We start from the raw sequence: 60,948 nt of genomic DNA, 5'->3' as shown, positions 1-60,948 counted from the left end.
AGCTTCAGCCCAAAGGCTGTGATGTGTGCAAATAGTCCGATAACTTGCTGCGTCTTTTCCCTGAAGGCTGGCATTCACTTCATTCAAATGTGTTACGTCAACCAAAAGTCCAGTTGGTCTTTCCATCGGTTGTCCCTTTCCAGGGACAATGTCCCCATTAAAACAACAGATCCACTGCAGTGCGGTTCTCCTGTAGAGCGATACATCACATCTCCACATTCGTCCTCTTTTTGTGTTCCTTCAGGGAGGAACTGCATCCTTCATTTGTGCTCCATATGGCCAACCAAACGGGCGTGCGGTGGCGTAGTGGGTAGCGCTCTCACCTCAAAGCAAGAAGGTTCCATGTTCGATTCCTTTCTGTGCAGAGTTTCTGACGGTCTGTCTGGGTTGTCTCCAGCGCCTTTGATTTCCTCCCACCTCCAAAGACATGAACAAGTCCCTGCAAGTTGTCCGTAGGTGTCGGTGATTGTTTGAGCTGGCGTCTCATCGGGAGCAAAGAAAACAGATGTTTTTATTACATTTAGATGTTGATCTTATTCTTATTTTCATTTGTTTATTGGTAAATACATTTTTATTTTACCATCAAAAGCCATTCCTCAATGTTGTTTCGGTAACATTCCCAACAATTCCTGAAAAAAACCCCGCCCCGGCAGAGGTAATAACAACAATTACAACTATAGTAATAACTCTTTGATGTCAGTGTGTTCACGCCTGAAATAAAGGAAGCAATCTTCAATCAGTTGCGGTGGGGAGTGAAACCAACCGCGACGACACCACTGGTTTTACCAGACACACTGGTGTCGATGGATTCATGACGGTCTTTGAGTGACTGGTCCAAATTTAGACCGTAAGAGGCCATTTTGTTTTTTACAGTGCGCTTTTTTACAGGGTTGTGTTTCAGCTTTCTTTACACACATACTTGACGTTCATGTTTAGCCAAGCAAGAATGTTAAATTCATAGTAGCTGAGAGAGAGCCTATCTGCTCCAAACTCTGTTCTTAATTTGCCTTTGCAACGCCACAATTCATGTAAATTTAATACAAATACACTGCATATATATACGGTACTAATATATAGTACCGTGAAACGAAAGTCAGTCTGGAAGACTTTAGTTTTGCATGTTCATGCATGTAGTCTAGTTTTGTCACACCAACGTCACGCTAGTCCTTCATGTGCTGCTTTCATTTTTCCGACAGCGCGGTCGTCATGGTGCTGCTGTGTCTTTATTAACCCCCGGTCTGCTGGTTTGTGAGCGCCCATTCTTTTATAATAATAATAATCATAATAAGAATGTTCCAAAAGTTCTACATACAGTTTATTTGTGATAAATATTACATCATAATTTATTTTTAAGAAAACAGACATTGAAAACAAGTCACATAACGTTATCCTGTACAGGTGAAATAAGCATTGGAAATATTCTGGGGAACATTCTGTGGATATGAGAAATAAAAACAACAACTCAATAACCAACCAAAAGACAGGCGGTAAATGCAGACGCAGGACGACGCCATAAAATCCCATCGTATGAGTCCTGTGGATGACAGCGTGGGAAGCAGCCACAGGAAATGAGAAATGACCGTGGAGCAACATTATGACAATATTATGGTCGTTACACGCTGGAGTTACACACTGGAGTTACACACTAGAGTTACACACTGGAGTTACACGCTGGAGTTACACGCTGGAGTTACACACTGGAGTTACACACTAGAGTTACACACTGGAGTTACACGCTGGAGTTACACGCTGGAGTTACACACTGGAGTTACACACTAGAGTTACACACTGGAGTTACACACTAGAGTTACACACTGGAGTTACACGCTGGAATTACACACTAGAGTTACACACTGGAGTTACACGCTGGAGTTACACGCTGGAGTTACACACTGGAGTTACACACTAGAGTTACACACTGGAGTTACACGCTGGAGTTACACGCTGGAGTTACACACTGGAGTTACACACTAGAGTTACACACTGGAGTTACACACTAGAGTTACACACTGGAGTTACACACAAGAGTTACACACTGGAGTTACACGCTGGAGTTACACGCTGGAGTTACACGCTGGATTTACACACTGGAGTTACACACTAGAGTTACACACTGGAGTTACACGCTGGAGTTACACGCTGGAGTTACACGCTGGAGTTACACGCTGGAGTTACACACTAGAGTTACACACTGGAATTACACACTAGAGTTACACACTGGAGTTACACACTGGAGTTACACACTAGAGTTACACACTGGAGTTACACACTAGAGTTACACACTGGAGTTACACACTGGAGTTACACACTGGAGTTACACGCTGGAGTTACATGGTAGAGTTACACACTAGAGTTACACGCTGGAGTTACACGCTGGAGTTACACACTGGAGTTACACACTAGAGTTACACACTGGAGTTACACGCTGGAGTTACACGCTGGAGTTACACACTGGAGTTACACACTAGAGTTACACACTGGAGTTACACACTAGAGTTACACACTGGAGTTACACACAAGAGTTACACACTGGAGTTACACGCTGGAGTTACACGCTGGAGTTACACGCTGGATTTACACACTGGAGTTACACACTAGAGTTACACACTGGAGTTACACGCTGGAGTTACACGCTGGAGTTACACGCTGGAGTTACACGCTGGAGTTACACACTAGAGTTACACACTGGAATTACACACTAGAGTTACACACTGGAGTTACACACTGGAGTTACACACTAGAGTTACACACTGGAGTTACACACTAGAGTTACACACTGGAGTTACACACTGGAGTTACACACTGGAGTTACACGCTGGAGTTACATGGTAGAGTTACACACTAGAGTTACACACTAGGGTTACACACTGGAGTTACACGCTGGAGTTACACACTGGAGTTACACACTGGAGTTACACAACTGGAGTTACACACTGGAGTTACACAACTGATATCTGACCACACTTATTACAAAATAAACACAGAGAGTTTGTTCTCGGCTCCATGAAAGGGACATTAAATCAAAGGAGACCTGCTTCCTGCTTCAGCCAGTATAAGGATGCCCAAAAGGAGCTTACAAATAAAACCTGTGGGATACGGGGGTGTTAAACACACACATGATTGACCCCCCCGCCCCCCAGTGTGAGTGGATGGGTGAGGCCTTTTAAAGCGCTTTGGGCACACAGGTGTAGAAAGCTCTATATAGTGCAGTCCTTTTAGCATGTAGCATGCTCCTAGCGTTGCAGGTGTGACCTGAGAAGCTACTGAGGGAGGAGTTCAGCACCAAAGAACACTTCATGCTCTCTCTGAATGATGAGATGGGGGGTCGACGCTTTCACGCGCAGTTTGCCGTCGGCCTCCAGGTTGAATAAGCCGGAGGCGTAGAGGGACTTACTCCAGACCTCCATGCTGCAACTCACCGTGTCAGCGGATGACAGGAGAGTCACGTCTTCAGGGTACGTATCCCGATAATAGACCACGCTGTTGATGAGGCTCAACGTCTCGCAGGAGACGTTGTCCTTTTTCTCGTAGGTGATCTGCAGGAAGACTCTGTAGATGCCGTCTCTGGGCACCACCAGGTTTCCCTGGGAGTAGCTGAAACCTCCGTTGCAGAAGGCATGTCCTTTCTCGCTCTCCCATTTGAGATACTTACCGGTACTCTCAGTGTTTTCACCACGAGCAGCTAAGCATGAAAGAAAAATAAAGGGGGGGTTAGGAATACTTCTACTTCTGCATCATTTGATTAAAAGCAAAGAGTCACGTATTCAATCATTAAACGTGGAAACGTGCACGTTAGACAGGATGTTTGACTGTACTTATACTGTAATACATGCTACTCTAACACTCTATCTAATAAATATATTCATCATCACCTGTGCCTGATTTTGTCTCTGTATTTCTGCTATAATAATAATAATTATAAGTAGAAATTAAAGCCGCAAGCGGCGTTGTAGGCCCTCGCCGGCCGACAGGCCGTTGAGCTGACCCGCCGACGCACGCCGCTTTTGTCCTGAGTGCTTCACAAGTGTTTAGATTTGAGCTGCATGAGTAGCTCACAGTTTAGTCAAATCGTTATTTGGATTATATGGCCATCTGCCATCAGGAGTTTTTAAGTTTCAATCCAATATGGCCGCCTTCCTGTGTGTCTGGGGGCGTGGCCATAATACTTTTTTTTTTTTTGCCCTGACATGACGCATGTCTGTACCGGATTTCGTGGCTGTCTGACAAAGTTGGCGTCGGACCCCTCCCCATAGGAGGGCTTGCCATTGCCATGGCAACAGCGTAAAAAGTGCAGCCTGGGTGTCATTGCCTTTTCAACCGGCAGGTGTGTGAGAATGTATGTGGCAAATTTGGGACGTTTCCATGCTAATATGTCATTTTCAGAACCTTGGTGATTGTTTTGTGTCGCACTCATTTGACTCATTTGTCCACTTGAAGCCCCGCCCACAGGGTTAAGCGTTGTGACTTATGAGGCAACAGTGACCTTGCATAAAAGCTTTTATTGATTTATTATTCAAATGGCTGTGTTTCTGTCGCGTCTGCGCTTCACTGTGAAGGACGTCTCATCAGCCGAGCCGCGTCCAAGGCGCCACCAAGGCGCCATCATTTTAGACACAGAACCGTGGATTTTTAGGCAAAGCAAACCCACTGGGAAACCGAAATGAGACTCCGATTCTGCTTTACGGCTGTGATCTACCTGTCAGCATGGCGCTTGGATTCTTGTGAGAGTCGCTGTTGACGACTGCAAGAGACAAGAGTGTTACTTCGGACGCCAACGTCCATGTTCTGTTTCCCGGGCAGAAATGATGATGCAATCAAACATGAGCAAAACATTCACCTGATGACCGAGTGGCGAGCGGCGGCGGCGGCGGCTGTGAGGAAGCAGAGAGAGCGTTATCAGCGTTACACACTGAAGCAGGAACGATAACAAAAAGCACTGCAGTAGAATGAAGCACGTTATCAAATAGAAACGATCCCATGTTAGAACTGAAGGAAAGAAAACAGATGTCCTACAAGCGTATCATAATTGTAGGACAACGACATTGTACACGCGTGCCTGAGCCGGGGATCGAACCCCCAACCTCTCGATCGCAGGACGACCCTCTCAGCCACCGCGCCGCCGTGGTCTTTACGTTTCTATTATTAACATTATATAATCACTGAAACATATTTGCGTCTGATGTTACATCAGCGAGCTCAAAGGGACGCTGAAGATGATTCCTCGTGATTTTCAGACACGTGCCTTTTTATAATGCTCGCTCTCGTTCGGTTCGCGCGCGAGGCGCGTCCCTGAACTGCGGCCAGCGCAGGAACGCCGGCGGTGAAACCGACACGAACAGATCCATTCAGTTTCTGTGACTGTCACGCAAAGCCAGCCGCATCAAAGGACCACACCTGCGCCTTTGGCGGCTTTTACGCATTTGCGTAAAATAACTGGTTTTATTGGACCCGCGCCGGCTTCAGGCTTACAGCGAACACGACTTCGACCCTTCCAGCTTCTTGGTGCCAGTTTAGACACTTTTCAAGGACGCAGGAAGCCGCGGCGTGACGCGCCGCAGGTGCGTAAAGTTACCTGGCTGTGCGGCGACCGCGGACCTCGTCCTCCGTTCACGACCGTGATCAGGACAGCCAGAACCAGTGAGATCAGAAGCAGGAGCGCCAGCCCGAAGACCTGCGCCGTGCGCTGGAGTCGTGATTGGTTCTGTTTCAGAAAGCGGATCACAGCGTCTCCGCGGCGGGATCCGACCCCCCCTCCGCCGCCGCCGCAGCGGCGGCAGCAGCAGCAGCAGCCTTCCTCCTCCATGGCGCAGGCGTCCCTCCCATTCACGGATCAGGCGCCGCTCCATGCAGCATCACCATTTATTAGCACGCTGTCGCCCACGTTACGCACAAGTAGGTAGTCTCTCTGGTGTCGGGAATCAACCAGCAACTTCCTCTTCCTCTGAGCCGTTGGGCAAACGTTTTCTTCTTTAGTTTGAGACAAATCAGAAATGATTGGAAGAAATGATTAACACTTTTCTTAGCTCTCAGGGGGGGGGGGGGGGGGGGGGGGGGCATACTCTTGGCTGCAGCACTCAGGCCTTGATCACGCTCCGTCAGCACAAACAGGATTGAATTAAATTGTGGGGAAATTATTATTATTAATCTTTTTACGAGACTCATTATATCTCATAAACTGATAAATACTCGCAGTAAAGAAGTGAGAAGCATGACACCATCTTTATTTGAGTTGAGCTCTGCCTTGGGGCTATTATTATTTCCCTCATTGTGTTCTTTGTTTTAAATGCTGGGGGGGGCATTTTAATCCTGCAGCTGTGGAAATGGCCAATTCAACTGAGAATAATAAAAAAGGAAAAGCTGTGGGCTCATTGCAACATCACATCATTGAGATTGAGCGGTTTGGCAGCGTGTTGAGTGACAGTGTGCACACAGTGCTCTAGAAAAACAGTGTCACAGTCGTCTGAACAGTCTGAACAGTCGTCTGAACAGCCGTCTGAACAGTCTGAACAGTCTGAACAGTCTGAACAGTCGTCTGAACAGTCTGAACAGTCGTCTGAACAGTCTGAACAGCCGTCTGAACAGTCATCTGAACAGCCGTACTCCGATAGGCTCACCATCCGAGGGAACCTTAGGGCACGGGGGCATTGTGGGTGCATTGTGGGTGCATCGTGGATCGGGTGGCAGCAGATGGCAGGGGGCTTGACGACCCAATCCCCGCACACAGAGACTAGCTCTCGGGACACGGAATGTCACCTCGCTGGGGAGGGACGGAATAGCTGGCCGTTGGATCCACAGCCAGGGTAGGAAGCCGGACATACTCGGCGGGCCCAAACGTGTTTTAAGGGTCTGCCGGGAACGACCTTCTCCCAGATCCCGGAGGAAGCTGGGGGCGTGGCCACCGTGGTCAGGGCGGGTCCCGCGTTGCCGCTGAACGTGGCAGGTGGGGTTTCCTCCGCTGTGGGGGTCAGGGTGGTGCCGGTGGGGGGGAGCTGAGGGGAGGGGGGTGCTCACTGAAGGGATCTCTTCTGCTGGTGTCGGAGCAAGCCGGACAGCTGCAGGGGAGAAAGCGTTGGAAACATGAGAAATGGGTTTACGTCCCGACGTTAGAGATTATAATCCCGATATGCTCCGTCAACGAGGGCCGGCTTAGAGCATCTAACTTTCGTGTTCGTCCATCCTCACAAACGTTAAAGAATACTCCCGACAAGGACTTACCCGGCATGCATCTCCCTCCCGAGGAGGAATTATTCAACCCCCTCCTGAGTATTACAAACGTGGAAGCCGTGATTTACGATCAGAAATGGACTCAAATCCAGCAAACCCCACAGAGCTAACGCTGCACGGATTCAGTGCAGCGCGAGCGTCGCTGTCCTGTAGCCAGGATATCGTCCAGTTACCCGGCTCGATTTAAGCCGAACAACGGAATCACCCTAAACAGTCACACAGCGCCCGCTCGTCGACTCGGTAAGTCAAACCTGCATGTCTCAAAGTCAGCGTGAGACATGGACGGTCAAGTCCAGCAGCAGCTACAGAGCGGGATATAATCTCACATCAATACGAAGAACATTTAGATTTGATCCAAGCAAACGGTAATGCAGCAAAATGGAGCCCGGAGTGTCGGCAGAGAACCGCTGACGGGAGATGCAGAAATGATGCAGAAATCGATAGACAGAATGTCCATCATCAGGTCATGGGTCTGCTGGAGCCTATCCCAGGCGAGAGGCAGGGTACACCCTAGATGAGGCGCCAGCTCATCGCAAGGCAAACAACACGCTCCCAGGCACACTAATTCACCAAAGTTTCATGTTTTTGGAGGAAGCCGGAGTACCTGGAGAGAACCTACGGACAATACAAAGACAATATACCAACGGCACACAGGCAGGAATCAAACCCAGAACCTTTTTGCTGCAAGGCAACAGCACCGCCCGCTGCACCACCGCAAATCAATGAAACTTTATTTTGTTAAATTCACATATTGCCTCTGAGGGATTTAGAATCTGTACGGATTAACAGCCTCTACCCTTGATGATGATGATGAATATATTTATTAGATAGAATGTTAGAGTACAAGTACAGTCACACAGTAGAATGTATTACAGTACAAGTACAGTCAAACATCCTGTCTAAGAGGAGCATTTCAAAAAAGCCCTTGCGGTCTTGTTTCCGATGAAAGTCCTTCGTACATAAATCATCGACATTTAACAATACCAATAAAATAAAAATAAATTAATCCACAGATGCAAAATAAAAATATATTAAAAAGACACATACTATGTACAACGTAGTAGGTGGACAAGGACCTTAGAGTCTTAGACCGTCAAACCAGGTGAAGAAAAACTCCATACGACCCCTATACAGGGAAAAAGGAGGGCTAAATGTGCAATTTATGTTTTAGTACATTTGTGGAGCCCTAAAACTGTGCTTATTTACTCAACCAAAGGTTATTCTGGCTGCTGCCATCGGCACACTCAGAGACAGCTTCATCCCTTAAGCCATGCGACTGCTGAGCAGCACATTGCAGAATGCTGTTACCTGCTAAACGCTGCATCGTTCTATTATCCTCTCATCATCTCATCATTGTCCCTTGACGCCACTGTTGCATTTCAAAATCTCTTTTGCTTCTTGATTATGTAATTTTTTGAACGAGCTGCTCGGCGGAGGTCTGCGCTCCATGTCAGTGATCTAGAAGGACAATAAACTTGTTTAAAAGTGAGACCAGGTTTGATCTGAACCAGAGGAAAACATTACGAGACATTCATCGCTGCTTTACAGCACGTGCCCAGAGATGGTACGACGACAGGCACATTGCATTCGAGAGAGAAAGAACACGAAGACTCGGAATGTGCTGAAAGTTTTTGTGTTTGTTTGTACATTTATTTCAGTATAGTTTATTTCCTTTCATGATGTCATGATAGTGTAGAGACAGATATAATAATATAATCCCAGCTTGATTCAGTCTGCAGCGTTCAGATTCCAGATTGAGATGTTTTGTGACCAACTGTTACATCCGATACGATTCAGACTGGATTTTGAGAATTGACAGCAAAGACGTTTTGATATTTTGACATTTCTGACAGCGACTCCGTGTCTTCCACTAGTGTGTCGTCTATAACAGATGTAGCTATTGACATCTTGTGGCCAAAAGATATGATTGCCTTTCAGCGTTGGCACGTCGGCGGCATGCTTCTCCTACAGCACATCATGTGTGTCGGTGCGGTCACAGTAAAAGAGATGTCCAGCTGTCCAGCTGTCCAGCTGTCCTCTCTGAGAGACGCGGTCGGGGATTACAGGCCGAAGGAAACCGACATTTCAGCATTCATAAGATACGATGTTCTGTTGTTGGATTTTTCAGACAAATTGTTGTTAATGATGAATAGTGTATCATTAAAAGATGATATTCTGCTTCTTTATGATAAATAGTGTATCGTTAAAACACTGTGCGAGTTTTTATTTAAAAATTATTCGAATATTTTATTCTATTTGTTTATAATATAGAGAGTATCAAAAGTACTTAATACTATTTGTTTACTTCAACCATAGAGAGAGAGAGAGAGAGAGAGAGCAGTGAGGAAGATGGAGGGAGGGAGAGAGAGAGAGAGCGAGAGAGAGAGAGGCCCACTTCTCAGTGATTGTTTTCAGTCGTTTCTCCTGAATCTTGATCCGAGGGTCAAAGTCTCCTAAATAATAAATGTCTCATAATAAATGATGTAAATTCATGAAATGTCTGTTTCCTGAAATCCTTTCTTTCCGTTTTGACTTGTTCTGAATTTGATCTTTACGGTATATTTTACAGCCTTACGTCCGTGTAGCAACGAGCAGCTAAGAGTAGCTTCTGGCACTAATAAAGCTAAAGCTCCACCAAGACAGCTCAGCCTCTCAGTGACGTCCAACAGGCTCATGATCGGGTTCTCTTGTAGTTCTCTTGTAATTTTAGAAACCCTTTGAAGACGATGGCTGAAATAAAAAAAGACGAGGAGAATCGTACTTTTCACTTTGTAGTCACAAAGAGATCAGCAAAACCACGCAGCAGCAGAAGTTACCTTAATGGTAAATATCCATCATTGGTTAGAAACAGAATAACAATGTTATTAAAAATAATTCAGAGACTTATTGTACTTTAAAAGTGTTATTACATAAAATGCACACATGTACTTGTATTTAGTTTTAAATGTATTTTATGGCTCTCACGGAATTACATTTAAAAATATGTGGTGTTCATGGCTCTCTCAGCCAAAAAGGTTCCCGACCCCTGACCTCAACTCTCCAGCAGCCTCTCAGAACTGAAGACGCCTCTCGGATGAGAGAGGAAATGTCTTTGATCTCACACACAAAGGTGTCTGTGATCGTCCCAGAGTTGACCTTGTCTTTCCACGGAGACGCGACCTCTGACTCTGCCGCTCTTCTGCTGCTTCCTTTCTTCAGCACTTTCTCAGGCGTCCATTTTCCACGTTGCTCATTTAGTGGAAGAGGAAGTGAGAGGAGGTTCAGAGCGTCGCAACGGCAAGTGTGAGTGTCGCCGCCTGGTAACAACGGAGCTGAAGCCTGAAAGCAGGGAGCGCCTCATCGTCGGGTAAGAGACGGACCTCGGTTTGTTTCCTCGGAGCGTCGGACCCTCGCTGGCGTGTCATTCAGATAAATCCCAACATCACAGCATGAAACATTTTCGCTGACTATTAACCATTCCTGCAGCAAAGATCGGGTGTGACTGGATCAGCAATCTGTAATAGCAGACACATAACAGGTTATAACAGGTTATAACAGAGTCTGGGTGTAACGTGTTCCTTTTCTATTTGAACTATTTCTACAGACTTTGATGTCTTCATGTTAAAAAAAACATCAAACCTTTCTGACAAACATTCTGCTCATAAAGTGAGAGGAAACAGGAAGTTGTTTTACACACACACACACACACTCTCTCACACACACACACACACACACACACACACACTCATCATCATCACCATCAAAACGGAGATGATGACAAATCCACAGTAGAATGATGAGAACGTCTGAACGTGGAAGAAATGGTTCTGTTCTGATACGTGTTCTGTTCTGTGTTCTGCTCGGTTCTGTGTTCTGTTCTATATTCTGTGTTCTGTTACGTGTTCTGCTATGTTCTGTTCTGTTCTGTTCTGTTCTGTGTTCTGCTCTGTTCTGTGTTCTGTTCTATATTCTGTGTTCTGCTATGTTCTGTGTTCTGCTATGTTCTGTTCTGTTCTGTTCTGTGTTCTGTTCTGTTCTGTGTTCTGCTCTGTTCTGTGTTCTGCTCTGTTCTGTGTTCTGTTCTGTTCTGTGTTCTGCTCTGTTCTGTGTTCTGTTCTGTTCTGTGTTCTGCTCTGTTCTGTGTTCTGTTCTATATTCTGTGTTCTGCTATGTTCTGTTCTGTTCTGTTACGTGTTCTGCTCTGTTCTGTTCTGTTCTATATTCTGTGTTCTGCTATGTTCTGTTCTCTTCTGTTCTGTTCTGCTCTGTTCTGTGTTCTGCTCTGTTCTGTGTTCTGTTCTATATTCTGTTAGATAACATTTTTGTTCGTTGCCCCCCCCCCCCCCCCTAGACTTCAGACGTGCTCGTGACCATTGGAGTCTCTAATAATTGGGCTTCAGTACTTTTTATTTCAGTTTGTCTTTATCAATAAACGTTTATCTTATTGTGAATCATCAGGAATCATCTGCTGCTTCCTGTGTGGGTTCAGAGCCCGGTCCTTCAGGAGAAATGCCAGCCTAGCGTTAGCGACCTGAAACGCGTCCTGTTGTGCTCACGCTGGTGCTGAGGGCAAACCGGGCCGGGCCGGAACAGAACTTTCACTTTGGACATACTGAGATTAGGTCCCTGACGAGCAACCGGCCGTCATTGCTCCTCTGGCCTGTTTCTACGCGTGACATTAATGCCAGTTCGTTTGTTTGTCTCTGCTTTCAGGTCTGACCAGACGTTTCCAGGATGGCTCAAGGATGCCTCAAGTGTTTGAAGTTAACCATGTGTGCCGCTAACTTCCTGTGTTTTGTATGTATGTCTTATCCGTTCAGCGATTATAGCAAAGCTGCTAACGTACAAACGAGCATTTAACAAACGCTTTTGTAACTCTGGAACCTGCTTTTGGCGAGTGTCTGAAAACTATTCATCCAGCAGCTCACCAAATCTAATCCAGCCAGATTAAACCCGTCAGGATGTAAAACAGTCAGGAAGTAGATCAGGAAGTAGATCAGGAAGCCAGCGTGTCGACTCGGATGAAGGAATGCTGCATTTTGAAAGGCTCCGAGTCACACTAAGCTATAAACTGACCCTGTTTCCCCCCCCCCCCCGCTAGCTGAGCGGCGTGGCCGTGCTCTCTCTGGGGGTGTACATGATGGTGAACTTCCGGATGGCCGCCCTCACCCTAACCTTGGGCAGCTTCAACTTTGCCAACACGCTGCTGATCAGCGGGATCGTCATCACCTGTGTGTCCTTCCTGGGCTTCCTGGGGGCTCTGAAGGAGAACCGCTGCCTCCTCCTGACGGTAGGACTCCCCGCAGCAACCCCCCCCCCCCCCCCCCCCGGCTCCTCTGGGGTTCATCCGCTCTGGAGCTTCTGATTGGGCCCTGCTATCTGGAATTCTTCTTAACAGTATCCAGAACAAGTTCAAAGTTCAAAACTATTAAATGAAGAAAGGCTTATAATTCCCAAAATACTGAAAATGTTGCACCTCTAAAATGAAAAACGGGAAAATGACATCATGAAGAATGAACGCCAGTAGAAACCCCTCCCTACAAGCCCCGCCCACTTTGTTCATGATAAATTTGGACTTCTAAAAAGGTGCCCGACTGTGAGAACACATCCATCCATCCTGCATGTGTTTGGGTGGAAGCTGAGGAACCCGTAAGGAACCCACGTAGACACTAGAACCCACAGAAAGGCCCGTCGGGATTTGAACCCAGTCTCACGCTGTTGCCGAGCGACGACGACGCCGCTCCAACACCAACGCATCATTTGGTGACTTCACACAAGCGTGTTGTTCCAGCGTTCCGTAACATCTCTGCTTGGATTGTGAAAGGTTCTGTTCCAGAAGGAACCCGTGCGGGGGGGGGGGGGCGTTTAAGACCTGAAATTAATTACATCGTGCTTTACTTTGTATAAAATAATGTCACAGTGTGTTTGCAAAAGTAGAAATAAAGTCTGACCTTCCCCGCTCGCTGCCAGTACTTCCTGCTGCTGTTCATCCTGCTGCTGGTGGAGCTGACCGTGGCGTGCTTGCTGCTGGTGTACGAGGGCGAGGTAGGGCCCGACCGTCCGGTCCAAACCCCCCCCCCCCCCCTCGCCTTAAGGGGAACGCACACAGCACTCATTTCGCCTCACGTTTCAGATTGCTCAGCTGTTGGAAGACAATCTCATGAAGGGTTTGAAGGACGCCAAAGGAAAGAGTGGAAACTCAACGGAGCTGTCAAGTGACTGGGATGTGATCCAGAAGCAGGTGAGTGGCAGCGGTGCTGAGGTGAGGAGCCCGACACACTCCCAGTCTGTCGCCAACATGTCTTTCGCCCGAACAACTTGTTCCAGCTCGGCTGCTGTGGCGTCAACAACGCCACGGACTGGGGCGAGACCGTGCCGGGGTCCTGCTGCTCGGACCGGTGCAGCACCACCAACCCCCAGTACAACCAGAAGGTACCTTTGGGTTCTGTGTCCAGGTCTGGGAGGGGCCCCCCAGTGCTCACCGCGTCTTTCCTATCTGTCTGCAGGGCTGCTTGTCGACGCTGAAGACCTTCTTTGAGGAGAACTTCCTGACCACTGGGATTTCTGTCATCGCCCTCTGCGTTGTTGAGGTAAAGTTAGCTGGTAAACCGAAATCTGGCATATTAAACCAAAAACTAGAAAAGCACAGACCTCCTCCGAGCAGCTCGCCCCCCTCCTTACTGGATCTACACCGTCGACATGATCTGGATCAGCACCAAAAGGTTCTAGATTGTTCTTGGTATCTTTATACACCAACATGAAAAGTCAAAGTGAATCAGAGTTTAGTTTTAACTGATTTTTGAATCTATAAATGGAGTTTTAATGTTAAAGTTTAATATTTTTCCTGACCTCATTCTGGATCAGATCCAGAAGACGCTTTGCATGATCGCTGGATATATCTGGATATTTGTTTTGTATCCAGATGGGTATCTGGATCCCCCTCAAAATTTCGTGGAATCTACAGCAAATTAGATCAAAACCCATCTTTTCATTTTTTTAAAATCAAGATCCATCCAGCAGTTTTTCCCGTAATCCTACAAGCAAAAAAATAAATAAATCAAACACCGCCCAAAGCAGAACCTCCTTGTGGAGGTAACCAGAGGAGGACCTGCTGGATCCTTTCAGGATGTCGTGGGTAATCCTCATAAAGCCCAGCCTCCATCGGCTGGCAAATAGCAAGACGGTGCATTTTCCACCAGGGGGGTAACCCCCCCCCCCCCCCGCCGAGCTCCCAACAGATCCACTAAAGTAGTTCAGTTCATTTTATTGCTCAAGTGTGAAATGAAAACACTAAAACCATAAAATAATTCTCAAGAAACATCCTGGGGCTTCAAATCAGACCTCATGAGGAGAATCGGGAAGCAGAAAAGGAAAATGTTTCAGAATAACATTCATCGCTTTGCGGGGTTGACGTCCCTGCGAGGACGTGTCCATGCCGTGTCCCGTGGCGATCGGGGAAGACGTTTATTTGCGAGGTTTGCCCGCTGACTTTCTTCGTGTTGCTTGTTCGCAGGTCTTGGGAATGTGTTTCGCCATGACACTCTTCTGCCAAATCAGCAGATCCGGACTGGGTTACAAGCTATAGACGCCTGGTTTCCTACTCTGTACTTATTTTGGTTACGTAATATTGTGCAGAGACAGAAAAGGAACAGGAAGTCTCCGACAAAGGTCGTGCAGTCCGTGTGTGGAGTCCAGCTCCTTAACATGTCCAATAAAGAGAAAACCCTGATGTGGATTTTTGTGTAAACTGGTCATTTCCATTTATTTTTAGCCGTACATGAACAGTCAGTCCCTATTTCGGCTGTCTTCGCTGTGAGACGATCATTTCCTGCAGCACGCTTGCTGCTCGCTGCACTTCCTTCCTCTTTTTATCTCTCATTACTCAGACGCACGCCACTAGAAATGTTGAAGCCTTCCAATTAAAGATCAGCTCGAATGAGACAGAAATGAGGCGTACAAGATGTCGGAACTCAGACAAGTCGATTTATTTAAAGAATAAATCCGGCAACAATATTTCAAGACAAATACTACAAAACTACGATTTCCTTTACACTTTAAAATAGTTTTGTTCTTTTCGAAACCATCACGCAAAAAATAGAAACAAGTAAGATTTCTGTAATTAAAAAAGATGCAACTGTACACTGCAGAATATAGCATTTAGTACAAACCGCACACCCACGACAGCCCAGAGACCAGGAACAGCGGTCCCCCGCGAGACCCGAACAGACACAGGTCCCCCCCCAATGCTCTTCTGTGATCCTGACAGCTGTGATTAAGTCTGGTTTCCCCCAGCACAGATTTGGTAGCCGCTCGGATCAATTCTAAAAAGGGTTTCCTTTTGACTCTCACGACAAACACAGGCCTCACTGGGAGATGAATCCCATCTTCTCCATCCTCTCCAACGAGCCCCTCAACGCTTTCCGTAGAGGCGGAGCCACGCTGCGTCCAGACCAACAGCAGACGGGTTCAGGTAGAGCAGCACGGAGCTGCACCAGAGCAACGCTGCAGCAGGCTGACATTAACAATCTATATACTGTGTAGTAACCACAAAAGGTCCGACACCCACCCACCCACCCACCCACCAGACAGGAAGAAAGCGGAGAAGCTGCAAACCGATCCAACGTATTAGGGGTACTGTAGAATTGTTTTGATACATTTGGTCCTGAAGTAGTTAAAGAGTGTCCCATGTCAGGATTCCTCGAGCTCGTCCCGACCTGGATCTTCCTCTCCCTTACAGCTACCCCCCATATAAGGTATATCTACGTCATCTATCTTTATATGTACACGTGTGTGCAATTATAACATTACAATTCAGTGTCCGTGTGTATATCATGTAACTGTCACTGTTCACTGATTGTAAATGTTAAAGACGCTTCGTCGCTACTGACGGTTTATAAAGACGCTCACCGAGTCCAGATGTCTGCGTGTCATTCAGCACGCTAATGTCTGACACGCTAATGTCTGACACGCCAATGTCTGACACGCTAATGTCTGACACGCTAATGTCTGACACGCCAATGTCTGACACGCTAATGTCTGACACGCCAATGTCTGACACGCTAATGTCTGACACGCTAATGTCTGACACGCTAATGTCTGACACGCCAATGTCTGACACGCTAATGTCTGACACGCCAATGTCTGACACGCCAATGTCTGACACGCCGATGTCTGACACGCTAATGTCTGACACGCCAATGTCTGACACGCCAATGTCCGACACGCCAATGTCCGACACGCCAATGTCCGACACGCCAATGTCCGACACGCCAATGTCCGACACGCCAATGTCCGACACGCCAATGTCCGACACGCCAATGTCCGACACGCCAATGTCCGACACGCCAATGTCCGACACGCCAATGTCCGACACGCCAATGTCCGACACGCCAATGTCCGACACGCCAATGTCCGACACGCTAATGTCCGACACGCTAATGTCTGACACGCTAATGTCTAGCACGCTACATGCCATCTTATCATTACAGTATTTCAGTATTGACAGTAATATATTTTTTTTAAAAAGGAAACAACCTACTGACTAAATATTGCTAAAACGCTTTTAGCTAGTTTGTGCTCAAGGTGTTTCCAAAGGAAACGCCCCTGCAGGCAGGATAAGAGTCAGACGGAGCACACAGTACCGCGCCTCAAGAACATCCTGGATGACGCCCAAAGAGACAGTTCTCTCTGTAAACATTGAATCCGCCTCCAGAGCTGTGATCAAACGACAAAAATAAATAAGACCCCAACACCAGTCAAACCCAGCCGACCCATCAATGACACAACCGGATCAGTCGGGGTACCCAGCCCCGATATTCACAACACTATAACATCTGATCTGCCGTCAGCCAGTAATGACACCGGCCACATCACACACACAACGAATGGAAGCCGCACTAGTGGAAACAGACTTGCTGATCGCCATCTGGCCTTCTCCTCTGCACCGCGACGGAACAGTTAGAAGTAAGACGAAAGCCTGCATCGAAGCCAACGTCTTTGTTCGGGGTCACCAGGAGGCTTAAAAGCAGCTTTATGGGCCCTGCTGGAAAAGACGTGCGTGGAGATGAGGAAACACGCTCTGCACAAAACAAAACAAAGAAAAGAAACGTGACACTAAGAAGATTTAGTTTAAACGATAAGGCCTAAGATCCCGACCACACACACACACACACACACACACACACTCATCTCTACAGGTGTTCTAAAAACACCCTGAAAATGCAGGACAGCAGGAAAGTCCATGCTGCAAACACAACAAAGAGAACTACTACCACGTATAGATCCGACAGATCCTCATCTGATGAGTAAGAACCAACCCGCCAGGTGTGAATGGGGCTTTGCCCCCACCCCCCCTGAAAGCATCAGCCTACTGAAGGTACAAACACACCGCTGAGCTCCAGGCTACTCGGTTCTACTATTATTGCTTACAAGGTTCTACAAAACAGGACATCTGTAAAGGAAACAAAGACACAGCAGGCGTCTGCTCGGACGGACTCATGCCGCATGACGGTTGACCCGCACACACACTGTCGGCATGAAAGATGACTCCCGATACCAGCAGGGGGCAGTAGAGGGAACCAGAAGACCTAGAACTGGAGCTGCAGCATACGATCTGCCCAAATGGAGCAGCAGCACGAGCTCTGCTGAGTGTGTGCCCTCGAAACGATTCTCTCGCTTTTAGCTTCCCGTCTCACCTCATGATTAGCTTCAGCTGCCGTTTCTCATTGCGAGACTCAACAGGGGCCCCGGAGGCCGGCGCTGGGTAATTATTACGCAACGGGAAGTGCTGCGCGTCCGCGTGGCGAGCTATCCAAGCAGACACTTTTGAATTCCTTATTAATCTGGAAAGCAACTTGAGAGGGATCATTTTCTACGCTTTTAAATGACTTTACAACTTGAACCAAAAAATGTTTAAGACTCAGCAGTGATCGAGTGCAAATGCTCCCGGCCTGCCCAGACACAGGTACAGGTACTTTAACACGTGCTTCCATTCCGACAGCCAATCACGGCAGGCGTCGCTCCTCGTCGACCGGGCTAACGCTGATGATTTGAAACACAGCTGAGGACATCTCTTCAGATCAGAAGCGTAATCCCAAGGAGCTAACCCCGTCGAATAGTTCAGTGTGTTCAGCCATTGTACCTTCTAACCTTTTTATCATCGTGCTGGCTCATAGCTGGAATCAAATATGTTTCATTTGCATTAATTCTCATCTATAAAATTATATTTTCATTGAGAAAAATCTCCCATCTTTTAAAAAAAAAAAGAAAAAAAAAAAAAACACACTTTGCTTTCAAATCATTAGCTTCACATCTGAGATTTGAAGATTGGCAACTGGGCAAGCATGAAAGCTGGCGTGTGACCTGAACTAGCGGCTGCAGCATTGTTGCTAAGGAACCAAATAAAATCCCCGCGCTCCTCAGAAGGTGCAGGACTGTTTCCTACTGAAACACAGCAACATAATTGTGTACGTAAAAACACTCGTTTACTCAAACTCTCAAAATGTCTGACGCTAGGCGACTAGCTTTTCTCAGGGACTGACCAGAGGCATTGTCTAAAATGGTCTAATGGTTTAAATTCGTGTGCAGGTCTTTGGTGATATTTTAATAGTAGGGAACATTTTCTCTTCTACAAAAGTTATTTCTATCTGTTTTTTCTGCAGATACAGATTTGTGTGCCAAGTGTTGCAGCTCCAGGGCTCTAGAGGGACGAGGATTGACTTGGGGGGTGGGGTGAACGCTCCACCGAGATAAGTCAGCCGGTGACCTCTCTGAGGCACAACAATGCTGTGCTTTTGGACAGTGTGACGACCTTTCTGCCCAGGGCCATGGGGAATCAGAGGGGCATCAGCCGGGTGGTGTGGAACAGAAGGGGGTTCAGGTCTTCTGCGTGGACAGCCCGATGGAGAGACGGCTCGGAGCGACTCCGCTCAATCTTTGGCAGCAGGTCTTGAACGTGCTCAATGGCTAGCAGGATCTGAAGAGGAGAACCAAAGGTAAAGACAGCTGGGAATAGAACCTTGGGAGCTCTTTGGGGCGATGCACCGCTCACCTGTGGAAACAGGAGCCTCTCGTCGCGCTTGAACTTCAGGCAGTCGACAATGAGCCTTTTCATCGACTTGGGCGAGGTACTAGACAGCTTGGCGAGGTCCGGAGACAGGTAACCACGCCCAACCATGAAAATGATCTGAGCGAGTAAGCAGACAGGACCGTCAGCAGAAACTACGGATCTCTCTGGCTGCTGCAGAGGATGCTGAAGGCCGGACAGCAACGACGAGGAAACCACACCTGGAATGATCAGCAGCTCAGTGAGTCTGATCCGGTTTAGATCTATGGATTACCTTCAGTTTGTTACAGTCACACCTGGTCTAGTGACCCGCAGCTACCAGGGACCGTCTACTCTCCAGACGCCCCCCCCCCCCACCATGACCACGGCTAGCACATTGAGAGCCCTGCAGGCAGCCGGTCCCCGCTGAGGGTGGACCTGCTGCAGTTCTCAACCCTAAAGCCAAGCCGAGTTCACACCGGAACCTTTTTTTTTTTGCAGCTGACGCTTGTTGATTTTTCACTCTAGCGCCCTCTCACTGCCGTTTGCTGTCCCCCACCCCCTCCCAACCAATCAGCGTTGAGAAACATGCGACTGGAGCCGGGAGAATTCTCCCCGTGAGCCAAGGTTAAAGTGAAGACACTTTACATGTGGCCACGTTTTCAAGCAGACAAAAGGGAGCGGCGTAACGTCACCTGGTCTCTGTTGTTAATGTTGGAGTAAGGCAGTGTCCCCGACATCAGCTCAAACAGCACGACTCCATAGCCATACACATCGGACTGGAAGGTATACGGGTTGCTGTCCTGCATTCTAATCACCTCGGGAGCCTTGGGGGGGGGGGGGGGGAAAGAACAAAGAAGGAAAGGAAAGAAGGGTTAGGGTTAGTTTCCACTGGAAAAAATATCTACTTTGGCCATTTCCAAAACGGCTTTGAAAAGGATTTAATGCAGATCAAATCTGCTTTGCCCAATCCAAGGGCAAAGTATAAAGTCACATGAGAAAATGCCAGCTGCAACAGTCCTGACATTTACCGTAGAGGCAGCAGAGACTCTCTCTCTCTCTCTCTCACTCACACACACACACACACACACACACACACACACACACACACACACACACACCGATGAACAGGATATCACACACAATCAGAGGAGTCATCCTTACCATCCAGAGGATGGATCCACTCGGCTGTTCGACCTGCTGAGAGCCGCTCCACCGAGACTTCACTGTGGCTAAGCCAAAGTCACCGATCTTAACAGTCCAGCCCTCGTGGAGAAAGATATCTAGCAGAAGAGCTGAGGAAAGGGGACGAAAGACTGGCCTCCGCTCAATGAGCCAAACGTTTAAACCCAAAAAAACACCTTAAAACGAGGTCAATTAAACTAAAGACTCATGAACTACGGTAAATGTAGGAGCTGCCATGTCGCTGAGGTGTTGAGTTTCTTTGATGTCTTTCTTTACATGTAATAGATGCTTAAATTGTTTTTTAAATTGCTTTCAAACAGGTCCAGTTTGGTGTTCACCTTTAACAAAGCATGAAGCAGACACGTATTTAGTCGCTGCCAACACTCGTAGCCACCTGAGTTTGTATGGCTGGTAAAAATGACAGGTAGGCAACTTAGACAACGGTTAATGACCCAGAAGTCAGAAAAGTCTGATCCATTGAGAAGCACAGGTTTGTATTTTGTTGTGCGCTATATAAAGTAAAACAAATAGACGATGCAAGGATACTGTTTGATTTAAGATCTCGGTGAATTATGTTCTTTGCATGAAGATAGCTGAAAGAGAAGCAGAACATGATTTTAGCTCAGTAAACATTAAAATCCAAACACAGACCGGCCTCCCTGCGCTCCGGTCAAAGGGAAATCGCCACAGCCTCTCGCGATCAACTGTCCGAAGCGCTCTGAGGCTTCTGGTCAGATCTGGGACCCACATCCCGTCTGAATGATCCGATCACGTCGCACCCAAGGCAGAGGAAGGATCTGGCGACTCACTGAAATAACGGAAAACTGGTTCGTGTCCCATAAATCTGGGAATCATTTCCCCAACCGTTCTTAAGAATACAAGCCAGACAAAAGCCTCTTTAAGCAGCCTGGACACGCCACAACGTGTAATGTATAAACGGTACGAGGCATTATGGGGCATCATTGCCGTTCCACCTGCGGGCTGCCAGCAGAGGGAGACAGAGGCGCACTCCTGCTACACATCTGCATGAAGACAGCAGTGATGTTATCTTATTAACTTTAATAATAATAATCCATTGATTTTCTGGGTACTCAAAGACGCTTTACATGGTATGTGCATTATTCATTCACTCCATGCTTGGTAAGGTGACTGGGGCGAGTCAGTCCTCCTGACCCCACCGACATTCACTCGCTCACCACATTCACAATTTGTAACGCAAAGCCAGGAGATTTGAAAAGCACCAGAACCAAACCGGGCCGGTGAAAGACCCGCTTCCCCGTTTAGAAAGCGCTGGTGAGCAAGCAGCAGTTCTGACATTCAACACTCCACGCTGGTGGAATGTGGGCGTGTCATCTTAAAGTTAGTCACCAGGGAGACTTTGACCTTCACCAATCGAGCCTTCGTGTGAATCCAGTTGACGTTTCCGTTTAGCCAAAACTGCGTCTGTTTGCAGGCGGATGAGTGAAGTGGTCACTGGAAACCCTGAGACGGAGTCTGGAGCAACACCGCCAGGGGGCAATTTCCTGATCAAATCACCCAGGGCAGATGATAATCCCATCTGAACTGGCTAGCAAAGAACTCCTAGTCATCTCCAGAGCAGATGGCTCACACACTCACACACACACACACACACACACACACACACACACACACACACACACGCACGCGCGATAACGGGATCTTACTCCATGCCCTGCGCCGTCTGCCTGGCCACATCGATGCGACGCATCGTATCGAACTTGGTCTCTGTGACGTGCAGGTGGCGGTACAGGCTGCTGCCTTCGCACCACTGCGTGATGATGGCGAAGTTGGGCTTCGTCATGTAGCCCATGAACAGCAGGATGTTGACATGGCGGGTCTTCCTGCAGATTACACAAATCGGTCACAGTCTCACGCATGATCAGATCACGATGGAGAAATAATTGATCAAAGTTGAAACGGTGCAAAACAAGATACGATTTTACATAATTTTTTTTCTTTTTCTTTTTTTAAATCAGTGCAAGACTATTTCTGAACTGCAGCTGCGGTTGCCCTTTAATCAACGGTTACGTGAAACGCATTCAGAACTTCTCACCGCAAGACCTGCATTTCATTCTTGAAGGCCTGGAGCTGCTCGGGCGTCGGCTCTGTGACTTTGAGGATCTTGATCGCCACGTCTCCGTGCCATTTGCCCTTGAACACGGTCCCAAAGGAGCCCGCACCTATTCTCTTCTGAACAGTCACTTCTCGAGAGTGGACCTCCCAGTAGTAGCTCGAATCTCTGTAACCCCCTCGGTACTGAAACACACGTATTTCACTCAACCAGTTTCTGAATAACCTTCGACACGATTTGCTGTCACTACGAAAGACTCTAAACACTAAAGAGACAACTGACGACTTGTGAAAGAGGCAAAAGGCCACACACCACTTTCTTTTTGTCATCAGATGAAGAAGGTTTGCGATCCTTGTGCTCTGAGGGAGACTTGGGTGGTCTCCTCCCAGGAGACCCGAGAGAAGAGGGCGGGCTGGCGGAGGGCTTCGGTGAAGGCTCAGGACCTGCGGGCGAGCGGCTCACAGTCAGGCTGAGCATCATTTACAAGAGAGGTAGGAAAGGAGAAACACCGGAACACCCACCAATTGTGTTGTTGAACTTTAATGCTTCCTAAAATGGAGAAAGACAAGAGAGGACAACGATAACAATTCACATCTGACGACTCCATTCAGAAAGCTTGTTAAAAAGTTGAATGAGATTCTTCTATGCCCATTTGGATTCAGAGCAGCGGGCTTGTCCTACTCAGAAGTGACTCGGTCATGTGTAAAACCCACTGGCATTTGGTTTACTGTTAAAACATGTAATTAAACAGCCGGCACCAACCTCTATGATGCTGGTACCGACGGGGCCCACTGTGCTGACCATATGGACATTGGGAGTGGAGGTGGAGCGATGCCTCTGCAGGGATTGGCCGTCTCCACTTGGATTAGGGAAATGAAAGGCTGAGGTCGGGGCCAGGAGGTCCATCCTGGCAGAGCAAGGAAGATTGGTACCTTTGCCATTTGAATATTGTCAGTGAAGTTCTCCGCTCTGAGTCATGGGAGGTTCCTCTATCATGAATAAAGTCAAGTGGACTCCTGCAAGTCCACTTGACTTCCTTCAGAAGTACAGCACAACGCTCTTTAAATATGCTTTTTGTGTAGGGACTTACCCAGAAGGCTCTGGGGTTAACGCTAGGTTGCTCTGTGAAGGAGAATGTTCTGGCAATAGTATCCGTGGGTACTCGTCTGTACAGGCATTGGGAAAACACCTGTACAAAATAAAGGGCAGAACAGAAGAAGGCGTCAGGCAAATAAACATTTCTTGAAGTTGCCGAGACTCGGATTCTATAATAGGTGGTCAGAGAAACACACAAAGACTGTATGAGAGCTATATGTTTCTGGGGCAGTTCGGCAAAGGGAAGGGAATAAAGCTCAGTTCGAAAATACAAAACTACCAACACAACTTGTTTATGACTGGACCGTCCATTTATTATATCTATTAATGTGTTTGTTCAACGGAAAACATGGTTCTGATAAAATAACACTGATCGACAACCGGAACAGCAAAACACTAACCAAATGTCCTCATGATAAAACAGGTGTACAATAATAGTAGTGTGTATAATACAATAGTACAATATCTAGGCTGTGGATACACCATTAACGCTACAGGGGGTCGTGGATTTACGAGGACAATTGGTTCCATGAGGTCATAAGTCACCCCATGTTAAATTACCACAAGTATAATATGCTGCGTCATGATACGGACAATATCGGCCTAGAAAGAGACATCGGTGGACCTCGTGGGTGAGACGGCAGAAACTGTCGTACACTCGATACGCTCGCAGGCGTTTTTTTGCAGGATCCCCATCAGCCAAAGTCTGCAAGCTTCTCAACAATTTATGTCGAGAATCCGTCATCCAAGACAAATTCCACTCAAAGAATGAATCAGACTTGAAGAACAAGGAGATCTCCCACAGACAAGTACAGTCGTCCCTCATTTTACGCGGGAGTTACGTTCCAAAAACAACCCGCAATAAGTGAAATCCGCAATGTAGCCATCTCTTATTTTTTTTACAATTATTATACATGTACATAAATGTTTTAAGGCTGTAAAACCCCTCACCACACACTTTATACACGTTTAACAGGCATTAATCTAAATAGATTGTTTCAGTATTATAGAATGAAACCAAAGATCAAAATCTGTTTACTAAACATTTGTTTGAAAAATACAAATATATAGTACGTACAGTAAACGTTTTCCTGTTAATAGTGTTAAGGCGTGCAGGTCGAGGAAAGAGCAGCTTGGAGTGCAGAAGAACAAATATTCTACTCGTGCTCTCTTTAGCCTCTCATGCTGCTTTACTGGATAGCTTAGCACAGCTAGCCGGCTACATATATAAACAGGAAGTAGCGAAGCCCAAAAGGGACATGACGTTTATGCTCCTACAAAATAAAAGCCTCTTTTTACACAGAGAATAAGAGCGCTATAAAACAAACGCTTAAATAAACATGATAGCTTTTAGAAATAACAAATTTAATTTTAATGATCAACCTACGAGGTTGAACACAGAAGTTATTAATAGCAACTCGCACCTATTTCACAGTTCCTCCGACCGCGCCTTCGTCCTTGCGCCGTTTCAAGGCGCGTTCAAGTGCAAAAACGAAAATCTGAAAAATTGCATTAAAACTCCGCGACGCAGCGAAGTCGCGGAAGATGAACCGCATTATATCGAGGGACTACTGTACCATCAGCAGGGAGCACAGACGCTGAGAAGCCAGCTCAGAGAGTGCATCAGCACATACGCTGCTCCACTAAAGGCCCGATTCCCCGGGATAGCCACAGACTCATCAGGATCATGCCCAAATCTGGTACACAAGCAGACGGAGGTCACACACACTAGTTGAACGGACTCACCGTTTGCTCACTGTGACCATGTCCACGCAGACAGTAGGGACCTTGCTGCTGCAGTGTTGGTGGAATTTGTAGCCACACGTTTGACATCTGAAGCCGTTAAAAAGAAACTTGTGGCAAAAATCACAGTAAGCCAGCTTGAAAAAGGTTTTCCGTACCTGCAGGAAGTCAGAAGTCAGAATATGTTCACTTCAACAGCGGCAATGTTGAAGAAACCTTTTGGCAAGCAGCCAAACGTGGTGATCAATCAAGGCAGAATGATTTGAAAAGGGTGCTTGACAGCAACTTACAAAGTTGTGCATGGTGAGGGGAATATCATCCAGAACCTCGACTAAGAGCTCCTCTCCAACCAAGGGAGTGATGTCTGTGTCCCAGTCAGTCAGTCGCTTCCGACTGGGATGGAAAAACAGGAAAACCAGCATGCTCTTAACAGATAATCGTTCACAAATTATAAATAAAATAAAAACTATGTGCAATGTATTGTTCTGAGAAAACGGAAGATACTATGCTAGCTTTCGTGTTTCTACGTTTGCAAATCATTGTCTCTATGTGGTGTGAGAGAACATTTAGCTGGCAACATTTATCCAATCTTACCCTTCCAGAAGGCGAAATACAGCACAGCACTCTTGACTTAGGCCTCTCACTTTGAGTGCCTTATCTAAACTCTCGTGCACAGTCTGTCCTTGGCGAACATTCACCTGAGGAAAGGAAACCGTTTGAGAAAGTATTCCTTTCTGAAGTGCAGATCACCTTTTTTCCAAATAATAATTCTGTCGTTCTGTTCTGATCACAGCAACAATGATCGAGTGGGGATGGACATGCGTAGGATTCTTCAGTTGTATGGGATTATTCATTCATAAAGTTACAAGCTCAATGTGGAGATTTCTTTTGGCGAAGCTATGATCAAATGTTCAGAGAAGATGCAATGCTGTCGCTGTCACACCGGAACCGTTTGGTCTGCTTTAAACGGACCAGAGCTCATTTTCTCAGATAGTCCACTTCATTTGGGCAGGTGTGAAAGCGCATCCAAACTCTGGTGCGGATCAAACGAGCAAACTCTGGTCCGCCTGAAAACGTGAGTCTCGGTTCGCTTGCAAGGGAACCCTGGTTCGGTTCGTATGCGGTGTGAAAGCTCACCGCACCAAATGTACGTAGTAACGCTATTTGCAGTGCATCTAGGGTAGAGGAAGTACAGCGCGCACGCCAAACCAAAGCAAACGTGGGAGAGGGAGGGATTTCCCCCCATCCGTGTCATTTATGAAGTTAATAGCTATTCAGAAAAACAGTATTTTGTTAAGAAGTGGTGTATTTCAGGGCGTAGCACAGCAATTTCTGAAGATTCATCAAACACCAACTATTTCAGCTAATTTGTAGTAACCTAGAACCGCCGTTAAATATTTAACGGAGGTTCTAGGTTACTACATTCTCATATGTATTGAATGTAAAAGTGTGTTTCTGCTACAACGCGCCACTGACAAAGAACATTATGCAGACAATCATCTTACCACTGTCCTCTGTTTGTTGGGGAGGTAGACTCGAATGGTCCCCCCACCACGGGGTACATCCTCCGGACTCGTCTCTCCCGAGGAGGAGTAGGAAGAGGAGGTGGAGGACATGTTGACAAACTAGAGAGTCCAGGGGGGGGGGGGGCGGGGGGGAGCAGGAATTGGACACACACCTCAGGAGAGCCTCTTGCACCGAGATATCTTGAAGAGTTGACCCTTCACCTCGATCCTGGAAAACAAAAAGTTGCCATATTTCTATTCGGACCTCTCATGTAAATAAAGGGTCCTGAACATCTTGATCCTATCTGGCGTGGAGGAAGTGGATGCATTGCCAGTCCTGGAGAAATTTAGAGTAACAATCCAAAATATAGCAAACACTTGACATTGTACATGATAGGAACAATATCCATGTAGGAAAAGAATGTCAACCTTATAAAGCTAATAAATGATTCCTATTTCCAGAGAGTAAACCCTAAAACAAGGAAAATGCCATAACTAAATAGGACGAACACCATTTGTTGTTGGTGAATGTGATGCTGTTTGGCAGGCCCAACTAAATCAGAATCAGAATACTTTTAAATAATTCACCTAAACTGCATGTTTTTGGAGGTGGGAGGAAACTGGAGAACCCAGACAGACACAGATGGGATGCAAACCCTTCTACGCCAACATGCTGCCCCAAAATGGCATACCACTTTCAAATAACAATGGCTTTTCTTTCACCCGGATCAGATCCAGAATGGAGTCAGGAAAAATATTAAATTTTTACTTTGAAAACTCCATTTACAGATTCAAAAATCAGTTCAAAATCAGTTTCCTGCCATTGTCAATAAGGTTTCACAGACTATGAATTTTTTTCCAGTGCAATTGTGAAACATGCAACATAAAAAATGCAAACTACAGCGCTATGCTATAAAATAGTTGAAAAAAACAACAACCGCAGATTCACGGTTGATGTATAAAGATAACAAGAACAATTTAGAACCCTTTGGTGCTGATCCAGATCAACATATAGATGGTGTGAATCTCATTATGAGGGGAATGAGCTGCTCGGCTTTTCTAGTTTCATTCCTTTCTGCAAGGAATGCTTTTCAAATCACGATTCCACTTTAACAAGCTTTTATGAGGCAAAACTTGAATTTTAATTTCTTTATTTGTCCGTGTACATATGAGGACTATAATACAAGAAGCTTTATGTCATTATACAAATTGCACAACGAAATGTCAAGGTTAGAGCACAGAGTTTGTCCTGAGCCGCTGCCACAACGGGCCAAACAGACTCAGCGACAACACACAAACCCCACACAGAAAGGCCACGTTGGGAATGCTGGGATTTGAACCCAAGACCTTCTTGTCGTGACGCAACATTTCTAACCACTATGCCACCACATTACTCCTACTACTACTACTACTAAACTATCACAAACTGAAATGTAACCATATTTTCTGAGACATTTATTGTACAATGAGAATCTAATAATTACGCAAAAGTGAAACATGAAACATCCTGTTCTTTCACACAAGAGATTTATTCCTGCCAAATTTTGTTCACAAACGTGTTTAAACTGTTAGTGATCGTTTGTCCTGAACTGAATAATCTCTAAGGGCACTGAACACGAGAAGTGTGGCTGGGAATGGTCCCAATACAAAAGTACAATACAAACGGTAGGGACGTTGTAAATAAGAATTGGTTCTCAATTGGCTTTACCTGCATAAATAAAGGTCACGTCAAATTAAAAATCACTGTTCCGGTTTAAGAAAATCCAATAAATGAACTTTCTAAAGAATAAATATCAGCTGTGGAGATATTACAGAAGAGTAACCCATAAACTAAGTCTCTACTCCATCGCTCTCTGGACTCCGATGCGCGTACGGGACATCCCCAAAGCGGCACCGGCTCGTTCTCTGTGCAGCGATCGGTCTCAGGGTGCTGATGAAGACCCCCCCCCCCCCCCCCCCAACCTCAAATAGATCGCTGCAGAGGTCATGCGTAGGGGTTAACCCTCAATCAAGCGTCTCCGCACGGTAACCGAACGATGTAGCCTAAGCTATTCATCTATACGCGTGTCGATAGGCGGCTGGGCCGGCCGGGTAGCAATGCTCCCCCCGCTACGTGTAGAGGCACAGACCGTATCCGGAGTAATGTAGCTGACGCTAAAAGCTAACCGACTTTAGCCAGTTAGCTCAGCCGGAGCTTTGCCTGAAGTTACTTTGTAACGCCATATAGGTGCTCGGGAGGGAGGGAGGGAGGGAGGCCATGTTTCTCCCGGGGCGCTGCGCTGCGACGACCCAGTGTTTTTAAAGATAACGCAGCAATGATTTCAGGAATGAGGCGAGTTGAAACGCGGGTATTAAGCTGACGTTTTGAAGTTTCGGTGTTGTTGTTTTATAATCCTTTCAGATCAACTGTGATATTTAAATGCTTAAGAGCTGTCTGGAGGACGAGAGGAGATTAAAGGGCTAATTCTGTTCTACTACGTAGAACTTTAATGATGCGTCCCCCCCTAGCTAGCTAGCGTTAGCCACCTGGGGGGGGGGGGGGTACCACCGAGTCAGCTTGTTACTTAGGACACATTCCCAAAATACACGCGTATTTTAAAGTGACTTACTTGATACAGACACAACGCGGAGATTCGGGTATCTCAAGATAACGGCGTTAAATCCTTTCATCTATCTGATATCGGGCAGACTAGATACAAGTTGGAACTACTACCTGTGACGGCCATCTTGAATTCTCTCAATCTTAAATCGGATCTGTCAAGAACTTCGGGGAAAGCGGAAAACCTTCGGAAATGCACGGTTTTCATTGGTCGGTTCCTGCGACTGCGCGCTGTGATTGGATAACAGTCCGGACATATAGGTGGGAGTGTTCGGCGTCATGTACAGTACATGACTTGCGAAAATATAGCTTACAGGAATGCACCTCACAACAGTTCCACTGATGCAAATACGTAAAATAAATGCATTATAAAAATAGAAATGCTACTGAGGTGTATACAATTATTTGAAAAACATCATATTATGAACACAAGTATGAGAATCAAGCACTTTTTCCTCTGTGACAAAAAAAAAATCAGATATTTGAGTGACCACAGGCATTTCGAAAGAGATTTTATTACAAAATAGTACAACATGTTTATTAGGATCAAATGGAGAAATCTTTGAATGAATTAGTCTCATCATACTTTGCAGGAACAAGAGTCAACATTGTTTTCATGAAGTTCAAAAAAAGCACGTCTTTGACGACACGTTGTGCTTTTATTCCGTTACGGGAGCCTAATCCATGCTGAGAAATCTCCTCTTCTTCGCCGTGTGTGTGTACGCATGGTGCCGCCACTCCACATCTGCAGTGGCCTCATTCTCCAGGGTGCCCAGTTTGATCATGTACACTAAACAAAAGAACAGACGTAAACATTCTAATAATCATACTGCCACTGCTCGATTCAAAAGAGTTGAAATACAGAAGTCCCCCCCCTGGTAAAGGATTACTACCGCTAATACAATGATGGACCTAGAAGCTGAAGAACTGCTTTCTTTCCCAATACTTACATTTCATTTCAAATCTGGGGCCCACTTCTATCAGCTCAATGTTCTTGTGGTCTGTTTTTTTGTAGGTGTGATGTCTACAATAATGATAATAACAGTTAATAATAAGAATAACAATTTACATTGCATTAAAATTAGGAAACTTTTCAAATATCGACCTGAAAGTGATGAAGTCATCTTGGTTGGCAAACGTGATTACACGCCGACTGTCCTCCTTTGGTACTGGAAAAAGATACTTGAGGATATTTGATACCTGTGTGAGTACAAGTATTTAATTGTATGCACAAAGACGTGGTGAGAGAGAGCATCAACGCTGCGTACGGGGCTTGGCACAGTACTCTCTTACCCTTTTGCCGAGTCGCGAGGTGAAGTTGTGAAAAATGAGATGGGGGTAGGCCTCAGACATGGTGCCGATGTCCGGAACATCGTGCCTCATCACCACATTGTAAAGTGTGAAATAAGCAGTCGGTCCAAAGGGCAAGTGGCAGACAACCAGGGCATCTGCCAACGGACAAGGGCAGGACAGTAATAATTAGGTTTTCGGTGCAGCCCAAGAGGCCCCGACGGGAACCACGCAGTGAGCAATGCAGCTTTGGTTTCATCACGTTTACAATGAGGGCGACTGCTTTGTGTTCTGGTTCAATCAATTCTTCAATACATAAAACAAATCCCCCAATTGTAAAAAATAAACAAGTAAATACGGTGGAACCTCAGTTCTCGAACAAAGAGGAAAACAGAGTTTAAAATGCCTCGGAAGTCAAACAGATTTCCACACGAGTGGAGCCGAGGCGGACCGAAGACGGGGAACGAAGGCGGAGTCTAACCGAGTAGATCTGCACCTTTCTCGCTTCATGTGCCTGTTTTTTGATTTATTCTTTTGAGCTCTTAGTCATGGATCTAAAGAAAGGCAGCAGTAAGATGCCTGGCAAAGAAAAGAGGAAAATAGCGAGAACAAGTGTTGAATTAAAGAAGGAAATAATCAACAAATATGAAAATGGCGTCCGTGTCTGGGATCTCGCTGCAGGACGGGGTGGAGGAATCAATGATTTAGACTTTACTGTAGAAAACTGAGCTAAAGAGAAGGACTAAAACCCAGGAGGACAGTTACCCAGTCACTTAATGGAGGAGGACTCCCTCTCAGAGGAATAACCCCTCCCCGTTTGCGTTTGTCCCTCCCCCTCCCTCCCGACACCGAAGCCAAAACGGGATGTAAATGATACAGAACTGTGTTAAATGAACTTTTATTTTTAGTATTATTTACACTTTTATGTGTTATCTGTTGTTTAGATACACGTAGTTAATATAACTAGGCATGTAAATGGGCATTTATCCGCTGCGTAGGAACGGATTCATCCAGTTTCCATTATTTATTATGGGAAATGTAGTTTCACTATTACTGAAGGAATTATGTTTGAGAACCGAGTTTCCACTGTACATGGAATTAGTATGTCGAGTAAATTACGGGACAACATAAGCCTTTATAGAAGTTGATGTAATTCCTCTAATACATACCATCACAGATATTATAAAGGCATACCTGGCTGTCCTCTGGTTTCGTGCACGATGACCAGATCTGTGACGTTGTTGGCTTTGCAGGCCTGCACAAGTGCAACAATCTCATGGTTTCCTCTGTTCATGCGCTGAGCTCCTGGGAACATTAGCTTCACCTCCTATCACAGTTACACATCACGTTCACAATGAGAAAACGATAATACACACAGCAGTTCCACAAAGACGACGACGAGTAGAAGAAAAGCTAGCGACTGTAGGTTTTCTTGTTTCGCAGTTATGTTCATTTATATCCATTTTCACAAACACTCCACCCAAAATGGAAGAACTCCATTAGTGTTAAAAATGCGTAGCAGAGAATGCCTTCTGTTCCTCTTTAATTATGATCTCAGTAGTTGCTAATTATGTAGTAATATACAATTATAATTATAAAGTTCTCATTGTCAAACGTCAAAATTCTCAAGAAACGAGTTTGTCTTTTCTTTTTCCATTCGTGACAAAGTATTGTCTCACGATTCTGTCGCTCTGTCTACAGCCGTCTGAGGTTCTGGGGGTCGTTAGAAGACTCCACATGTCTCAGGCGTACTTGTCTTTTAAAATGAGGAACCAACAGAAGGAAGACCTAAAGACAACGCCACTGTCTGTCCTTTAGGTACATCCGGACAGCGAGAGAGATAGAGAGAGAGAAAAGAAGTCGACTGAATGAATAATCCCAAAGAAAAATCGGAATCCTAATTAATCAGGGAAATAATATGAATAAAATGTTATAATATTGCTCAGGCTTGATCCTGGAAAGAAACACTGCTCGATACTCGCTGCAGAGAAACTGTGTTGACCTTGGCAAACATTTTGAGTCTGGAGCTGGGGTCCCTGGACGTGGTGACCATGAGTTTAGGGTCCTCAACTCCAGCCCACTTATACTCATCATCCATGTGCGAGCTCACACCTGCATGGAAAATACCGAAATTAAAACCAATCAAACCGACCAAACACAAGAGGATGTTGGCGATGAAGGAAGAAAACAAACACGACTCGCCTTCTGCCCCTCCATCGTCATACTCCAGCAGTTTCTGGAGCTGCACGGCTTCTCTGCGTACCTCCGTCGGAAGAAGGCGATTTTCTGGAGAGGAAAAAAAAAAAAGGATTTGTGGTAAGATCATTTAAACTGATGAACAAGTCATGCAAAAATAAACTGATTGTGCAATCCCACCATCAAGTGCGCCCTTCAGCTTCTGTTTCTTCTCCTCTATTGTCCGTTGCCTATCCTCCTGTGCCTTCCTGTACAGGTACTCTCGTCTCAGCCTCACCTCTCGACGAAGCTACCACATCACAACACTGATAAATTACCTCAGGGAAGAGTGCAGGCTCTTAAAAGAACACGCTAGTCTAGATTATATGTCTGGAATATCAAACAATAGGTTATTTAACCTTTAACTTAACTATATTTGATTTTCAGGTCAGAATGAATAAAATAAATCACACACAGAACCTCAAACTTAACTACTTTAGACGACACTGACCTCGTCTGCATTTCTCATGCAATATTTCTTTTTTTTTTTACACTCGATGTACATCTGTCATTGCAAATGTAAGTCTATATCATTTTTTTTAGATCCTTACCAAAATGCAGCATTGGATAATAAAAGTAATAGCTTCATGATTTTGCCATTTATGCAGGTTTTTAAGAATGAGCGTTAGCCAGGCTACCCACAAAGCCAGACCGAGCACATCTTGAAGGTGATGATTCCTCAGCACTGTCACATTGGGCAGGTTTATGTTATGATCTTAGTATATTTACATAACCACGACTAAAAGGTTATATTTTACTACATTAGAATCAATTAGATTTATTTGAATACACATTTTTAGCTTTAAATGAAGCATGCTTGGGATTGTCTGATGAACCGAGAAGGCTAAATGATCGCCGTTGTTTATGATCCGACTGTACCGGAAGCTGAGACGGGACTCGTGCTGAGACTCGAACGCGTGTTTTTGTGCTGCTTCCACGAGGAAACGACGTTAGCGATATAAAAGTATGGCTGCGTCATATAATCTCACAATAAATGTCGCGTCTTAACTTTAAACTTTAAAGTGGATCGAGTTGTTTACATTGGATGAGGACACGAGGATCACACGACTGCTAACAATATCGGTTGTTAGGTGATACTGAAAATCAATCAGCTCGTAGATCAGTTTCACACCGAACCGCTGAAAGGTTCGATACTCCGTGTATTTATTTATAGTTGTTGTTTTTGTTGTTTTATACGTACCATTATGCTTCTGTATGTAGCAGCTTGCTAGCAGCGGAAAAGCACTCACACGGAGACAGAACGACGACGCGCTTACAAGGGCCTTTCTCATTGGTTAACCTCAGCCAATGAAACCGTTCGATGCTCACCGGCAAGCCTTTCAAAATAAAAGTCGAACTTTGTCTCTGCTGACAGTTTCGATGTGGTTCAGAGATTACTTTGAGATGTGAGCCAAAATCTGATGACGCAAACGCGCTTGTGCAATACATTTGATTTCCGATTAATTTTTAAATATGAGCAAAATGCTAACTCGCAAACTCTTGAGTGATAAAGTGAATAGAACCTCGAATGAGATAGAGAGAGAGAAAAGAAGTCGACTGAATGAATAATCCCAAAGAAAAATCTGAATCCTAATTAATCTGAGAAATAATATGAATAAAATGTTATAATATTTTTTTAATAGCAAAAAAATAATTCCACCATTAGATGTACAGTCTTTAGGAGTTGTCTACGATTCAATGAGAACAAAATATATAACGGTGCCTCAGTCTGTCGGGACTTGGGTTGGGAACCGGAGGGTCACCGGTTCAAGTCCCAGCCCAGACAGAAGTAATACAGAGTGTGGACCGGTGGCCTGAGAGGGGCCGGTTCCCCTCCGAGGCGCTGCCGAGGCTTCACACCTTCACCCTGCCCTCTCTGCATGCTAAGGGGCCCCCGCACACGTGTGGTTCATTTACAGGGGCCCACTACAGGGTGTGAGAGTAATCTCATTGTGTGTGCCGACCTCTGGTTTTTTTTATACCGTTTAGATGGGCCAAACTTTCTCAACTAATACCCCACCCCCAAACACTCAGACAGCGCCTGTGGTTAGACATTTCCTGAAGCCTCGCCATAGATACGTTCTTCGCTCAGATCATGCCTTCTCTCATTTTAATGCTGTCGTTGACTTTAGGTAAGTGTCGACCATCATCAGAGAACTTGAATTTAAATTTATCTGACCAGAGTTTGAATTCTCAATGACTATAGACTGCCAAACGATTTTATTTAGCCAGCTACAGAATGGTAAAATTGGTTCTGATTCGGATTCAGAGGAAGTGCTATTTCCTGAAATCCAGAGAAAGAATATAGATATATTACAATAAAGTTAGTTTATATGATATGATATATTATACTGTTCTTTTGTATCCACTAGTTTATCCATTAACCTTACATTTTAAAAATGTAAAGTTTTAGACCCAATGTTTTTACGATTGGGTCTAGAGCCTGTAATAAAGTTGATATATTTTCTTATATTTAATTTATTAATATCTGTTTTAAATTGAACTAAACATAAAGTAGCACCACGCAGGTTGCTAGATTCCTCGTGGGCTTAGCCTTTTCAACATGTGAACCCCCGTGAGCTGTGACCGCTGCCGAGGCGCCACCCTTCACGTCCTGAACGTCGGCTCCACCTTTCACCAGGTGCCAGTGAGGCGCTGTACTGGCAAACGCTGACATGTCCCTACGAGCTACAGCAACAGGGCCTGCAAAGGGTTTGGTGCAGACAGAGCTCCGCTAACTGCTGCACCGGCCTGATCTTCAGCCAGAGTGAGCGCGTGCTGGATGGAGGCAACCTGATGGTCACTGACGTTTCAGAATCCTTCACTGTAACCGTGCTGGAACCGGGCCTCGGGGCGGGAGTGTACTGGTGCGGGGTGCTGACCCGAAACGGCACCATCGTCAAACTGGCTGAGAGCTTTTTTTACGGCTGTAAGGGAGAACACTTCTACTATTTCCATTATCCTGCTCTGTACCCTGCTCAGTTAGATTATATTCATATATAAATAAACTCATAAAGTACTTGACATGATGATACACAATCATGTACACTGACATTTATCTGGGATCAGGTGGGCAAAGCGATAAAAATACTCATTCTGATAGGTCGCTGGTAATTGGTGGGAAAAAAGTAATGAGGATAATATTTATGAGGAAATATTAATGACCTGAACTGTAGCAGGACAGCACGTTCACACCGTGGGTAGAACTGTTGCCCCACTACATAAAGGTTGTGGGTTCAAATGCCCATATATCAGCCTTCGGACCATATTCTCAAACGTCACATTTTATAGATACAGTATACATTTCATACATATATTATATATATTTGTCATGTAATGAAATTCTTGTGATAATAATCAGTATCTCACGCAAAAGACACAAATCCCATTTCTTCTTTCCTCATCCGTTGCCATGGCTCCTGCAGCCGCCGGTAGCTACATCTGGAGCATCGCCCGGTGGGTTCTGCTGCCGCTGCTTCCCATGGTGACCGTATTCACCAACGTTCATGCCAGAAGTAAGTCAAGACATCGGTTGTTCATTTTAACCTCCTGAGTCCCAGACGTTTACTTCGCATGACATCATTGCCAAAGCCATGTTGGACCAGAGCATCCTGATTTGTCGAGGAGGCAATTAGCTACACGTAGCATCTCTGTGTCGATGCACAGAGAAACTGGATCAAAGTGTTTTCAAATGATGACTCAGCAGATTCAGACAATGTCAACACAGACTCTAAGGAGAGTCATATTTCTTCCACAGCAAATCCCTTTCTTATGCGAGTCGGCTGAAATGATTTGGTGTTATTTCCCTAGGAGGCAGAGGAGGCCCTGAACGCATCACTCTGACTCCGGATCTGCAATGCTATGATCACTATAGCTACTAAAGCATCTCTCCAGTCAAGGTGTTCTTGTTTGTGCAGGTTCACTCTGACTATCGGACCCTTTACCCACAGAGGATGGAAGGCTCGTTTGCGCATGCTGAAAACCTGATTTCATTCTCTTCGTCCCTTGAAGAATCATATTCTACCGCCCAGTCATCAAATCAAAAATAATCAATGAGTATCGGATGATTCTGTCCTTTTCATGCTCGCCTTGCTGCCTGTCTCGGCTCAGAGTCTGGATATTGTGGAAGCTTGGACTCCGAGTCCTACCCAGCGTCGTGTGCCTTTTTGCTTACCTTTTACATTAAAGACTGAAGACTGTGTTTGTCTCCGCCTCAGTTGGTCCAGAACTCAAACCCTCCCGTAACATTCCGAGTTGGAAAAAAACAAGAAATTGTACGCACAAAAATTACGGTTACAGAGACTCTGATGGGGCAGAAAATAATTACAATTTTCAGCCGAATCAGATGAATTTCGCTTGATCCAATTTGGCGGTTGGTCCTCAGTAATCCAAGTCTGTGCCAAATCCAGCGTTCTGTCGATACAGCGCCGCCTGCTGGTGCAAGATGAGATCCAGTTTCTGCCGTTCTTCCACGGATTGGGCCGTGAGCCGAGGTGAATGAGCTCACGGTACCGTCCCTCGATCCGTGCCAACACCCGGCCCCGCCCAAAGCCCCGAAAAGCACTATTGGATCCATGGTCAGGTTATCAAGTACTGTGGAAGCCGCCGTCGTGGAGACGCTCCAGTTCACCAGGGCAGCGCCCAGCCCAGTCAGCCGATGCCACCCCACCGATAAGCCGAATATCTATGTCTTCCACAGATAGGACCGTGAGACAGACAACCCTCCACTTGTCCCAGGTCCTTGTGTAGCCCGCCGCGAAGGTCCCATCTGGGCAGGTCGGCGACCCCGGGTTGCTGTGCTTCGATGAAAATATTTGATCAATCGCACCAAGAGATTCCATGGTTTTAGTCTTCGGGAGAGCAGCAGGAAGCGGAACCAAGAAGAAAAGTCAGCAGACAGACGAGACGAGAGAGAAACACGTCCATCCTCTCCAAAGACCAGTAGAAGAAAGTGTGGCTAAAGGTTGGATTAAATCTGTGACCCATTCCTGATCGAGTCCATTTAAGGATCAGGGTAAGGTCCAGGTTGTCGAACTGGCCGGCGCTCAAACCGGACCCCATTCCTTATTACGATTAACGAACACAAAGCAGTTGGGCATGCTGTAAACGAACTGCCAGTGAATTTAGATCATGGGCAGTCGAGAATTTAAACGGGCCTCATTATCCTCGCTGAAGAGGAGGCGAGGGTATTGCAATTTGGTTTGTTTGTCTGTCTGTTTGTCTGTCTGTTTGTTTGTTTGTCTGTCCGAGCACATAACTCAAAAACTAGTAACCCAATCGACGTGAAATTTTTACACAAGCAAGGTTCTGTCCGTGGCTCGGTCCTCCCCGAGAATGGCGTTGATCCGGATCTGGATCCAGATCCTAGAATTATTTTTACATCTGGAATTGTGCCTGTGCTGTAAACTGCCACTTTAAGAGGGAGGGACACGAATGGCATGATGGGAAAAAGAGTCCAGAAGGAGTCTTGTAGTACGTTCCGGAGCAGCAAGCTAGAGCAGGTTTGGCCCCTCTGATCCGGAAGCCCTGTTTACTGTCTCACAAGATCCAATAGTCTATTGGAGGCGGGGCCTGCAATCTCTGATTGTCTTTCTAGTTGAGTTTTAAAATTGTTTAAAAAAAAAAAAAAGAACTTCTTGAAGAAATAAGTTTGTGTTTATTGAGCAAACCAAAGTCAAGCAAACTCACACTTAGTGTAAAGATGGAGCATCATGTGGTGAAAACGTCATACAGTACATCCACTAGGATAAAGAGTAGGAAACACGATGCATGGTTATCCGTTCTTAAACCGTACATCAACGACGTCGTTGCGCCGGATGTTTGCAGCGACGGTTTCCACATCAGTTTAAATTCTCTTTAGAGTTAATCACACTTTATACATCCTTGTGTATCGTTGGACATTCAAGTCTCTTGCTTGGCTTGAAACTGCGCTTTCAGCATTTATCCACATCACAAAGACAAAATAGAGTGCACAGTATTCAGGATCAATGCTGCATAGTTTCAGTTCTGGAATGTCACACATCATTTCCTCATAAACCAACAGTGTAACCATGTGTGCATGGGAAATGGGCCCTGCATGAAATATGTTAAAACATCTCTTAAAATACACATCAGTTCTCTTAAATGAACCGTTCTTCTGTTGTCAGACATTTAACAAACAGCTTGAGGAACCTTTAGGAGGTCGCATCGCCACGGACACGTCCTTAAAACTAGTGAAGGACGCGTTCAAGGACTGGTCAAAGCCTGCAACGGATAAAAGGCTCCCGCACAAAACACAGATCTCGCAACCAAACGATGAAAGAAACAAGACAAGGATGGAACATCTTGGACTTCAGAAGAAAACCAATGGAAGATTCACCGCAATCCGAGAACCGGCTTTTTATTTACCAAGAATAAGGCCGAGACAAAAAAAAAAAACCTGCTGAACCCAACGAAACTGCCAAGCAATTTACAGTAAGGACATTCCCAATGGTTCATGATGGCAGCGGCGCATCAGTCCCTTGTTGTAAGCTCCATTAAGGCAACAGCAAAAAGGTGAGCGGAAGAAGAAGAAGAAGAAGAAGAGAAGAGTTGATTGTTACACCAGGTGGGAAAATACCGGAACCTGACCTGCGGATGAACGAATACAATCAGCAGAGAGACGCTGGCTGTGTCCACACTAAGACAGCTAAACATCAAAGCATGAAAACAGTACGCCTGGCTACAGGAAACGCCCCCCCCCCCCCCCTCACCGCTTCAGCGATCTGAGGACGCATCAACCTTTTACGTTGCTCGTTAGAAACCTGGCTAAACTTCATCCGGAACAGAAACGGGCAGCAGCTAGCCGCTAAGTGTGCACACTGGGGCAGGTACCTCGGACACGCCCATCTCTGTGGGGACCTGTCGGGGACATGGAAGACTTCGGCCCACCCCGGACCACGAGACACCAGTCTTTGTGGGTCAGCATCACGGGTCGCCTCTCGGGACGCCCGCCGTGGCTTTGGGCAGCAGCTTGCATCCACGCTGCGACTGATGGAGAGCGTTGTCTCACGGGACGACGGCGCCACCTGGAGCGCAAAATCAGCATCGACGGATACGGTTCAAACCGCTGCTTAAAGCCGCCTGACCTTGAATGACCTTTTAATTTTGTGACAGTGTTCAGAGGTGGAATCAGCTCTGCTGACTTCGGCTGGTAAGAGATCGTCACAGTGAATGGAAAGACAGTGTGTCGTCCACTGCGCGTCCTCCGCAGGGACACGGTCCTTCACGAGGACACGTTAGCATTCCCACTACTGGGAGCCAACTCCGGATGCGGTGGAATCTCAAACCCAGCCTCAATGTGTTTTGGGCGCGTTCACAGTTTCCCATTTGTGATCGGATTCCTCCCAAAGGATGTTAAGACGGCCAGGAGAGGCCGCCAGAGTTACGGGAGGAAAACCTTGGCGAACGTTTCTCCGAATTACACCAAATTAACATCCGTAACAAAAAAGGCTAAATATTCCGAGTCAACAAACAGCCGGGATTTCATTTCTCTCCTTCCTTGAGGTGACGGAACGGTCGGCTCGGTGGCGATGGCGGCCCAAACAGAGGGAGCATGCTTTTTAAGAGGCGGCTGTGTTAGTGTGGACAGCATCAAAGACAAGCCACCAGTGCCAGTGAACACTGGAGGGGGACAGACAGACGAGACGGGACAGAGGAGTCCCAGGAGTCGCTCGCCGCTCCGTTATCACACGGACCGCGTTCGTCTATTTACAGCAGCGGATCCCGATGGCTCAAAGACAACGTCTTCAATCGTGCCAAAGTACAAAGAGGCTATTTTAATGCCATTTGAGCTCGGTTAGCGGCTTGTTTTTTATTTATGGGCTGAATGGAGATGACAGCGTCCCTCAGCGTCCCCTACCTGTCTCTGCGCCGGTGTTTTGCGTATGGCTTGGAGATGCTGCACGTAAAAGTCAAGGAAACAGGATGCTCTTCCACGTCTGCTGCTCCGCCGCGCCGGTTCCTCGTGAACCGGCAGCTTTTATAGTTCCTCGTAGTCGCCATCGTCTCTTCTAGCCGGCGCTCGTCCACCCAGAAAGTCCTCCAACTCGTCCACGTCTGTTTTCTTGGTCCGGGATTTCTTTTTCTTCTTCTCATCTGATGCTGCGGCTTCCTCGCGCTCCTTTTTCTTGTGTTTGTGTTTCTTCTTGCTCTTTTCGTCGTCCTGAAAGGGAAGGACGCAATCATTCAATCATTGCGTTGGTTATAACTGTTGTTATTACACTGCTGCCTCCAGTATGCAATAGTGTATGTAGAAATCAAACGTGACCTCTTTGGGTTTCTTTTTCTTTTTCTTCTTTTCTTTGCAGGAATGTTTGCCGTCTTTGTCTGAAAGAAAATATAAGGTGAGACGTGTTGGCTGTGGGACATTTGGCTGCAGCCTTTTTGCTCGTCATCATCACTTCCTGTGACTGACTCCTTGCACCGACTGGTTTTCTCTGAGCCCGTCCTCTGATTTAAAATGCTCGGGGCCTGCCCCCTAAATAAGACTTCATTATTGCATCTCTAAGCGTTTGATGGGCCGCTAAATTTCCAATGGAACTGCGTCACTGTAGATTTACATGCTAGCTGCAACCGTGACTCCAATGCAGGGGTGTCAAACTCAAATACGTGTGGGCCAGAATTTAAAATGAATCAAAGCCACGGGCCAACGTTGAATAAATAAACCTTTAATATGGACCCAAACAAGTTTTGCTTTAACATTGAGTCTGGAACAAGCAACGCTTTCGTAATTTAATCATGAAGACATGCAAAATGCCATTTTAAATAGAAATTGTATGTTCGTTTGTTTTTTGCAGCCCTCTGAGGTAAATATGAAAATAAACTTTTCCACAGGCTAATAAATGTGAAAATAAAATAACAATGAATGAAGCAACCATTCAAGCCTTGGAGTAGCAAGAAAAGGTGCATAAAGAAAGCGTTAATTACTGCTCAGTCTGCAACACACTGATCTAATCTGATGAGCCCAAGCCAGATACCTGCATCCTGGGTGGAGCTTAACATTTGTGCCGGGGGGGGGGGGCAAACATTTTATTTAACTGACTTGAGTTCAGTAACGTCATGGCACGCATCGTAATGTCCCGTGTCACATGACTGCTCAATTATGAATTTATCACGAAAACAAACCAAACAGAATTTAGATTTGTTTATTGCTGTAATTCCATGTGTTATATTATACCAAATATGTGTTAATATATACAGTGGCATTGCTAGGGTCTCTTGGGACTGCAAGCAAGAGATCCCTGGGGCCCCCACCCAACCCGTTCACGCCGCAAAAATTAGTTTTTTGCACATTAAAATGCACAATAAATAGGTAAACAATGTATAAGGCCACATCAAATGAAAAATGAAGTTGCCACAATATATATAAAACAACAGTGTACATAAATAACATCAAATAAAATAAATGGCATTATGGGATTTGTAGTATTAGCGGTGAATGTGCTGTTCTGTACCGGCGGGCCAGCTCTAATATTAGTTTTATATTGCCTCGCGGGCCAATTTGACACCCCTGCTCCAATGCAACCCCAGTGGAGGTGCGGAAATGAATGGATGAATGGCGTGCAGCGCTTCAAACAACCTGCCGCATGTTCGGACCCCCACCTTCCTGTTCCTCGCTGCTGTCTTTGGCTGCAGGAGCCTCTTCTTGGATGCCGAGACCGAACAGGTCGGCGTCGTCCTGATGTTTGAAGGCGATGGCGGCGGGCTTCGGGGGTTCTGGCGCCGCGGCTAGCTGCGCGTCGTTGTCAGAGAGATCGGAGAGAAGCTCGTCTCTCACGGGAAACGCGTCCTGGGGAGAGCAGAGCGACCCAAAGCAAACATGTGCATGAGGAACGTGGCATGATGAGCGTGAAATGAAAACCTCTCCAGTGGGTCCAACACTTCAGACAGGAAGAGGGAGGCGGCCTTAAATCTGTGCGTTTGACTTCACCTTTGCTATTTTCGGTGCGTCGGATGGTTCGGACTCAAAGTCGGGGTCATCCATGACGAACGAGAGCACCTGTTGGTCTGCGGGGGCCTCGGCGTCCGTGTCCGAGTCTTCGGCCTTGGGCGTGCCCCCCAGCTTCTTGCCTCTGTGCCGGGACGGCTGCTGAGCTGCTGGGGTCAGAGTGAGGGAGACGGGAGCCGCAGACATCACCTTTGACCTGGTGATGGGGATCACCGGCCTGAAAAGATGGAAGACGTTGCTGATGAAAGGTCACCACGACAGAATCCCCGTCAGCTTCCGACAGCGACCCAAACCCTCCGTTTGTACATTCTTGGGGCGTAAAGCCATCAGTATCTGAAGAGGGACTTACGCTTTCAGCTCGGGCTCACTGTCCAGGTCCAGGTCTTGTGTGACATTGTGGACCGCTGCTGTCCTCTCCTCCTCATCGCTTGTCAAAGTGACTTCTTTACTGAGGAGCAGCGCCGCCGGTTGGGGGAGGCTGGGCTCGGTGTCGTCAGGGTCCAGCTCGTCCTGTAAACCCGACACCATGGGGTTCCCGCTCTCTTCATCACTGGAACGAAGACAGAACCGGAGAAAGGATTAGTCTCTGTAGTTAAAGGTTAAAAAGAAGTTAAATAAGAGGCAGTTACACACCGAGGCCCAAAAAACCCCCACATCCAATCATCTCTGAGCATTTAGCCTGAAGCAGTAATGATGAGCGCTCATATCTGCTCCTTTATTATTCTTCAGGTTTCTGAAATTCAGCATCAAAATCTCAACTTCTTCCCAACTTTACAGAAATTAGCCAATAGCAGAGAGGGAGGCGCCGCGCCAGACTACGTTGTTATGTAGTTCACGGGGACGCGTCTCACCTGTCGCTGTCTGCAGCCAGCGCTGAGGCAGGCTGGGGCAGCTTGGACCTGGAGGGCAGGCTGTCCTCCAGGAAGCTTCTGTCCAGCCTGTCCTCCGGGACAAAGTCATCCACGCTCTGGACCGCCGCAGCACCGACGGCTGCAGGCGTCGCCTCTGGAAGAAAACACGCTCCGTCATTTCGTGTGTGTCTAGAACCTTCAACAGCTACGGGCGTGGCCAGAGGCGGCGGTCTAGAACCTTTACCTGCTGCCGTGACCTTCAGAATCTCACCTGGTGCAGAAGCCGTAGCCTCAGCAGCAAGAGAAGAACCGAACCAGCGGGAGATGAAGCCCCGCTTCTGGGAGGCGGCGGCCCCAGACGCAGCGGAGGACTGAAGGTGTTCCGGCGACTGGGCGGACGGCTTGGACTCGACGGCAGGCGAAGCGGTCATGCTAGCTGCCGTCGAGGAAGGTGCGGAGACGGAGACGGACACGGACACGGACGGTGACTGTGGGGGTGCCTGTGTGGGAATGGGGGGCTGAGGGGTGCTGGGGCTGGAGCTGCCTGTGGAGGCCCCGCTGGGAGGGACGATGGGAGACTGGGACCCGGAGGAGGGACTCTGTCCATTGGCTGGACCAGGAGAGCCGAAGGCCTTACTGCGAGAATCCAAGTTCTCGAGGAAACTGAAACATCAAGAAGGTTTCGTTCAAAATCTGAGATTCACCTGCATAAATAAATGCTGTTCCTCCTCCAATGAAATACAGACAGTACATCTCATAGTTCTGATCTTCGGTCTCCTGCTGGACACAGAGTTCCTCCAGGGTGGCATCCATGTCCAGCTGGTTGGTCTCCAGCTGCCTCAGGAGCGTCTCTCTCTGCACACAGAGACAGGCGGCTTCATGAAGCAGGGCTGGAAGAGCGAGCGAATAATAGCCCAACAAACAAACAAACCTGGAGTTGCAGGAAGGGAATGTTGAAAAACCTGTGCAGGTACTTCAGGCCGAAGCCATTCTTCATGGAGGACTCGGCGTAGTGAATGTAAGACGATCCCATCGGTCTGGAACGCAGCACATCGTGCCGTCAGAACTTTATCCCACGCGGTACATTTGTATGCTGCGTGAACATCCGACATCACTTTGTGTATAATGAAAACACCCCCACCATTCAGTCCGTACACAGTGTGTTTGCAGTGTGTACGCAGTCTGTACGCAGTGTGTACGCAGTGTGTACGCAGCGTGTACGCAGTCTGTACGCAGTCTGTACGCAGTCTGTACGCAGTGAGTACGCAGTCTGTACGCAGTCTGTACGCAGTGTGTACGCAGTGAGTACGCAGTCTGTACGCAGCGTGTATGCAGTTGGTACGCTCCGAGCACTGCAGGCAGAAACTGGACTCATCGCTGAACAGAATGTTCCTGTACAGATGGATCACAGAGGTCAACAGTCATGTTGTCCTGCAGATCTTGGTCTTCTTGGGATGGCCGATTTGAAAAAAACAGGAAGTACAAAGAAAAATGGTTTTGTCCATTTCCAGAGGACAGTCATCGACTAGATCACTAGATCTTCAGTGGACAACAACAACAACGAACCGTAGAAGACACTTAATATCTGATGGACACAAAGGTCTAATGCAGAGTTAGACTAGACGGTGATGAGAATAACTCCTGTGTTGTCCAGCAGGTCTCAGCTGGGTAAACGGTGAGGCTTCGGTCTTCATCACCGCCCCATCTTTAAATAACGGGTCTCTCCTCTCCGGGGGGGGGGGGGGGGTCGGCGACTTTAGAACCAATGTTGAACTTTACGACGTGTTTTTATGACGTACCGGAAAACGAGCGAGCGAATCGAGTGTACGACAGTTTCTGCCGTCTCACCCACGATGTCTACCGAGAGGAAGTCGATGACCCCCCCCCCCCCCTGTATTTCCAATTGAGGATAGTGCCACCTCAGTCTAATTGGTTGTCATGGCGACCACCACGTCGCCTCCTTCAACGCTACACATGCCCCCCCCCCACACACCCATCCTCACATTGGCACATGTTGTAATTGATCAAAGTTCTGACTCCTACCTGTTCAGTCCAGCAATCAGGTCTCTTATATCGTCAGGGAGAATGACGCGATGCTCCCCCATGTCTCTGTAGTTCCCCAGCACACACACCGGCACGTGGGTGGGAACTTTAGGCAGCTCCCGCAGGATGTAGTTAAAAGTCCTGAAAATAATCAAGAATACAAAACTCATCAGAAGACGGGAGAAGAAAAAGGGAGATCCAGTTTTCTAGCTGCGCTGCCACAATGACCCAAAGCTGCTGTCATGGAGTCACAAAGAAATTCAAGTAAAATCCAAACAGCAGGAGGCACCATTCCAAACAGAAAGAGGCACCATTCCAAACAGAAAGAGGCACCATTCCATACAGCAGGAGGCACCATTCCAAACAGAAAGAGGCACCATTCCAAACTATCCCAACATTCATTGGTGCTTATGATAAACAACAATAACATCAAACTGATATGTCTGGCTTCATTGCTGCCACAAACATTATCCTCACTCCCTACACAGAGGATGCTACATCCTCAGGGAATCCATGCCCCCCCCCCCCCCACCCCATGCATCAACCTGCAGAGTGGTCGGGTGTAGAAGCGGAACCCCCACCAACAACACGCTCCACCCTCTGCGCCAGTCTGAAAACCAATCACATCCACTTCAAAATCCTTCACCAACATTTGGGGGGGATGGGGGGGGGGGGTCGGGTATTTTCCCAAAATAAAATGCAGACCTATCATTTATTTTCATTCCTACTTTAGGCTAATAAAAGACGTTCTTCTTCTTCTAATGTCTCAATAGAGTAAAAGAAGGTGATGTAACATTTCCAGATTTTTGGAAAACTGATATAAAACAAACATCGTAAGAAACAAGCGTGATAAATATTTAAGATGATTAATATTCATGATAACCTTCAAATGATCTTAAAACAAGATTTGCTCTCAAAGTAAAAGTCATTTCAGAGGATAAGATGAATTTTACACATCAGCGTGTATGAAATTCAGTTTTTAACAGACGGATTTTGGTGCTTTTTCTTTTCTTTGACAGAAGGGATACTTTTCTCTGCGTATTGAATCATTAAGAGAAACGTGCATCAGACGTGTGAAAACGAGACACTGAAGCCGTGCGACGAGAGCTTCTTCATTTAAAGCCTCAGATTAGAGCCCAAATCCACCAGGCCTCGTCTTCCATACGCTCTCCGAGGCTGAAACTGACTCCGACTGCCAACGTAAATATTTAAAGATTGCTCAGTGGTGTGTGATTTCTTTATAAATACTGTAAGACCACATAAACAGCCTTGAAGACCAGATCTCTATTCTGCGTTCGGATCGGAACGGACCTGTCAGAATTAATCTCATAATCCTGATCCTCTTTGTTTTTAGACATTGTTTGGATGAAGAAAAACAACAGAAGCACTAATTTAGTCCTCAAGGTAGCAGTGCCCCCTCCCCGCCTGGCTAGCGGCGTCGCCGTTCTTTAGCGTAATTCATAAAAGCTTTCTTTCTTTTCGAAAGAGCCGTTACATTTCGGATCATTTTAATCGATTTTATTTTGGGGTTTGAGAGCAAAATTGTTTTTGGCTCCAATCACACTTAAATAAATTAGAAATACAAAATTACGAAAAGTTCTACAGCATCATCAAATGAATGTCATTGCATTAAAAAAAAATGTAAATCAAGATTTGAATGCGTCAATGTTTACAATTTAAAGGCCGTTCATTAAAAGTCACAAATAATTTTTGCATGAATTGTTGTTTTCCATGTAAAATGACGAACGGTTCACCAAAGATTCGCTGCTGAATCTCCTCCGTCCTGCCGAGGCAAGCTAGCGTGCTTTTAAATCAAAAACAGGAGCGTTGAAATCCACCTGCGTAAACTAACCCGAGTGAAATCTAATCTGTCCGTGCATATCGTAGCATCGGCGTGCACGGAGAGACGCGTCTTACCACTGCTTGGTGATGTCAAACATCAGGATGATTCCGTTGCAGTTCTTGTACACGTCCAGGAACTCAGCATCCAGGGCCACGTCATCTGACTGCAGCACACGCACGCACACGCGCACACGCACACGCACACGCACACGCACACGCACACGCACACGCACACGTTAAACAAATGCATCTCAAAAGGAGAGAAACAGAAATGAAACTAGTGAACCTTTTATTTGTTTAGCCCTGACAGGAGCGATAATCACCTCTTGGGGCTCATTCTCCAGTTTCAGATTGTCGCCACGCCTTTTGCCTTTGCCTGATGGAGCAGGAAACCAGACGTTAAGGTTAGACAACCTGGAACAGAATCCCTCCCCCCCCCCCACCCCCCCATTATGTCTTAGATACACACAGCTGAACACCCAGAGGTGCAGCCGGATAGGGAGCGGCGCCAAACCTTTAGAATATTGACATTTGGCTAACAGAGGGGGGGGGGGGGGGCAAACCCAGAGCACACGGGCGGCTTCAGAATCTACACATCGCCGTGGCGCTCACCTACACCTTCAGGAACGGGGCCTTTGTGGCCTGAGCGTGCAAGAGAGAGACTGCCGTCAGTGAGGATGGAAACGCGAGAGGCAACCGCGTGTGTGTCGTGTTGCAGGAAGGGGGGGGGGGGGGGGGGGCTGTGGCCGGAAGACGATCCCGTTCAGGGAGACGCAGAGACAGTGTCCTCACCTTTGTCGACGACGTCCCACACCTCGACCTTGACCACGTCGTCGGTCGCTGTGGAACACACACACACACACGGGTTCTTCACGCATGTTCTTGTGCCGCGGAGGACATTAGTCTGAATTCGGGTGGCGTCACTATAAATAGAAGCACGAGCGCTCGTTCCTAAGGCGAACACGGCGACTCTAAACACAAAGGCAGCCGCTCGTCTTTACCTTGATATGGAGCTGCTGAAATAAACCAGCCAGGCAGAAACAGCAGGCGTCAAAAGTTCATCCGAACAGAGGAACGCGGTCAGAAGACGCCACGCAGAGTCGCGTGTGCTTACTTTTGTAATTCCAATGGATACTTGTGGCTTGGATCTCCTGGGTGGGTAGGTACTCCTCCACGAACTTCTTGCCCTGCAGGCGGTGCCACAAGGTGCTCTTCCCCGTGTTTCGATCTCCTCTGATCACAATTTTCACTTGAAAGGGAGAGAAATCGCACCGGACTTTCAGCCGCTGCCGGACCGGGCGAGGCGAGGCGTGCCCCCCCCCAAACGGCTTCTCGCGTGACTTACTGTTATACTGGACGCCTTTGGCGAAGCGTCGCTGCAGACTCTGGTTCATGGACTGCAGGCCGGCCGGGATGTTCTTGTCTTTGATCTGTCCGGGCTCAGAGCCCACCAGTTTCTTCAGCGCCGAAAACATCTCGACTTTTGTAGTTTTTGCACTTGGACGTGAAGCGGAGCGTGCGTACCGTGGCGGCCGAGGGAATCAGTGCTCGGGAGCGCCGCCGGCGCCGGGTGACTGGAGACAATCGATATTACGAGTGGGAGTTCTCTTAGGCCTCACTAGGGGTCCAGACATTGTTCCCAGAGCGACGGAAGGCAACTAGCGCATTGATTTCAGCATCATCTGGGGGAGAACAGAGGAATAAAAAGAAGGAGTTACGGCCCGATAAACAATAAAGATAAGCTAACGCTTGTAACACGATACCTTCACATCATCACATCAACATAAAAGCAGAACTAGGCAGATGTCCATGCTGACTGGCTTATTCCTCTTCTGCAGAGGACATGGTGGAAACGAGGGAAGTGGAATTAGTCACTGCTGCATCCATCATGAGTCATTAGAATATTAGTACTCTTGTCTTGTGTACTCAGTATAAAAATGAAGTCGTCAGCCTTGGCTCAAGTGCTCCGTCTCAACCAACGTTGAGTACTCCAAAGCAACCACGTAGTACTCCACAGCAACCACGTAGTACTCCAAAGCAACCACGTAGTACTCCACAGCAACCACGTAGTACTCCACAGCAACCACGTAGTACTCCACAGCAACCAGGTAGTACTGCACAGCAACCACATAGTACTCCACAGCAACCACATAGTACTCCAAAGCAACCACGTAGTTCTGCACAGCTACCACGTAGTACTCCACAGCAACCACATAGTACTCCACAGCAACCACATAGTACTCCACAGCAACCACGTAGTACTCCACAGCAACCACGTAGTACTCCAAAGCAACCACGTAGTACTCCACAGCAACCACATAGTACTCCACAGCAACCACATAGTACTCCACAGCAACCACATAGTACTGCACAGCAACCACGTAGTACTACAAAGCAACCACGTAGTACTCCACAGCAACCACGTAGTACTCCACAGCAACCACGTAGTACTCCACAGCAACCCTCTCAGGCAGATTCAGCCATCAACACGAGTCTCACATGACGGGTCAGCCTGTGTATGATCAGCATGTGACTTTCAACTGCAGCACAACCTTTATTTAAAAATGATCCTTTCGTGGAACAGAACTGGTTTGACATGTTTTAGAAAACAGTCAGACTGCAGAACACTTTCTGACCGTATCTCTCAGCATCCAATAATTAATAGACAGCTTTGATCACCTGAGCTTTTGGTGCCGTTTGAGTTCATGTGCGTTAGAAAGAACCGAAGCCTGATCCTCCTGGCCAGGGGGCAACCGGCAGAGATCAGAGAATGGTGGCCACGGGGGGGGGGCACCCGGCAGGTTCTGGGTCATCGATGGAGGAGCTGAAATGAGCAGATTGTCTCCACGTCTGTCTCTCATCCATTCAAACCAGAGCACGGACTTTAGAGTCAACCGATATGGTTTACAGCCCCAACGTGTATAAAGTGTGGCTATATTACATTTAGCAGCAGGTGCATCAAACATGCAACTCTACCTCACCTTGGGATTCACTAGTGAAATAGTACACGTTACTGTTGGTGTCTCATCAGCTTCTGTTCATCAGGATCAATCACTAGCATCACATAAATCACTATCATCAGGATCAATCACTAGCATCCATCAATCACCATCATCACATCAATCACTATCATCAGGATCAATCACTACCATCACGATCAATCACTAGCATCCATCAATCACCATCATCACATCAATCACTAGCATCACATAAATCACTATCATCAGGATCAATCACCATCATCACATCAATCACTATCAACAGGATCAATCACTAGCATCCATCAATCACCATCATCACATCAATCACTATCATCAGGATCAATCACTATCATCAGGATCAATCACTATCATCAGGATCAATCACTAGCATCACATAAATCACTATCATCAGGATCAATCACCATCATCACATCAATCACTATCAACAGGATCAATCACTAGCATCCATCAATCACCATCATCACATCAATCACTATCATCAGGATCAATCACTAGCATCACATAAATCACTATCATCAGGATCAATCACCATCATCACATCAATCACTATCAACAGGATCAATCACTAGCATCCATCAATCACCATCATCACATAAATCACTATGCTCAGGATCAATCACTATCATCAGGATCAATCGGCTCATGTTGAGATCACCAGCGGGAGCCCCTCCCCTCCTCGGGGACTCACATCTAAAGCCTATCTAAAGGTGAACTCGTGTTATAATAATCACATTACTGTATATATATTTGTTTTACGCTTGATTGAAGCTATGGCTACATCCAGCTAGCACTAGCTGTGGGGGCTTCTCACTAAGCGGGCTGCACATACTCCCTTCTGGGGTAGGACAAGGCCAACACACCCGCAGCAGCGCCGGTGCCGCCCGGTGCATCACCCTCCGTTGCTAACAGTGTAGTTTTATTTCTTTTTTTGGGGGGGGGGGGCTCCGTGTAGCTAACGCTAGCCGTCCCGGACTAGCTTAGCCTACGTGCGGCGCGTCGAGCGGCACCGACCGGCAGCGGGTTGTCCATTCCCCGGGACGTCAGTATCAAACACTCACTGCTGCCGGATGACTTGTCCGCGTCTCCCCGGCATCGTTTTCTCAAAACATCTGTCGGATGGCGACGCAGAAGCGACATTCCTTCGCAAGAGAGCGGCTACATTGATGCAGCGTCGAGCTAACGCTAAAACACACGATTTCCGGTGAAGGTTTCAAAATAAAGCTCAATATTAAATGGAATAAGGAATAAAAGCAGAAATGAGTTAAAACTTTTATATTAATACCACTGTCAATTTCCGACTTACATCAATAACCTTGACTGAGTGTAGGTATGGGTAAAAATATAGGTTTGTGTATAAGTATGTATGAACGTACACATGGCTTAATTAAATCTCTCACTTAAAATGAGATAATTTCCCAGTAATTCTTTCTTACGTCTATGCTGCATGACAATTCATTAGTTGATCCGTAATTAATAAGAAGACAAATCACATTTCACGTTTGTTAACATTTAATACGAGATAAAATTCGCCTTTCGGCTGATTCTGTTTGGGCTGCAGTAATAACAATAATTATATAATAAAAATATAATAATAATAATATAATTATAATAATAATTCCATAATAATGTGTTACATCAGGTCTCAGACATATTATAGAATTGACAAAACACGCACATGATTCTCTACTACGTAGATAAGATGCCACATTAATAATGTCTAAAATCCAACCTTAAAATTCGAGCAGTACAAGACAAATAAAAAATATTTACGTCATAAATCAGACTAATACAAATACTTTGTTTTTATTTTGAAGACCACGCAGCAACACTTTACGGAGTATTCCGGGCGAATAAAACTAACTTGGTGCAGTTGTGGGCGGGGCTGCGGTTGCGGGACCAATCGCATTGCCCGGGCCTGCTTCATGGATGATGCCCTTTTTTGGTGACGTCCTCGTGAGACTGCGACACCTAGCGGTGGATAATTGGCAGCGTTCTCAGCTGTCACATAACACGCGAACACGTCTGATCTTATTTGTCTGTGCATTTGATGATTAAACATATTCTCACCAGAATCAGGAATGAATATGAGAACAACTTGTGATAGAACAATGAGTTCCCGTCGGCGATTGTTGGTGAAATTACATCCAGCTCTATTTGCGTTCTTGAACACACCCCGCTGAGTACCCCGATTGTGTTCGAGGGGAATAATGGCTGCGGAGGAGCCGTCTCCACCATCTTCCCTGGAAGGCAACAAACCAGGCTTCCCAAAGAGAATTCTGGCCAACAACCTCGAAGACAAACATTTGTGCAATTCGTGCCAGAACATCCTGCGGCGGCCCGTGCAAGCTCAGTGCGGCCATCGCTTCTGCTCGTTCTGTCTAAACACAATCGTGAGGTGAGTAGCGCCGCGGTGGCAGCGAGCTAGCGACAACGGACGTGCGCGCCTCGCTACCAGCCCTCGTTCAAATATCCTTATATTTAACGCCGCCCTGCTTATTATCACGCGGAGCGGCGTGTCCAGCGCCGTGTCCGGCGCGCTATACTGCCTTTAGGACCAGCGGAACAATTCGGCATGGAAGTATCCTGGAAGCGATCGCTCTTTGGTCCAACCCAAAGGTGAACTTTGGTGGGTTGCCGTGTCACTTCGTTGTGAAGTCCCACTCACCTGTTTTGCGGTTGATCGGATCGATGGCCGCTGATACCGGGTCGGTTGTGTGTCCAGATGGTGCAGCTTGTCCGCTCCTGGTCCACCCAGTCCCTGTTTCCGGGGACAGGGAGCATCTCTCGGGTGGATGACCTTTGTCCATAAACCAGATGACCTGGCAGAGGCTTGCCTTGCATCAGGACCATTTCTTGATATTGTTTTTATGATGTCGTGAACGAGAATACTCGTGTGTGTACTCCGTGTTGGTGCAGCAGAAGACCCGATTAGAGGGACTCCGTCGGGACGCCTGTCCCTCAGGAGGACAGCAACCGTTTCTCGTTTTGCTCACCTGCCTGATGGAAGACCTGTTGGACCAAAGTGTGGGACACGTCCGCTCACGTTGCTCTAATATTACTGAAACTGAAATTACGCGTTAGAAACGACGTTGATTCACATTCAATCTGTGCTTTTGCCTCAACTTTAGTCGGAAAGCGTTCGTTTGCTGCTCCAGATCAGAATCTCGAGGTCTTTGCAGAGACGCTTTTGTTTCTCTTTCGCGTATTCTGGCAGTGTTCCTGTTGAATCCTAATCCACGGACAAAGACCTCCAGTTCTGGAATATTCCTGTGTCAACGCCCACCACAGGTTTTCTATGGATTCCACTGAGGCGACTGTGACGGCCTCTAGAATGAGCCAGGACTCCTTCTGAAAGCAAGCCTTGCTGGGCTTTGATGTCTGATGGGGATCATTGTCCTCTTGAAATGTCCAAGCTTCATCTTCCTCAAAGAAGCTGAGACACGTTCTTCTCGGCCAGACGAGACCTCGCTGTTGGGAGGGGGGGGGGGGTGTTCTTTCTTTAACCTCAGCTTCATTCTTCCTCCTCCAGACATGCAGCTGATCCAGAGGCCCCAGATGTTCCGGTTTGGTTTCATGGCTCCGCAGGACAGCATCCCAAATGTTCTGGGTCTGATCTAGAGAGTTCTGAGCTACTGGAGACACTCTTCTGGGTCTTTAGTGTCAGCACTACCTCACGGATGTTTGTTCGGTCTGCTCCAACCAGTTCTTCCTTCTCCATCGATCCTGGAGGGAAACTAGTTAGCCTTTTTCTCAGACAATTCATTTCATTCCATTTGTTGAGAGAGAATAATCTAATCCGGTGAGAAGCTCTGCCTTTAGCCAATAACGAAACAAAAGCGTTAATAAAACCGAATTTGTTCCCCCCAAACCTTCAATTCCATAACATTTATTTTCATCACATGTTTCCGAAACGAGCCGCCTCCTGCTCCGAGGTGCCGCCGGGCCTCATGCAGAACACTTGAATACTGATGGAGGCATTTAGGGTCATGTAAGTTCACAAATCAAAAAGCATTCACAAGAGCCTTTCTAAGGCATTGATCGATAAATGATATTGAATCTCTATTATTAATTAAAATGTTGGTTTTTCTGTCATCCTTCTGATCATCAGGCGCTGACTCAGCATCTACTGTCTGACACATTATTATTATTATTAATAATAATGATCAATACTCATGTGGAATTTCCTTCTTTCAAGTTCTGGACCACAGAAATGCAGCGCTTGCATCAAGGAAGACTTGTTTGAGGAGCCCACCTCCATTCTCCAGCAAGGTGGCGTAAGTACGCTTTTACAGTTCATGGGTTGATGTTGAAATCCAGAGGACTTCCAGACGTCGGCCCATTAGGTCGTCACACCGATCAATGGTCCTGCGGCGGTTTGCCCCTCGTCATGTGACCAACGCGTCCATGGAAATGCCCTTACAATGTGGAATCGCGTTATTTTAATCGTTGGCTGGATGGTTCCATAAATAAAAATCCAGACTGTTTGTTTTCTTTGGGATCTAGATCAGAAGCTTTTGAAGATGAGCCCAATTTGAGACCTAACAAAACAGTTTCAGTTCCGGTTTGATCCAAGTACAAGACAATTATACCTCCGCCAAGGAGCTCATGTGTTTGTCAGATGAAAAGAAATCTGAAGATGGGTCTTGGTCTGACTTAAATCCCATTAAACAGTGAGAGCAATCTGGAAACCCGTCTCGATACAATAAAATCTGGATTTTCCCATTTACTTTTTCACAAAATCCTATCTTGTAAAATCTGCATTCACTCGCCAAGAATCAGTCATAAAGGGGTCCGATCTGAACCATCATGAAACGTGTTCTGGATCTGATCCAGAATGAGGTCAGGAACAAATATTACATTTTAACATTAAAACCCATTTATGGATTCGGGAATCAGTTAAAAATAACTCTGATTCACTTTGACCTTTCAGTCAAGTTAGGAGGGGGATGAGCAGCTTGGTGGAGGTCTGAGCTCTCCGAGTGCTTTTCCAGTTTACTCATAGGCTGACCAGATGCTGGGTGGTCATTATGATTATGACAATAATTACATTTATTTGAGATTAGTATTAAAATGAATACTGCAGGGTGAATGATTCATAGTTCTAATAGTTAAGTTATCTTTATCATTAAAACCCTTGGAAGAGGGAACAATTTCAACAAATGGTTGGCAATCTACATGTGTCCATCATCATCATCATCATCATCATCATCATCATCAAATTCTTACTGCCATTATCGAGTTGACGTTGTTGGAACACGCTCTTTCTTTGATGTGCATGTCTTTATGTTGGGATATTTAGTCTCCACTGGATCGTTTCCAGAGTTCAGAACCAAACAAGCCTGTAAGTGTGTGATGCCAGTAGAAACAGCTGCAGCTGAGGAAGAGGAGTGTGTTGCCAGTGTCCTGATGCAGAGTGGAGCTCCTCTGCTCCCCACCACTGAAGACACTGTAAAGCAGGGGTGTCAAACTCATTTTCTGCAAGGGCCACATTAGCATTATGTTTGCCCTCCAAAGGCCAAATGTAAGCGTAACACAGTAAAAAAAAATTAACTAAATGTAATGTAATTCAATGTAAAATAAATGTAACTACTCCTTAACATGCTGTTAAATAACTATTTATTTTTATGTTTAATTCACCGTAATTACAATAAAATATTCATTTTTGATATCACTTTTTGAAAAGGTTGTAACTTAAAAATTGTTAGAGATAAAGCCATACTGTAAATGAGAAAAATCACAAGTATGAACCAAAGTTTGTGATTGGAATAAATGAACACATCTAATAATGTGGAAAAGTTCCATTCAAATGCAATCATCACGCAGGAACAAAGATAATCGATACAAAATCACCTTGTCTTGTCATGGACATGCAGAAACCAAAAAAAACCAACCGAAGTGGGCAAGATAAAGAATATTCCCCGAGTCGATGCCGCGGAAAAGACGTCACTTTCAGGATCAGCACTGGACAGCTCCATATGTAGCCGGTTACAGCTCCATATGTAGCTGGGATCAACATTTCAGCACATGCTGGAAAAGACAAAGAAGTTCAAATAACTTTCAATAGTCACCACCAGAAGATTATTGATTTCCTGACTGCAGTGTGTTGCTATTGTTATTGACGTGTTGCTGAATTTTTCCGTTTGATCGGTTCACTACTTAAGTTACAAACCGGGCCTTGAGTTTGACACATGTGCTGTAAAGGAACGTCTGCTTCTCATCGCAGGCTTTCCCTGACAACGCAGCCAGAAGAGAGGTGGAGGCTCTGGCCGCTGTCTGTCCCAGTGAAGGATGCTCATGGAGGGGAACTATCAAAGAATATGAGGTGGGCAGTAATGCAAAGCAGGCTGTCAGATTATGTGTGTGTGTGTGTGGCTATGCAGTTGTGTCTTTATCCGATTATGAATCGTTTAAAAACCACTGATAACATTTTGATAGTTCTCAAGATATGTTATTGGATGGATTTTTACAGTTACATGTTCCTGGGCGGCATGGTGGCATAGTGGTTAGCGCTTTCGCCTCGCAGCAAGAAGGTACCGGGTTCGAATCCTATCCTATCGGAGTTTGTATGTTCTCCCCATGTCCGTGTGGGTTTTCTCCGGATTCTCCGGTTTCCTCCCGTCTCCAAAAAATTTCAATGCAGGAGAATGGATTATTCCAAATTGTCCGTAGAGAGAGAGGGAGAGAGAGGGGCATCCGGGGTGTACCCCACCTCTTGCTGGGATAGGCGCCACAACGTGACCCCCAAAGCAGAAGGAATGGGATGGAGTAACGCGTTTCTTCCTGTATCAGTTCTGGATTGTCGGTCTTTAAATGCGGCGGTTGTTCTCGCTGCTTTCCTCTTTCCTTTGCTAGGCGTCTTACTGCCTTTGTTCAGATCCATGACTAAGAGCTCAAAAGAATAAGTCAGAAAAAACATGAAGCGAAAAAGGTGCAGACCGACTCAAACTGAACCTACTCCGCTAGACCCCGGTAGACTCCGGTAGACTCCGCTAGACTCCGCTAGACCCCGCTAGACCCCGCTAGACTCCGCTAGACTCCGCTAGACTCCGCTAGACTCCGGTAGACTCCGCTAGACTCCGGTAGACTCCGGTAGACTCCGGTAGACTCCGGTAGACTCCGCTAGACTCCGCTAGACTCCGCTAGACTCCGCTAGACTCCGCTAGACTCCGCTAGACTCCGCTAGACTCCGCTACACTCCGCTAGACTCCGCTAGACTCCGCTAGACTCCACTAGACTCCGGTAGACTCCGCTAGACTCCACTAGACTCCGCTAGACTCCGCTACACTCCGCTAGACTCCGCTAGACTCCACTAGACTCCGGTAGACTCCGCTAGACTCCGGGAGACTCCAATAGACTCCGGTAGACTCCACTAGACTCCGCTAGACCCCGGTAGACTCCGCTAGACCCCGGTAGACTCCGCTAGACTCCGCTAGACTCCGCTAGACTCCGCTTTCTTCCGTGTGTCTTCGGCCCGCCTCAGCTCCACTTGCGCATCTTTGTTTAATTTTTTTATTATTATTATATATCTTTATTTAACAAGGCGAGTTCACCTCTGCTCCTCTCGTGTGTTCGAATTTCGAAAAATCTGCTCGACTCCCGAGGCATTTTAAACTTTTTGTTCGAGAACTGAGTTTCCACTCAGTTATTTTTATTTTTTTCTCTGGAATATGTGTCATTTAATGAGCAAAAAATGTACTTTAAATGAAATTGCGCCGTGGACGTCAGACCATAGCGTAGTGAGCGTCAAACCAAAGGTGCACCCGAGTTAACGGAACAGTAAGATGCTGGTTGGTCCTCTGCAGGCCAGCCACGAGGACAGCTGCGACTTCACCATCGTCCTCTGTCCATCCTGTAAAGAGCTGATGAGAGCCAATGAACAGGAGCGCCACGACGAGAGGGAATGTCCGGAGCGAAGACTCAACTGCAAATACTGCAAAGAGCCCTTCCTGTTGAAGAACATCAAGGTCAGGCTTGTCTGAGCGTGCGAGCCTTTCGCACGACGCTGGGTTTGCGTCTCAGTTCTTCTTTGTGTCTCTGCCTGCGTTTAACGGCCCTGTTTCTCATTCGCCCCCCCCCCCCCTCCCTCTTGTATTCATTGTTTTTATCGTCTTAAATGTTTTGTTCCTGCCCGTCTTTTTGATTTATTGCTTAATTTCATGTTTATCTATGTATTTATTTACCTTCATCAGCATCAGCACATAATTACGAAGCATTTAATAATGCATTTCATTTAGTAAACAAACCAGCCGAGTAGAGTAAAGCCTCGACATGCGAGCGTTCCGAGACACGAGCCGGCTTCTGGGCAATATTTAGCATTAAGGTACGAGAAACATCCAGACGGTGGCGCTAAATGGCCGAGCGCTGCGTGGGCTGGATCTGTGAGGATTCTGTCAAGTCAGGGGTCCAAAGAAAGCGAGTGGCGAGGATGGCAGTGAGGAGAAAAGACGATGATGATGATGGAGATGAAGCTCTATCTCACCACTGAATTTGAGTTCAGGAAAACATTTTAACATTGAAAACTCCATTTATGGATTAAAAAAATACACATGAACTGTGATTCACTTTGACTTTTCATGGTTGGTGTATAAAGATACCAAGAACAATCTAGATTCTAGAACCTTCTGGTGCTGATCCGGATCACCATGTGGACGGTGTAGATCCAGTTAGGAGGGGAACGAGCTGCTTGGCGGAGGTCTGTGCTCTCTTGAGAGCTTTTCTAGTTACTTTAAAAAGTTTTAAACTACCGTTGAGTGTGAGCTTAAGAGCGTCGCCCCGACTCTGAGATTCTAACAATATCGTGTGACAATAATCATCCAAACAACGTCTAGATTCGTGCTCGTGTCTGTTCGTGGACAGTCAAACCCAGTTGGTGTTTGGTAAAACCTTTTTTATAACATTTTAAAGGAAGAAAATACAGAATCAGGACTTGGGGTAGAAAGCTGCCTTTAATGTCCACCATCATGTACAGAGGAGAGTATGCGGAGACGTTTCCTTCATTATGAACTAACTGTACTCTGTTTTTAGGCTCACGATGAAATCTGTCCAAAGTACCCGATGATTTGTGAAGGATGTGCAAAGAAAAAGATCCCCAGGGAAAAGGTAGACGAGAGGCGGATGTGTCGTCCAGTGCTTCTCATAATTCTCTTGTTGCCATTTCGATCCAGCAGCATCTTCTACAGATCATTAGCTTCTTTCATTTGTTTTGTTTTGCAGTATGTGGACCATGTTAAGTTCTGCAGTAAATGTAAAGCACCATGCAGATTTCATGTTGTTGGCTGCGATACGTCTGTAAGTAGATATTTTTTGTCATAATTTGCATAAAAAAACCCCCAAAATGTGTCAAGATGGCGAAGGTAATAACTATTGGATCGTGGAATGATTGATGAGTCAAGTTAAACGATTGACATCAAAAGACGTCCGTTAGCATATTTGTGAAACGGCAACAAGACGCTGTCGTGTTCATGGAACGGTCTCCATTACATCGAGAAACTTTAGTTCACCAAGAACGTCGAGAAACTTTAGTTCACCAACTTGTTGCATTATTCAATAGTTATTACAACGTGCTGCCACCTGCCTGTGACTTTGTGCATTACTCTATTATGATAGAACACGAAACATGATGTGTTCAGGTTTGTTACAGACACGGCCACAAGAATGTTTTTTCTTTTTTCTTTTGATCACTTATGTATTGAATGAATTAATAGCATGAAGGGATGAATGTGTGCAGAACGAGGCTGGAGGACTCCTGGTTTCTGATCACGGAGCACTTTGAATCACCTTCTGTCTCGTGTCTTCCGAGTCTCTAGATGTCTCCCGCCTGTGGGACCTATCAGCCAACTTCCTGTTACTGAAAGCGGTCTATGATGTGATGATGTCATTTCCTCTGCCAAGGAGGTTGTGTTTTTGCCAGCGTAGTTTAGCTATTTGATGATATTTCTGCCCTTTAAAATACTATTACCATTTAGAAGGGGTATTTAGGGTTTGCTCAGATCTGACCGTTTATTATGAGACACACACAAACATAAGAAAGCAGGAGTGTGTCTGACACTTCCACAGCAACGTGTATGTGTGGATGTCAGGGCTGTTGGGTTAGTCCATTTGGTCACTGGCTGCGTTTACATGGACACATTTAATCAGATTAAAAGCCTGATCGGAATAAAAATGCTTTTTGTACACACCCAAATCGGATTAGTCTGGCCCAATCAAGATCATTCCGATCAAGATTTTATTCAGAGAGGGGGGGGGGGGGGGTT

At 46.3% G+C, this 60,948-nt stretch overlaps 6 protein-coding genes across 6 annotated transcripts in view; 2 read left to right on the top strand and 4 right to left on the bottom strand.

Annotated features, from left to right (window-relative positions):
• Positions 1–3,247: 3,247 nt before the first annotated feature.
• LOC137918169 (lymphotoxin-alpha-like) lies at positions 3,248–5,803 on the bottom strand. The gene is made up of 3 exons (XM_068760923.1): positions 5,539–5,803; positions 4,697–4,741; positions 3,248–3,682 (listed from the first exon to the last, which is right to left on the bottom strand). Exons 1-3 carry the CDS (start codon positions 5,801–5,803, stop codon positions 3,261–3,263), a joined length of 732 nt encoding a protein of 243 aa, XP_068617024.1. The 3' UTR covers positions 3,248–3,260.
• Positions 5,804–10,353: 4,550 nt separating this feature from the next.
• zgc:64051 (leukocyte surface antigen CD53) lies at positions 10,354–15,754 on the top strand. The gene is made up of 8 exons (XM_068761024.1): positions 10,354–10,570; positions 11,917–12,000; positions 12,305–12,493; positions 13,174–13,248; positions 13,337–13,444; positions 13,531–13,635; positions 13,710–13,793; positions 14,717–15,754. The coding sequence occupies exons 2-8, from the start codon at positions 11,938–11,940 to the stop codon at positions 14,786–14,788; spliced, it is 696 nt and encodes a 231-aa protein (XP_068617125.1). The 5' UTR covers positions 10,354–10,570; positions 11,917–11,937; the 3' UTR covers positions 14,789–15,754.
• Positions 15,755–18,847: 3,093 nt separating this feature from the next.
• araf (A-Raf proto-oncogene, serine/threonine kinase) lies at positions 18,848–26,977 on the bottom strand. Its single transcript, XM_068738759.1, has 15 exons — positions 26,867–26,977; positions 25,956–26,059; positions 25,652–25,754; positions 25,365–25,519; positions 23,614–23,712; positions 23,286–23,430; positions 23,045–23,072; positions 22,836–22,966; positions 22,506–22,708; positions 22,117–22,293; positions 20,978–21,024; positions 20,411–20,529; positions 19,942–20,073; positions 19,253–19,387; positions 18,848–19,177 (listed from the first exon to the last, which is right to left on the bottom strand). The coding sequence occupies exons 1-15, from the start codon at positions 26,975–26,977 to the stop codon at positions 19,037–19,039; spliced, it is 1,830 nt and encodes a 609-aa protein (XP_068594860.1). The 3' UTR covers positions 18,848–19,036.
• Positions 26,978–29,961: 2,984 nt separating this feature from the next.
• imp4 (IMP U3 small nucleolar ribonucleoprotein 4) lies at positions 29,962–34,264 on the bottom strand. Its single transcript, XM_068761086.1, has 9 exons — positions 34,192–34,264; positions 33,132–33,240; positions 32,958–33,041; positions 32,758–32,867; positions 31,950–32,082; positions 30,759–30,913; positions 30,571–30,665; positions 30,416–30,489; positions 29,962–30,255 (listed from the first exon to the last, which is right to left on the bottom strand). The coding sequence occupies exons 1-9, from the start codon at positions 34,192–34,194 to the stop codon at positions 30,143–30,145; spliced, it is 876 nt and encodes a 291-aa protein (XP_068617187.1). The 5' UTR covers positions 34,195–34,264; the 3' UTR covers positions 29,962–30,142.
• Positions 34,265–40,867: 6,603 nt separating this feature from the next.
• On the bottom strand, positions 40,868–49,168 carry LOC137892974 (rab-like protein 6). The gene is made up of 16 exons (XM_068738393.1): positions 49,039–49,168; positions 48,808–48,942; positions 48,486–48,533; positions 48,306–48,335; positions 48,017–48,069; positions 47,769–47,857; positions 45,852–45,992; positions 44,740–44,845; positions 44,560–44,663; positions 44,080–44,471; positions 43,809–43,962; positions 43,307–43,507; positions 42,940–43,174; positions 42,612–42,798; positions 41,278–41,336; positions 40,868–41,172 (listed from the first exon to the last, which is right to left on the bottom strand). The coding sequence occupies exons 1-16, from the start codon at positions 49,166–49,168 to the stop codon at positions 40,990–40,992; spliced, it is 2,247 nt and encodes a 748-aa protein (XP_068594494.1). The 3' UTR covers positions 40,868–40,989.
• Positions 49,169–52,902: 3,734 nt separating this feature from the next.
• The window catches only part of LOC137918223 (TNF receptor-associated factor 2-like), an 11,412-nt gene continuing 3,366 nt past the window's right edge, over positions 52,903–60,948 (top strand). Inside the window, exons 1-6 of the mRNA XM_068760985.1 lie at positions 52,903–53,090; positions 54,891–54,969; positions 56,919–57,017; positions 58,498–58,659; positions 59,720–59,794; positions 59,909–59,983. Of these exons, the coding sequence (XP_068617086.1) occupies positions 52,903–53,090; positions 54,891–54,969; positions 56,919–57,017; positions 58,498–58,659; positions 59,720–59,794; positions 59,909–59,983 (678 nt within the window). The remainder of the gene's footprint in view (positions 53,091–54,890; positions 54,970–56,918; positions 57,018–58,497; positions 58,660–59,719; positions 59,795–59,908; positions 59,984–60,948) is intronic.

Source organism: Brachionichthys hirsutus, chromosome 4 (assembly GCF_040956055.1).
Source record: "Brachionichthys hirsutus isolate HB-005 chromosome 4, CSIRO-AGI_Bhir_v1, whole genome shotgun sequence".
Lineage (NCBI taxonomy): Eukaryota > Metazoa > Chordata > Actinopteri > Lophiiformes > Brachionichthyidae > Brachionichthys > Brachionichthys hirsutus.
This window is presented reverse-complemented; position numbering and strand designations above follow the sequence as displayed.

Coding starts and splice junctions, on each gene's coding strand:
- LOC137918169 (XM_068760923.1), bottom strand. CDS start 5,803: ATGGAGGAGGAAGGCTGCTGCTGCTGCTGCCGCCGCTGCGGCGGCGGC. Junction 4,742..5,538: donor CTGCGGCGCGTCACGCCGCG/GCTTCCTGCGTC, acceptor TGTCTCTTGCAG/TCGTCAACAGCGACTCTCAC. Junction 3,683..4,696: donor TCCAAGCGCCATGCTGACAG/GTAGATCACAGC, acceptor TTTCATGCTTAG/CTGCTCGTGGTGAAAACACT.
- zgc:64051 (XM_068761024.1), top strand. CDS start 11,938: ATGGCTCAAGGATGCCTCAAGTGTTTGAAGTTAACCATGTGTGCCGCT. Junction 12,494..13,173: donor ACCGCTGCCTCCTCCTGACG/GTAGGACTCCCC, acceptor GCTCGCTGCCAG/TACTTCCTGCTGCTGTTCAT. Junction 13,445..13,530: donor GGGATGTGATCCAGAAGCAG/GTGAGTGGCAGC, acceptor AACTTGTTCCAG/CTCGGCTGCTGTGGCGTCAA.
- araf (XM_068738759.1), bottom strand. CDS start 26,977: ATGTCCTCCACCTCCTCTTCCTACTCCTCCTCGGGAGAGACGAGTCCG. Junction 25,520..25,651: donor CCCTCACCATGCACAACTTT/GTAAGTTGCTGT, acceptor GACTTCCTGCAG/GTACGGAAAACCTTTTTCAA. Junction 23,713..25,364: donor ATGGTCACAGTGAGCAAACG/GTGAGTCCGTTC, acceptor TATTTTGTACAG/GTGTTTTCCCAATGCCTGTA.
- imp4 (XM_068761086.1), bottom strand. Junction 32,868..32,957: donor TGACGATGGAGGGGCAGAAG/GCGAGTCGTGTT, acceptor TTTTCCATGCAG/GTGTGAGCTCGCACATGGAT. Junction 30,666..30,758: donor CCTCGCGACTCGGCAAAAGG/GTAAGAGAGTAC, acceptor GTACTCACACAG/GTATCAAATATCCTCAAGTA.
- LOC137892974 (XM_068738393.1), bottom strand. CDS start 49,168: ATGTTTTCGGCGCTGAAGAAACTGGTGGGCTCTGAGCCCGGACAGATC. Junction 44,472..44,559: donor GAAGATCAGAACTATGAGAT/GTACTGTCTGTA, acceptor TTGATGTTTCAG/TTTCCTCGAGAACTTGGATT. Junction 41,337..42,611: donor CAGCAGCGAGGAACAGGAAG/GTGGGGGTCCGA, acceptor ATTTTCTTTCAG/ACAAAGACGGCAAACATTCC.